Raw genomic sequence first — 72,089 nt, 5'->3', positions numbered from 1 at the left:
TAAAATGGTTTTCAGCATTATACCTTCTTCTTTGTTTTATTTCTTCACTTTTGCGACTGGAAGATTTGGCACCCTCCTGACTACAAGAAGCGTTATTTGATTCATTGGTAGAATCTCTCTTTGGTATTGTGGGTTCAACAACATTAAGGTACACATATATGGCATAGTCATTTGGAAAGGTATCAAGTTCAGGGATTTTGTCATTTACCCAGTCAATCAGTTCTAGGTAGATTAAGGGTAAGTCATAATCTTGATCAATTTCTGTGTTTTCAATCATCATAACATAATTGTCAAAAAAATTTAAGTGTATTATTTGAGTTAAGGATTTCACTCTCTTCGGGATATACTCTCCCAACCGCTCTCCAATTAGCTCTAACAAAGTTAGAATTAGTAAATTGTGATTCACCCTCAAGTGGTTTATTTGCTGACATTTGTCCCTCGAATGAATGGATCATATCAACTTGTATATCTTTTGGATAACACATCTTTTCAGAAGTTGTCTCAATATTTGAATCAGTTTCATTTCTTGCTTGTATTTGACATGTTTGAGGAGCTTTTGCTACTTTTCTTGCCATTTCTTCCCTTCTTTCATACTCTGCTTCCTCTGGACTGATTGTTTATCCTACTCGGCTTGCTGTGAATTCTTCTATGGTTCTGCCAAGTTTTGGTTCTTGATGACTAGAGATTGATGGAGATGTCATGTCCTTTTGTTCTTTTGACAGTTGAGTAGTGACTATATCTATCTTTTGGACTGAGGCTTCTTATTTTCTCTTATTTTCTTCTTCATTTTTTCTAGCATATGATTCTTTCATTTGGATTCTGACTTCTTCTTATCTTCTGTCAAGTTCTTCTCTCTGTTCCTTGGAAGACATCTCTTATTTTTTAATAGCTTGCTTGTTCCTTAAATCCAATGTTTCATTAGATGGTAATATTGAATCCCACTCATACTCATTTGAGTTTGTTTTAGAATCACTTTCTAGGACCACGTCGCTGTATTTGGCAGGGATGTTATATGGAGAGAAGAGTTTGTTGATGTACTGTCATAAAATTGTGACCCCTGCAATTTTAACCATATTTTGGGTCCTCACCTCAGCGACGACATCTTCTTCCCTAATCGAGACCTATTTCTGCATTCTCACCCCTTCAACCTTCCTCCTTCATGTCATGTGTCTGCTCTAGACCTTGTCTGAGCCCCAAAATATGGCAAACAGGGGTGTGGCGCCCCTGTCCCCTTAAGACAAGAATGTGGCACCCGTGTCCCCCTAGGGCAGGGGCATGGCATCCTTGTCTCCACCCCTTAGGATGGCCCTATGTTAGGTTTGCTCGGTCTCCTATGCACAATCTGTCTTCGGGGTTTGCAATTCATCTTTGTCAGCCTTCGGTGATTGAAAATTAATCCTTGAGGCATGTATAAAAGGAATTCAACTCCCTCATTCAAGGAGGGAGGGATGGATGAAAACAAATGATAAAGGATAAGAAGCGTAAGGAGAAGATACAAGATTTCAAGGTCGTCATCAAGCATTCAAGTCTTCTTCATTCATCCATTGGAGCAAAATTACAACATTCATTTGCAAGCATGTGTGTGTGTTAGGTTTTTGTCATGTTACGTGCCATTTCATATGACATTTGTGGTTACATTCAAGAAGCAAAGCAATCATCATCAACGAGTTGCAAATCTACAAGGTATACATCTCCATTGTTTACATTCGAGTATTTGCAATTACTTTCTTTCAAGGTTGATTCCTCAACCGAAGTTTGACTGAGGCAAACCCTTATCCACAACCATTATCCCTCTCTTTTTTGTGTGTAGGTTGCAGGTGCGTAGCTGTAATTGCAGGTTTGGGCTTCATTTGTAGAGACAAAAGAACCCTTTTTGTTTTGTGGATTTTGTGGCAGACAATGTAGATTCCTGCCATGGTCCCGATGACTTTTCTCCAGATTTGTAGGGCATATCTATATCAGTCTAATTAGCTCAGATCCAAAGTTACAATGCGATCCTGAACTAGTAGCTCCTCATTTCACTAATTTCCTCTCTCTTTTCTACATAATCAACAAGTCAACTTTCTCATTTACAAAAGAGGGTAAATCACACTTCAACCACTTGCAATCCATTTGGAATTCACATCCTTGTTTCCCTCGGATTCGGATCTAGTGGATTCAAGCCCCTCTTTTGAATGTAAAGTCCTCTCAAGTGAAAAGCATCCTAGTGGATTCCTTTCTCTCTCCTAGGTGGGGAGTCACTATGATCCCGTTTTCCACTCTACATTTTGGTGAATCCGATGTCTTACACATTAATTCTGTTTTCTCGTTCTTAGATCTGATTAATTGCAACTTGAATTTCAAATTTTCATTTACAAGTTTGATCTGTTTACAAATTTTAGAGGTTAATTGCATAAAAACTCTATTTTTTCATTTTGAGAAAATTAAGCTTGTGAGGTGTAAAATTTTAATTGCTTGTTGCAGATTTGATTTCTATTTCAAAATTGCAATTTAAATCTGTCTCTTTATTCTGAAAATTCAGTGGTTAAATCATAAAACCCTATTTTTTAAGATTCTTCTATTTTCGACCTTTGACTGCAAGTTTGACTAATCTAGACATTTCCAAATCGGTTGTTTTTTAATTCCGCATTAAAATCATAATTTATATCATCCCTCAAAATTTTGAACAAAGTTGGTCGAACAGTGTGCGCTCCGGCCAGGGTCCTCGACTTTTTTCCCAAAATTTCGGGAGATAGAATTGATTGTATTTTTCTGCAAAAATCCAGAAAATCAATGTACTTTATCAATTTTAACACTCTCTAAGGTCAAACACAAATTCAAAATTCATCAAACTCAAACCTTAAAATTAATTTTCATAGAAAGGTCTTAATTTTAGATCTATTTTTCCAACGAATTCAGATTTCACTTAAGAGACTTTTAATGGCAATTATAAATTGGATTTACTTGCTCTTTCGCATGTGATTACATTGCTTTTTGCATATGGTTACTACAATCATGTGTTAGATAAGAGTTTCTTCCATTTCCTATTGCTTCTCTTTCTTCATAGCACTTGGTCATATTGTGTTGTTGGGATTTCCAAATTATTTTCTTTTCAATTAGATCTCAAAGCTTTCATGTATCATTTATGTTGCAGTATGGTGATGTTATTAACAAAATGCATTTCCTATGTTAATCGCCTTAAAGATTTTTTAGATCCTAAACCTAGAGATCCTAACCTTTGTACCTCTCCTGGGGTATCTTGTGTGGATGCAATGAGGTCCATTGCTTTAACCAATGATCTCTCTAAAAAAGAGCAAGCATTGGAAAGTAATAGGGACCCATTTTCTCCTCATATACAAACCCTTGAGCAAGGGGGGAAATATGAAAACATCAACATTCTTACATCTTTAGATCCTCCTTGTTCTTCTAAGACCTATCTTCAACATCAAAGTCTATGTAGGGAGGATGATGTCATGCATTTTATTCACGACCTTTCTCCTTGCATAGAAATCACTAGAAATGAGCTTTTAGATGATGAAGATGTTCTTCCCCAATCTTCCAAAAAGGATAAGCTTGATAAAGGCAAAGAGATTCTCATTTCACATGATACTCCTCCTTCATCTACAAATCCTTTTCTACCTCCTTACACATCAGATTTCAAAGAAACTCATGATTATGTTCCTCCATCTAGTCAATTGCAACATTCTTATAGTCGTGGATTTCATATAATTACAAAACAAGGTTTTAAAGGACAATGAATTGGGAAATTTGAGCATGGAATTCATGTCCCTATAAACCTTCCTACACAATCTACTTCAAGAGGCCTAGGAAGTGGTACCCCTCTTTCTATGGATGAATTCCTTAGGTTTCAAAACTTTCAAGATTACCTTCAAAAACAACAAATCAAGAGAGCCTGCAAGAATGCTTCTTCTTCAAAGCATCCATTTTGTTCATTTCATCAAACCCATGACCATAATGTTGATGATTGCCGTGATTTCCAAAAATCTATTCAAGATGGCATAGATAGTCATAAAATTAGAATTGTGGATAATGAAACTTCTTCTTCTAACAAACCCTCTCCTTTATGTCAAGACGATATTTATCATCCTGACAGATTAGCTGCAAGAATCTATTGGAGATTGAAATATGACAAGAACATTTCCTTTCCTCCTCAAAGTTAAAACAAAAATCTTAAGCAAGTGAAAGGTATTGAATATTGTATTTTTCAGAATTCATATTCACATTCTCTTGGAAAATGTTATGCATTTAAGAAATTTGTTCAACTGCAATATGATCTTGCACACATTTGTCTCACAATAGATCTAGTTGTATTTCTTGATAAAACCATCATGCCTTAGCACTTCTTTTCCCTTCATGTTGCTCTTCACCCTATGGCATAATTAGCCCATTTACCATGGGATCTTTATCATTAGTGGTGGTATTATTTCACTTTAACATAATTTGAGGCAGCAATATGAAATCCATTTTTTTCTTCTTTCTATACATTTCTCTCTATCTTTGTGCATTATTCATTATTAGATCTCTTTTCTTGCATATGGTTATTCTTATGTGAGCATTTAATTATTCTTGGGTTTTTCTCTTTGCTTGGAGAGGGGCATCTTTAATGAATATGACACTTCTTCTATTTCCTTCATTCTCTTGGAAATCTTACCTCTTCTATGGTTTTGATTATTTGCAAGTATGATATGCCCCTTGACAGAGAATGATCTCTTGAGAAGTATGCATCCCTTACTTGAAAGGATATTTTCCACTAGGACAACATATCACTTGAAACTAATCACCATCAGAAAATGTGTAATGCTTCTCCTTGTTCTCCTCACTTGGGGGGCAAGGATTTTCACTCCTTTCACTTTCTTTCTTTCTTATTTATCATTATTTCCTTTAGGGGTTGTATTTTTCATATGTTATTATCATTTATTACAATGGCATGCTTTTATGATTAATCCCCCTGGGGGAATATATGATGCTTTTTTCTCTCCTCCTTTCGAAGATTACCACTTCTTGAGACATGTATTTTACATTTACTAATGTCTTTTCTTACATGTGTTCATGTAAGTTCATTGCACATATGCTTATGTTTTATCTCTCTCTAGTAAATTGTGCGAGCTCTTCTCATTGTCCCTTACCCTATGGGGCAATGATCCTCCTCTCTCTCTTTCTCTAGGGATCTACTTTGATCTATTAAGTTGATGGTGTGATTTCTATTACTTGATGTCATTCCTTGTGTGGAATTGTTGTTGTTCACTCAAGGATTCTCTCTTGTACAAGAGGCGTTAGTCCTTGACTATGACCTCTTTTACCCTTGGTAATGTACATCTATGATAAATTCAACCATCCCTTTGGGGACTAAAAGTGAGTCATCCCTCATCAAGAATCCCTTTTACCTAGCAATAGGAGGAAGGATTTCATTCTTGTTCTTTCCTTTTTATTGTTCTAGAATATGTTATATTTGTCTAAGACAACTCCTCTTGGGGGTAGATGTCTTTTTGAACAAAGATCTCTTCTCCTCCAAGGATCACCTTTACACATACAACAAGATATCTCTTTTCAACTATCTTATCCTTTCTTGAAGAGTATTCACTCTCTTGCTTGGATTTATGACATTGTTGCATAGCGAATATCTTCTTTGTGATGAAGGTAGGTATCCTTGTTCTTCTTTCCTTAAGATATCAACATCAACCTATGTTGACATCTTAAGGGGGGGGCACCCACATTGCTCCTTTGTACTATACTTCTCTCATGCATTGTACAGTGGGACATTCTTAGAACCAGGGGGAAGCCTATTAGAGCAAGATGTCGTCACTTTTCTCTTGTATAGTGGGTCATTCTTGGAACCAGAGCACGGTATCTTAGAGTGAGATGAAGCCACTTTTCTTTTATGTAGGGTGATTATTCTCAGAACCAGAGCACAGACTCTTAGAGCGAGATATCACACCTTTCTTGGCACTTGTACTATAGATTCTATACAAGTTGTAGCGTACTCGGGCATAGACTCCTATGAGGCACTTCAAACCTCACTTGCACACACACGTGCATGAGGTTGAGTGGAACTAATGATGTTCTCTCTCTCTCTCTCTCTCTCTCTCTCTCTCTCTCTCTCTCTCTCTCTCTCTCTCTCTCTCTCTCTCTCTACATGGATCACCTAGACAGGCTCTAGGATGATATTTTCCATGTCCTTCTCTCCTTGGATCACCTAGTTTTAGGGGCGAGATGACCATGGTTTCTTTCCTCTTCGCTTTTCTTCTCATGGATCACCTAAGTGTATTCATGTTCTCTATCTTCTTCCTCTCATGAACTCATAGTTTTACTATTGATAGTTCATGGATGATGTCAACTTTGCTCTTTTATGTGATCGCTCGTGTTTATGTGATGGCATTGGCCTTTGTGTCCTGATTAGTGGTTGAGACATCTGAGCTCAAGATCTCTTTGACTAGTTGGTTTGTTGTCTTGTGTCTTGTCTTGTTGTGTGTCTTTTTGTGCTTTGTTTTCATTTTCGTGTCTTGTGCCTTTTTGTTTTGTGTGCTCTTGCATATGTTGGTGTGAGTTGAGACCCTAAGATTGGGGGATTTTTGCTCCATAATATTAGTGGTGTCTTATACTCCTTTTGGTATTGCTCCATGTTTCTCATCTTCATCTCTCTCTTTCTTCTACTTTACCAGCAGTGGTGACGTAATCCATACTCTCGCTAAAGTGGGGGCTAAAAGTAGTGTCATAAAATTGTGACCCCTACAATTTTAACCGCATTTTGGGTCCTCACCTCGTCGACAACATCTTCTTCCCTGACTGAGACCTATTTCTACATTCTCACCCCTTCACCCTTCCTCCTTCATGTCCTGTGTTTGCTCTAGAACTTGTTTGGGCCCCAAAATAGGGTAGGACAGGGACGTGGCGCCCTTGTCCCCCTAGGATAGGGGCATGGCGCCCTTGTCCCCACCCCTTAGGGTGGCCCTATGTCAGGTTTGCCTGGTCTCCTATGCACAATTTGTCTTTGAGGTTTGCAATCTGTCTTTGTCGGCCTTCGGTGGTTGAAAATTAATCCTTGAGGCATGTATAAAAGGAATTCAATTCCCTCATTCAAGGGGGGAGGGACGAATGAAAACATATGATAAAGGATAAGAAGCATAAGGAGAAGATACAATATTTCAAGGTCATCATCAAGCATTCAAGCCTTCTTCATTCATCTGTTGGAGCAACATTACAACATTCATTTGCAAGCATGTGTGTGTGTTAGGGTTTTTTCATGTTACATGCCATGTCACATGACATTTGTGGTTACATTCAAGAATCAAAGCAATCATCATCAACAAGTTGTAGATCTGCAAGGTATACATCTCCATTGTTTACATTCAAGCATTTGCAATTACTTTCTTTCAAGGTTGATTCCTCGACCAGGGTTTGATTGAGGCAAACCCCTATCCAAAAACATTCTCCCTCTTTTTTTTGTGTGTAGGTTGCAGGTGCACAACTGTAATTGCAGGTTTGGGCTTCATTTGCAGAGATGGAAGAACCCTTTTCGTTTCGTGGATTTTGTGGTGACCATGTACATTCTTGCCATGGTCCCAATGAATTTTCTCTAGATTTGTAGGGAAGATCCGTATTAGTCTAATTAGCTCATATCTAAAGTTACAGTGCGATCCCAAAGTGGTATCTCCTCATTTCACTCATTTCCTCTCTCTTTTATACATAATCAACAAGTCAACTTTCTCTTTTACAAAAGAGGGTAAATCACACTTCAACCGCTTGCAATCCACTTAGAATTCACATCCTTGTTTCCCTCGGACTTGGATCTAGTGGATTGAAGCCCCTCTTTTGAATGTAAATTCCTCCCAAGTGAAAATCATCCTAGTGGCTTCCTTTCTCTCTCCTAGGTGGAGAGTCACTAGGATCCAATTTTCCACTTTACAACTGATAATTGATACAAGTTTTGTCGCCTATTTTGATTTAGTTTTTGTACTTGCTTGCACTCTTTGGATTTGTTTATAAATAGACTCCTCCCTTTGAATGACAGGTTCTTCTTGTTGTTTCTCATATTCTTCTTCCCTTTGTTCTCTAACTGTGTAGGAGAAAAAGTGACACTAAGCAAACATGCCCTAATCTCACTTTCAACCACACACTTGTGGAATATGAAAGAGCCTAGAGGTATCACACAATTGGCTACTTCTTTTTGTGGAAGAGAGAGCCACGGGCTACCTATTAGGATTTCTATTCCTTTGTTGTAATTGAAAGATAAAATGATGCAAGTTCAATTCCTAACCCCAAAGTGCAAGTATGAACTAATAACAAGATTGCAGAATTGAACTTAAACAATGGAAAGCTGTAAACACAAGGACAAGATAAGAATGTAAATGCGTACCTGGTGTTAAACTATGAATGAAAATGTTTGGGACGGGGGCGCGGGCGCCACTGTCCTGATTCTGCCCCTGAAACTGCTCCGGAAACTACTGTTTTGCAACCTGGAAAGCTGTCAAAAATGCTGAAAACTGCTGTCTGTCAGGAGGACCAGGGGGCCCAGCGCCCCTGTCCTAGGGACCAGGGTGCCCAACACCCCTGTCCTGGTAGGACCAGGGTGCCCCACGCCCCTGTACTGGTCTTTTGCTCTAAAATTTGGTGTGTAGTTCTGCCTCAGTCTGCTTCCGTCGGATCTGCAACTTGCGGCGTCGTCCGAATCCCGAAACCTGCACTTATATCTGAAAAGGGTATGGTGGGCGGTTATATAGGGTTTTGCCTTAGTCAAACCCCCGCTTTGGTGATTTCCACCTCCACGAATAGCCAAGTTGTATTGTAAAAGTAATGTGTGTGCAGACCTTGTGTGTGTGCAAGATCCTAAAATGCAAGTAAGCAAACTAGAGCAACCTAGAAAGTAAACCCTAATTGCTTGCAAATGATAAATGTAAATGCTCTAAATCAAGATGCAAAGTGATCTAAAGCATGAATACAAATGATATAATGAAGCTTATGCAAAGACATGAAAACAACATGAAATCATACCCAACCCCAAGGGAGGGGTACAAGCCAATCTTCAGTCGGTGATCCCTTATTGTTCTTCAATGCCTTCAAAGCCCTAAATGGATGAATGAAATTGATAGATGCTTGATGGGTGGATGTTGAATGTTGTTGAAGTCTTCAAAGATCTGCTCTTTCGCTGCATAGAAGGTCCTTGAAACCAAAATTCGAATCCTTTCAAATGAAGAAAGAGAGCTCTTATATATGAAACCCTAAGTCTTAATTTCAACTTTTGGCCGACCTAGAGATTGAATCTCCCACCAATTTCTTGGGGTTAAGCTTTATTTTATGATTGGATCGCACTCCTAAAATTTTGGGAAAAATGTCCGGGACCGTGTGCACTCCGGGCGCCATGGTCCCGACAACTTTTCACCAAATTTTCAGGGCCGTCAGATATGATGATTTTAGAGAGAATCCCGAAGTTACAGGTGATTTCAAGATGTTTTGACCCCCGAAATCAAGCCCCCAAGTTCAAAATAGGACCTAATTAGGGTTTTTGATTAAATGATGTATTGGAGGAATAAAATGAAAGGGGCACACTTTAATGAAAGGGCCCAACTTTATGATGTGGAAGATGATAAAATAGGACCTTAGACCTAATTAATTTGATTAATTAAGTGCTAAAGGGGAAATGCAATGCAAAATGCAAAATGTGCCAAGGCGGGTGCTAAACTAGGTGTGAAGTTGTACCACCCTAGCAAGTGCGTACAATTTATGACGTTATATTTAGCCCCCACTTTAGTGGTCATATGAACACTACGTGCATATGCAAGCTAAAGTACAGAAAAGTAAACATTATTTGAAAAAGGATATATCCATAAGTCTGTCGAACGAAGCCCCCAGCGGTATCTGCAGTACACAGTTAGGAACCGCACCCTACAAAACACACGTTAGATCACAAAATCACCTAATGCTTACTAAGGAAGGTGATGAAAATTCGAAGGTAGCTATATGCCCCCCCTGTTTCGGCTTGCTAATTTTAGTGAGTTGAAACAGGGTATCATGTTTACCACTTCGAATTGTTAAAGAATATTGATGACAAATGCTCACAAGAAGATTTGATATGAGATCAAAAACTAATGGAGAATCACTTGGTAAGAAAGAGGACTAAATCTCAATTCCAACACAACAAAGAGTGTGAGGATTTGAGAGTTCTCTAACACAAGATGAAGGATGTAAATGGAGACAAAATGCAAAGAGAAGAAAAGAAAGGAAAAAAGCATGAATACACACATTGGTGATCCATGAGAAGAATCGTGCCTAGATCTTGTCTAGGTGATCCATGGGAAAAAGGACATGGAAAACTAGCCCCTAGAGTCTGTCTAGGTGATCCATGTAAGGGAGGAGAGTGAGAAAGTCTAGCCTTATGCCGCTAGTTCCACTCAACCTCGTGCATGTGTGTGTAAGTGAGGTTAGAAGCACCTCATAGGAGTCTATGCCCGAGTATGCTACAACTTGTATATGTATAGTACAAAAGTGTGACATCTCGCTCTAAGAGTCTGTGCTCTGGTTCCGAGAATAATCACCTTGCATAAAAGAAAAATGGAGACATCTCGCTCTAAGAGTCTGTGCTCTGGTTCCGAGAATGGCCCATTGCTCAAAAAGTGTAATGTTTATGTCATAAGCAAAGTAGAACAAGGATACCTACCTTCATCACAAAAGAAGATACCCCCAAAAATGCAACGATGTCATAGATCCAAGCAAGAGAGTTTTGCACTCTTTAAGCAAGGATAAGATAGTTGAAAAAGGAATATCTTGTAGTATGTGTAAAGGAGATCCTTAGAGGAGAAGAGATCTTTGTACAAAAGACACCTATCCCCGAGAGGAATTGTTTTAGACAAATATAACATCTTCTAGAATAAGACAAAGAAGAGAATAAGAATGCAATACTTCCTTCTTTTGCGAGGTGAAAGTGATTCTTAATGAAGGATGACACTCTTTTTAACCCAATTGGGAGAGTGAATTCATTATGGATGTATTTTACCAAGTGCAAAAGAGGTTGTAGTCAAGGACTTACATCTCTTGTAAGAGAGAATCCTTGAACAAACAACAACAAATGCATACAAGGAATAACATCAAGTAATAAAGTTCACACCATCCACGAAATAGGAAAAAGTGGATCCTTAGATAAAAATAGGGAAAGATCATTGCCTCCCAAGGATAAGGTCAATGAGAAGGACTTACACAATCTTCTAGGGAGAGATTTAGACATAAGCAAAATGTACTACATACTCACATGAGTTCATGCAAGCAAGACATTAGTGTATGTAAAATGCTCCTCACAAGAAGTGGGTAGGATAAGAAAGAGAATACACATCTTCTCCCATATCTAGGAAAAGAGAATTCTAAAGCAAAGATGATCAATATTTCCACACTATTACCCCATAGGAACAAGAGATAACATAGAAAAATTAGGCTATTATGTTGCTTCAAAAATATGATTGCACTTGAAATTGTACCATCATGAATGACAATGAGCCCCCAGTAAATGAGCTACCAATGTCACATAATGATGAGCAACATAATAGCCATTAATGTTATTTAAAGACATGATAGATTGAATGAGGTATTTGAATATGACATGCTAAATGCTCAACTATAAGTGAGATCAAAAACATGTATAAAGTGATAAAAATTGAAGAAGGACAGTTACGAGAAATCTTAGAAGAAAGATGAGTGTAATTTATTAGAGCCTTATCCCTGGAGGAAAGGACTTTTTGATGAATAGGAGATAAAGATTCATAAGTGGATTTAGAAATTTGAGGGGAGTCATAAAGAGATTTGTTCATCGCCAAGATTTCCTTATGAGGGGAATGAGAGTTGATAGAAGTAGAAGATGATTTAGTTGAAGTGAGATCATCATCACTACTAAATATAGCATTCACATTGAGAGATGGTCTTTTAGATGCTTTGGTGGGCTTAGAAAGATTATAGCCAAGTCCAAATGAATATTCATGCATGTTATGTTCTAAAGGAACTTTAATTCCTTGTTCATTTGTGCCACAACCATTTCCATTATAGCCACTCTTAGCCAAAATATGAAAACCGCGACCATAACGATTAGCCATTTCAGAAAGAGAAGGTGGTTTTTCATAAGACAAAGAATCAAATTCATCAGAATTAGAGGTGTGAGGAGAAGAAGTTTGAGAAGTGGCCACAAAATTATTGCTCATAGGTTCAGGTAAGACAGATTGATCTCTAGTTTCTTCCTTCTTTTTAACTTTAAGCTCTCTAGGAGGAACCCTATACTCACCTACAAAGGTGGGATTGAAATCAAGAGATCCCCAATCGTCTTCTGCGAGAACCTTCTCAGGATCAAAAGCCTTTTCATGTGTAGATTCAAGTTGAGAAGAATCTTCTTCAGGAACTTTAAACTCATCCAAAGAATTTTGATTGTCAGAGGGTGATGATCCATCCATAGGTATCTTGTTTAACGAGTCATCACTAGAAGAGGAAGGCTTAGAAGAACTCCCTTTGGAAGTAGATGTTTGCAAACAAGCTTGAAAATTAGTATCACCTATCAAGGTATATGTCTTATTATTATAAATAAATTTAACTTGTCTATGCAATGTAGAGGGGACAACTTGCATACTGTGAATCCAAGGTCTCCCTAATAACAAGTTGTATGTTAGATTTCCCGACATAACATGGATAGGAGTAGGCAAAGTAACAGGTCCCACTGTGATGGGTAAGGTGATAATACCTAATGAAGACTTAGCCACATTATCAAAGCCTCGAATGGGACGAGAGTCAGGCTCAATAAGGGATGTATCCACATTCATCTTATGCAATAGATTAATGCTACACACATTAAGGCCAGAACCATTATCTACCAGTGTTCGTCTTATAGCAGTGTCATTTATGATAACCACAATCATCAAGGGATCATATTGATGTTGAATTTCACTAGTAGGCAACTCATCTTGAGTAAACACAATTTGAGCTTTAGGATTCATCAAAGACACTATATTACTAGATCTATTAGGTGGAGGAACATTCAAATCTTTCAAGGCATCTTGTAACATTCCATGATGAACAGAAGAAGTTTGGATCAAATCCCAAAGGGATATCTTAGCAGGGGTAGCTTTAAGTTGTTCAATAAGATCATAATCCTTACTAAGCATTTGTGAAATACGAGGAGCTTGAGGAAGAATTGGTTGAGAAGGAGAAAGTGAAGTTGGGCTAACTGGAGGAGGATTAGGTTGCCTATTGTTTCTTGTGTTATAGGTATGAGCAACCGCATGATAACTCTCTCTAGTCAGTTGCTTAGCATACTCATAAGGGCTCTTAGTAGAATAACCTCCTTGCACAGTAATAATAGGTTTCTTAGGAGTGCAAAAAGAATCATTAGCATGACCACCTTGAATCACTAAGATAGGCTTATTTAAAGGTTGAGAATTTTGAGAAGGACAAGCACCTTGGACAGTGAAGAGAGGTTTGTTAGGTGTTTCATTCACATGTATCAAATTGATTGAGGATGGTTTAGAGGAATGAACTGAAGTGTTGGAAGAATTGTTGATAGTCTTCTCTTGCACTAAAATCTCATCACGGATTAAATCAATTTTAGGAGAGAGACAAGGGGTAAGCATTGATGTTCTAGTAGGAAAAGTAATACTAGGAAAGGTCATATCACCCTCTATCATCAAAGGATATACATGGGGAATAAACTCTCTAGGAGAAGGATCAACATTACTCTCTAAAGTCTCACTTTTGAGAGGGAGATCTTTGAAAGATATGTTAACCATCTTACTTTGAACTAGGGTTTCCTTATGAGTAGAACCAAGTTGAGGAGAGGGAGAATAATTGAGATTCAAGGAAGGTGAGAAACTATCAAGGGAGTTTTCAATCTTGATTTCATCCCCTTTGGCTAGGGTTCTCTCATGGGGTAGAGAATAATCTACACCTTCTTCTAATGGTTCATCCCAAATAGTGAGGTTGTTGAAAGGAATGTTTGAAGTATTGTCAATTTCGGGAGAGGAGATAACATTGTTTATTAATTCCTCATCCTTAGGAGGGAGAGCATCAATAGATGTGTTAAAATCATCCTCTTTCCTCAAAATATGTTCAATATGATCTTTAGGGGAGAGAGAATTAAGGAAATTACTTATTATTTCATCTTCTTTCTCTAAGGGATGCTTATGGGTAAGACAAACTTTAGGAGAAGGGTAAGCATTCATCATTAATTCATCATCTCTAGTGGGAATTTTGTTGGAAAAGGAAATGCCATCACTAGGAAATGTAGGGATAATGTCATCTTCTTGCACAAAAGGATCCTCATGAAGGGAGTGTTTTTTAGGAGGAACATGAACATATTTCTCCAAAGATTCATGCTTAGGAAGGAGATCTTTGAAAGAAGTGTTCATAACCTCTTGTTGCACTAACATGCCCCCATTGGAAGGACCAACTTTAGGAGAAAATAAGTCAATGTCCATCAATACCTTTTCACTTAGAGAGGCATCATGTAGGGAAGGTGAAGTAACATTAAGAAAGGTGTTTATGATATCATTCTCTTCCTCTAGGATAGCTAAATAGGAAGGGCACATTTTAGGAGAATTGTCAAGATCACTCTTAAAGTCTTCATCCTTAGAGCATGGGAGAGTCTCAAAGGGATTGGTAGCAACTCTTTTAGGCACTAAAATGTTGTTATAGATGGGGGGAGGTTCTTTAGGAGAAGGAAAAATTGAAACAAGGGAAGCTAACCCATTATCACATGAATGCATCATGACAGCAATTTTCCTCTTTCAAATGATAACACATGCAAAATAGAAGGAAATGTTTAATTTTAACCAATGCAAGCACATAGAATGTAGATTTAGAAAATGAAATTTATGATTCAAATGAGTTCCTAAATCAGATTTGAAATTATTGATCCCAATTAAGCTATCCACAAGTTCAACTTTGAATTGAAAAATTAGGGTTTTAGCAAAAATTTCCTCTAAATTTTTTAATCTTGCAAGAAATTAAAACTTGTAAATGAAAATTTGAATTTGAAATAACATAAACACTCAAATTTGAAAACATAAATCAAAATTAGAGAAGATTGGAATTCACGTCAGGTTCACCAAAATGTGTAGGAGAAAAAGTGACACTAAGCAAACATGCCCTAATCTCGCTTTCAACCACACACTTGTGGAATACGAAAGAGCCTAGAGGTATCACACAATTGGCTACTTCTTTTTGTGGAAGAGAGAGCCATGAGCTACCTATTAGGATTTCTATTCCTTTGTTGTAATTGAAAGATAAAATGATGCAAGTTCAATTCCTAACCCCAAAGTGCAAGTATGAACTAATAACAAGATTGCAGAATTGAACTTAAACAATGGAAAGCTGTAAACACAAGGACAAGATAAGAATGTAAATGCGTACCCGGTGTTAAAATATGAATGAAAATATTCGGGACGGGGGCGCGGGCGCCACTGTCCTGATTCTGCCCCTGAAACTGCTCCAGAAACTACTGTTTTGCAACCTGGAAAGCTGTCAAAAATGCTGAAAACTGCTGTCTGTCAGGAGGACCAGGGCGACCAGCGCCCCTATCCCAGGGACCAGGGCGCCCAGCGCCCCTGTCCTGGCAGGACCAGGGCGCCCCACGCCCCTGTCCTGGCAGGACCAGGGGGCCCCACGCCCCTGTCCTGGTCTTTTGCTTTGAAATTTGGTGTGTAGTTCTGCCTCAGTCTGCTTCCGTCGGATCTGCAACTTGCGGTGTCGTCCGAATCCCGAAACCTGCACTTATATCTGAAAAGGGTATGGTGGGCGGTTATATAGGGTTTTGCCTTAGTCAAACCCCCGCTTTGGTGATTTCCACCTCCACGAATAGCCAAGTTGTATTGTAAAAGTAATGTGTGTGCAGACCTTGTGTGTGTGCAAGATCCTAAAATGCAAGTAAGCAAACTAGAGCAACCTAGAAAGTAAACCCTAATTGCTTGCAAATGATAAATGTAAATGCTCTAAATCAAGATGCAAAGTGATCTAAAGCATGAATACAAATGATATAATGAAGCTTATGCAAAGACATGAAAACAACATGAAATCATACCCAACCCCAAGGGAGGGGTACAAGCCAATCTTCAGTCGGTGATCCCTTATTGTTCTTCAATGCCTTCAAAGCCCTAAATGGATGAATGAAATTGATAGATGCTTGATGGGTGGATGTTGAATGTTGTTGAAGTCTTCAAAGATCTGCTCTTTCGCTGCATAGAAGGTCCTTGAAACCAAAATTCGGATCCTTTCAAATGAAGAAAGAGAGCTCTTATATATGAAACCCTAAGTCTTAATTTCAACTTTTGGCCGACCTAGAGATTGAATCTCCCGCCAATTTCTTGGGGTTAAGCTTTATTTTATGATTGGATCGCACTCCTAAAATTTTGGGAAAAATGTCCGGGACCGTGTGCACTCCGGGCGCCATGGTCCCGACAACTTTTCACCAAATTTTCAGGGCCGTCAGATATGATGATTTTAGAGAGAATCCCGAAGTTACAGGTGATTTCAAGATGTTTTGACCCCCGAAATCAAGCCCCCAAGTTCAAAATAGGACCTAATTAGGGTTTTTGATTAAATGATGTATTGGAGGAATAAAATGAAAGGGGCACACTTTAATGAAAGGGCCCAACTTTATGATGTGGAAGATGATAAAATAGGACCTTAGACCTAATTAATTTGATTAATTAAGTGCTAAAGGGGAAATGCAATGCAAAATGCAAAATGCGCCAAGGCGGGTGCTAAACTAGGTGTGAAATTGTACCACCCTAGCAAGTGCGTACAATTTATGATGTTACACTAACTATTTCTTTTGTTGCCGATTCTGTACTGGCTTGATCAAGTTCTGTATTTGCTTGCACTTGATGAATCTGTTTATAGGAAGCCTCTTGTCTTTGAATGGTGGGTTCTTCTCGTTGTTTCTCATATTCCTCTTCTTTTTGTTCTTTATTTGTCTTTTCAGCTACTTGATGTATCACTTCTTGCCATGATTCCTTTTTATGTGATACTTATCTTCTCCATTGGGGATTTTGATGATGATCTTGATTTTAAATAGGTTGATTATGCTTGTCATACCCAAGTCCAAATTTTTCTTTAACATATTGAGAGTGAGGTGTGATTGGTTTTATGATGTCTTCTCGGTGCTTACCAACAAGGCCTTTTCCTTGGTATCTCATTTTCTGCATGATTCTGAATCCATTGCCATACTGCTATGTGGAGATAGTGATGTCTAAACCTTTTGCTCTGATTTCTTCTTTATCTTTGTATAGCCAATCAAGGATGTCCTTTTCTTTAGTTTCTTCAGATAATGTTTCAGCTTTGACAAAAATTTTATCAAATATTTCAATAGGTTTTTGCAATATTTGCGTTTTTCTTTTTTTGGTCTTCCATATGGATTTAGAGAAAGTGGTAAAGCTTGCAAAGAATACTTTACCATTCCTACATCATTTAATTTTAGATTTTTCTCAAATATTTCCAATGTGGATATATATGATGCCTCTTGAGATGCTTTGGCAAGAGATAATGCTTCTTTGTTATGAGGAACCCTTGCATCTTGAGCTGGTTCCAAATTGTTGCAATACTGACTGGAATATGCCGATATGGTTATTTCTTGTCAATTATGAGGAAATTTGACACATTGATGATATGTCGAGGGAACTGCTTGCATATCATGAATCCATGGTCTACTTAGAAGAAAGTTGTAAGATAAATTCAAGTCTGGGACTTGAAAAATTGTATCTTTCTTAACTGGTCCTGTTTTGAGTGGTAAAACCATTGTTCCTCTAGAAGAGCGTTCTTCTTTGTCATAGGCCTTGATTGTATTTTGTTTTTAGGATCCTTTGCATTTTCTGAATATCCCAAAGCTTTTATCAAACTTAATGTGCAAATGTTTAGGACAACTCTCCATCTATACAAACATGTTTGATGCGAGTTGTATGAATAGTGACTTCAATATGTAGGGGAGCATTATGGGAATGTTGCAATGATACGTCGTTATTTTTTGTGAATGATAGGGGCTATGAGATGTCCCACCATGTTTTGAAATTGATCAACATCCAAGTTCTTTGAGACTGTTGTTTCCACTAGAGCCTTTTCCAGTATTTCTTTATGCATAGGCGAGATTTTAAGGAGCTCTGGGATTTATATCTGCACGGGTATTTTTTGTAATTGATCCACTAAGTTGTATTGTCTTGAAGTGGAGGTTGTATTGTTTGTTACACCCATAAATGTTACCTTTGCCTTACTTTGAGTAACTGTATTCATTGGTTCTACAAGTGCTTTGTCTTTAACAGTGATGACATTCACTACATTGTCATATGTGTAGGTATAGTTTACCTTTGCTTTTCATTTGTCATCTGGGGGATTGGATGGTCTACCCTTTTCATAACTGGGGAGTGGATTTTTGAATTCCAAGTGTGATTCATTCATTTTATGACCATCCACTGTGATGACCTCATTATCAATCAAGTCCTGAATAATATGTTTCAGTCTTTGACAATCATTTGTTTGGTGTCCTTTGTTGAACTATGAAAATCATAAAAATAATTTTCGTTCCACCAACTTGGTTTGACCTTAGGCTCAAAATCTCTTGCTTCTGGTAATGTGATTAACTTGTTTGCAAGAAGCATTTTTAGAGCTGATTCCAATGGTTCCCCGATGTTTATAATTTTTTTGTGGGGGTTGGAATAAAATGACTTAGGTTTAGTATTCTCTTGATTGTTTATTGATGTTCAAATTGAGAGATTGAAAATGGGTTGTTGTGGTTTGGCATTGTTGTTATGAGATACTCCTTTATTGGCAACAATTCTATTCTTTGTCCAGAATTTTGGTTTATTGTTGTTGCTATTATTTCCATTGTTGTTGTTGTAGTAGTTATACGATTTGTAAAGTGTTAATTCTCCTTTCTTGACCATAGCGTCCTCTATTTTCAAACCATTTTCAATCATTTTTGCAAAACTAGGAGGACATTGCATTTTGAGTCTATAACTCATTTCACTAGTAAGATTGTCAATGAAGATGTCCATTTTCTCTTTATCTGATTCATCTCTAGGATATCTATTAAACAATCATCTCCATCGCTGTAAAAAGACCATGAAAGGTTCCCCATTCTTTTTATTGATGTTGCACAAGTCTAGCATTGTTATCTCATTTTTTATGTTGTAGGAGTATTGTGAGATGAATCTGTTCACAAGTTCTTCAAAATGTTTAATCCCAGATGGCAATTTGGAGAACCATTCCATTGATTGCCCACTTAAGCTTCTAGGAAAGAAACACTTCAGATAGGTTTCATTGTGTGCAAATTAAATACTCATATTGCAAAATTCCCTGATATGATCTTCATGATCAAATTTCCCATCATATTTATCATATTTTGGAATTTCACAATGTTGTGGGAATGGTATCATGTTCAAACTCCAGTCAAAAGGATATGTACATATGTCCTCCAATGAATATTTCTCGGAACTTGTTCCATTCTGCATATCCAGTATCTGTTGTTGCAAAGTTTGCATTTGTTGAGTAAGAGTCAAAAGAGGATTATCAATACGGGTTCTCCTTATATCCTCACAAGTTCTTCCATCACCACACTCCCTTCTTATTTCATCTTGGTTCCTTGTATCATATTTGTCTCTTCTTGTTCTATCTCCTCTTGTTTCTTCACTATCTATTCTTGTTTCTTTCCTATCTCTTCTTGTTTCTTCACGATTTACCTGATTAAAGTCATCATTGTTGTGATCATCAATGTTTTGATCATGACTCGTTTCAGCATCTTGTTTCAAACTTTCCATGTTAAAACCTTGTGGGAATTTTGCTCCTGAATTTTCCAACATTAGGAAATATTTTTGCTTTTCTTTTTCCAAGAGTTTTTCCATTAGTTTGTCAAATCTAGAATCTTGTTCAAGGTACCTAATGGTATTATTAACTTCTTCTTCATCAACATCTGTGTATCCAAATTGACGAAACATTGGATTTTCTTATTCCATTTGTTTTTGTTGTCTTCTAAATTACTCGTGTTGAGCTCTAGTCCAAACTAGCATATGATCGATTTGAAACTTCCCAAGTTTTAATTTTCTGGATGTAACTCAATACGCAATCAATTGGTCAGGCAAATAAGATAAGTTGATTCTACCACCTCTATTGGTACATTGAGATAAAGCGTCTCTTTGTTCAAAAGCACGTGCTTGTAAGGTTTCTTTGTAAAACTCCGCTCCATAATCACATAAATAGTTACGAAAATGGTGTAGGAATATGCGATGTTTCAACATAATTTTGTGATTTATGTATAGAAACCTTCTCTTTTTTAAGAGTGCTTTATGACTAAGTTTCCTCTTCTTGAGAGGATAGGAAATGGTCATACAAGCATGTAATGGTTGAGAAGTTTTTTGATCCCAATGTGAGTGCAAGTTTTGTGAAATTTTGATAATACCAAGTTCAAGGTGAAATGATACATCCAAGACAATGAACAAGGTTAACCTGATCTTAAAGTTTTGTGATGAAGGATGATGTATCCTATTGAAAAACTATGTTTAGAAGATCAAATTTATCGAGAAACTATGTTTTGTGCACTTGAGATATTGGATCTAAGACTTGTTAAAGGTGAATACTTGTGATAACCTCAGGTGTAATCTATTGTTTTGGGCAAATTGCTCAAGAAACTTATCTGTTTTACTAGTTGCAAAATTTGTGAAAGTTGAAATGGATTCTTCTCGAAAATGGGTATCCATCATTGTTTTCAAAATTTTAAGTTGACAATGGGAAGTTCTCTTTGTTTTGAATGCGCCAAAATAAATACGCTACAAAATTATGTGGATGCATTGTCAAATGTGACAAATGCGCTACACTGTTGTGCAAATGCATTATTTTGTGCTTCAAAAGTGCGACTATGTGCTGCAAATGCATTGTTTTGGTAGGAAAATGTGTTGTTTTGTGATAAATGCGCTATCAGATAGTGTATATGTGTGATTCTGTTGTTCAAATGTGCTATTTTTTCATGTAAACGTGCTATCAAAGTTTGTAAAAGTGCTACTTTGTGTTGTGAATGCATGACTCTGTTGTTTTTCAACAAGTTTTGAGTTTTTCACCAGGATGATTGTTTTCTACTTTGATTTGAAAACATAATGCAAACATAATAGACACAATGTTTTCAAAGCAAAAATGCACGAGCAAGTACAATTCCTATGGTAGGCCAAGACAATAGTTTTTGAATCTCACATGGGTTTCCCCGAGGCTACACTATTCAAAGCAGATACTTAGATGCTTGACCCCACTGACTCCACCCTCGAGACTCACTTCTCTGGGGCAGCCAAGCACAAGTTCCCACGAAAACTCCTCATGACAAACTTTGTATCTCTACTAAGAACTGTATGTATGTGAGCAGCTTCAAAGGTCCGACCTCTTGCGCCAACAACTAGAAGGATTTGGGCTTGTACACAAAAGAGTTTTTAGTCAAGGCATTCAGTTGAGTGGCCATACATGCGGCATGTTAGGCTTCATTAAGGAATGCCTCCCATCTTATAGAGGTTGCACTCTATAGGGTTTATGGGGAGTCATAATGTCGGCATGGACTAATCAACACTCATTGCCTGTAACTTTCGTTACAAACACGATTTATTTATAGTGGATCAGAAGAGCTTGGCATTAGCCCATTCCCACTTGGGTTGTCCCCTCTCACCGAGCCTTAAGGGCTACTCAGGAGGTAGACCCTCTAAAGGTTGAACATTCTAGAAAATGGGTCTGGTTTTCTGATCACCTGGTTAAGGTGAGAGCATAATAACCTACCACTTTGACAAGCACATTGAACAAAGTTTAATTTTAAACCCCTAAAAATTGATCTAAGTGCAACTAAGCTAAAGAAGACACAAAGATGCAAGTTGCATGCTGTTAATTGCCCTTCTTGGTTAAACTAGGTGAAGTAAGAGATGTTAAATTACAAAAACTCCTAGTTAAACTAAATGTGAGAAATGCATGAAAAACAACCTGCAAGCACAAGTTAGCAGTTTTGAAAATTTTGGTCTTCGACGATCGATTATGCAAAAAGTGTTAGTCCAACAACCTATTTTTTTTTGTTGCAAACTATCAGAACAAAAGCACAAAAACTATGAATGGGCTAAAACTAACTGCATATGCGCTATCCTAAGATTCAAATGCGCTACCCAAAGATGCAAATGCGCTAAAACATTTCAAATATGCTGCTAAAATTAACATATGCACTAACCTGCACGACAAATGTGCTACCAAATAGAATAAATGCGCTATAGAAAGTCACAAATGCGCTAAAAGGCTTACAAATGCGTTAACAAAATAAATAAAAGCGCGACTCTGCTAAAGCTAGCCGAACCTGCGAGAATGAAAGACAAAAAATAGAAAGTGAGGCCTGAGCCACACAATGGGCGCCAAAATGTGTCAACTTGGAATTAATCTTTAGAATAAGCCTCCAACTCGTTAGTTTTTCAACAAATATTGATAATGAAAGTTACAAGAAAACCCCAAATATCAACCAATGAAACAAAGTAAAGAAACAAAACAAAGAAACAAAGCATGAAAATATAAAAAATATACCTTTACCCTCTTGTCTCATTGTGTCCTATCCCCATTGTTTTTGGTTGCAGATAATTGCTCTTAGACATGCATTGTGTGGCTTCCAAGATGGCAAATGTGAAATGGGCAGATAACTGATAGCTGGATATGATGATGCTAAAATGATTTATGCAAACCTATATGATTATGCTAAAGCTAAAGACAGACTCCTAATTTTCTCAGGATGCTTAATTGCTAAAACTCACATATGCAAAATGACTACTGCAAGATAACTATTAGATGACTATTAGTCTCAAAATGTTGGAGAAACTCTCTTTTTATAGATTTTTGGTGTGCAAAATCCCATGTGGCAGAGATCAATGGTTGAGATTGAATCATGTAGATTGGATGACTATGAAAAGATTGGTTGAGATGTGAGAGATAAAAGAGGAAGATGTTCCACCTCCACCTGCAGGATGGAGGAAAAGGTGGAAGGAGAAGCCAAGTGTCAAAAGACACCTTGACTGAGGATGGTTGGAGAAGATTTAGGGATATGAGGACAAGTGGACTCAACTCCCTCCAAAGATGTAGGAAGGCTGGAGAAAATATAGGATTGGTTGAGAAATGTGTGTACGTACATATTCTTTGATTTATGAATTGAATGTTGAAGATAAATAATATATTAATATTTAAAAATATTACTATCTTTAGCCACATGATTGATGAGTTGGCAAAAGAGGAAGTGTTGTGGAGATGAGATGAGTTAGATTTAGAGATTAAATAATTAAGAAATTATTTAATTGATGAGACTATAGAAGAATTGAATATGGAATGATTAAATATTAGATATTTAATTGAATTGATTTAGAAGAAAGGGTTAATGAATGAATTAATAAAATGTTTTAATTTTAATTAATTAAAAGAAGAATAAGAATCAAAGTGAATTAAATAAATTAATCTTTTCAAATTAATTATTTAATAGAATAATTAACATTAGAATGCATTAAATAATTAAACTTGTCAATTTAATTATTTAATAGAGAAAATTAACATTAAATAAATAATAAATATTTATTTAATTATTCATAACCAATTTTTGAGTGTATACAGTTAGCACGACATGCCATCTGGTTCCACGTGAAACACTTTTGAACTGGAGCTATGAATCGGCGAGGCCACAAACGGGAGACCTCATCCCCACACTTCACTTGATCAAACCCCTGAACATAATGACCCAATGAAAGCACAAGGCATGCAGGCACAGTGGCCAAGGATTTGAACCTTGGTGGCCGCTTCACCAACGAAATGTTTTAATCACGACAGTACATGTTTGAAGACACTTAAAATTTCACCTTATTATTTGTATCATTCATCAATTTTTTCACCCCTACTGCTAATATGTTCCCTTCATGATTTCATATCACATTGTACTTTGATAATCCCATATTTTCTCAAAGACACCATAAAAAATAACCTTGCTCTCTAGAACATATGCAATATGTTTAGTTATGCTTCTTCAATGTAATGCCGCTTGTTGGCCCATTGTATATGTTCTTAGGTTGCAAGTGTTTTGTTATGACTCTTAAAAAAAATGCCACTTGCTGGCTCATTGTTTCTACTCGTAGTTTGTAATTATTTGATCTAGTCCAAAATTTTTCTTCTTTAACTACGATATTCTTTGTAATTCTGCTTTGATTCAATATAAAAATAAAAACCTTGCCTTAATTTTCTTTTAAAAACACCATTTAGTTTTCGATCTATTAAGAAAGCAAATCAACCTGTCCAATCCCATAAAGAGATTTGTGTCTCTATCCCTGTCTTTAATATTTTCTCTTTTAATTTAAAAAAAAAATGAATTCTTAATATAACGTAGACATTAAGACTATAACAACAAAGATATTTCATATTGTAACGAAGACATTCAGAAAAGCTAAATGTCCCGTTATATAATATCGCATCAAGACCATAACAACAACAAAGATATTTCATATTGTAACGAAGACATTCAGAAAAGCTAAATGTCCCGTTATATAATATCGTTTAAAAACAAAAAATTTAAAAAACTTTCCCGCATTTTCCATTTACATTCAAAACCGCAAGAAAATATACATCGATCTCCTTGCAAAAGCACTGTACTTTTTGTACCTGCATCTTCAATGGAAAATTCTCACACGTTAGATATTAAATATTCAGTCCGAAGGTATGTTTTGAACCGGCCCTCTTGAAATTTGATGAATTATACTTTCTTTACTATGAATTTCAGATTTAGGTTTTTACCAGAGTTTGAGAATTTGAATCGTGTCGAAAAACTGGACAGGCGTGAAGCATGTGCATAGACATTGCTTGGACTTACAAGTTTTTGTCGTCATTGTTGTGTTTAAGGGTTTCAGTATTACAAGAGCTGGTTTTCAATTCCACTGATTAGCTTTGCGAGGATTTCGGCAGAGCTATTGGGTTTCAGGATTCAAATACAAATGTTGGTGTCTATAAAAGAATGTTGTTATTACAATCACGGATGTTTTATCATCAGTTTTAAAATAAATTGTAGCTCTGGCCGTCAATGGGTTTCAAGGATTTGAACTGTCTTGAGTATTATGAAATGGTGAAATTTCTGGACAAAACTAGTTAGTTTTTCAAGGGTCTGACAATATTGATTGGCTCGGCAAAGGGATTAAGGATTTGGGCTTTTAATGCCACTCTTGGTTTACGTATACATTAATGAAATCATCACTGAATGAATAACAAAAAAAATTATGGGGTTTAGTTTGTAGTCTTGTGATTTAAAAGAAATTTGATTTTTGAAAAGATTATGCAGATTCCATGAACTAGGTTGTTAAGGATGGAAGGATTTGAATAATGCCTTCTTTGTATGTTAATTTTGAAGCATTTCGATTGTATTTTAATTGACCTGAAGAATTTTGTTTGGTCTATAGGGTATAAAGGCTCTGAATTATCTTGATTTAGCTACAATGGAGTTAAACCATAATGAGATTGCAAATGAAACCGAGAATATTAGCAAGGAAGGTGATGAGATTTTGTCAGCAGAACTTGATGATGAGGAATGCGTTCGTCTAAAGAAAAAGTCCAGAAGGGTGAGCTTTGCTGATATCACGTCTATTCATGTTTTTGATAGAGATGAAGACTTTGAAACGCCCCCAGACAATAAGCCTAATGCTGGAGACAACATTGTTAAAACTCCACCAAGTGGGTCTTCAGATTCTCAGCCTAAGGATTTACAACACAAAGATATTGACCAACATCTTCAAGTAACACCAATATCTAGTTTACAGAAGGAAGAATTCGAGGTTTCTGATGCTCAAGCTGCTACTCCAGTCAGTGTGTCCGATAAAGGTTCACCTGGAGAAGGTCAGTTCCAGATACCACATGTTTTTATTTTTCTTTTACGTTTGGGGCTTAGATATATTGCCATACATATTATGAACGAGTGAAAAACATATAATTATATCATATTCACACAATTACACAACAAAATCTTCAAAAGGGTTATACTGTACATTTAGCAACGAATAGAATGCAATCAAAATATATCCTATCTTGATTACACAAGTTTGGTTAAGAAGTACACTAAAAAACTGAATAAAACTTACCTAACTAGACATAATTCAAATTAACACTCAATTTGTGCAATAAGTCAAGCCAGATTAGATACCATAAGTTAATGTATATATTATAATTTCAGGAGCATAACGGCTGGAGTCTAGATGCATATGGCCACCAGCTGAACGGAATTAAAATATTTTCTACATAAGATTTCACAAAAAGGTGAACACAAGAATAGATCACAATACCATACCCAACTATACTTAGAATCAACACTTTAAATTGTCACAACAAGCCAAACCAGACTAGATACCTTGTACCATATAATATTGGGAGCATAACAACCAGAGGAGAAATTACAAGAATAAGTAGTATGGAAATTGGCTTGGCTTACTGTCCACATTTTTGTACAGGGATTTGTCGTTAAGAGTGTATCAAGGTTGTGATTCCTCCCCCAGGTACCAGCTGATGGGAGATCTCCAAATGTCCTTACATATGCTATTAGATAATCTTCTGCTAGCAGATTTTTTGATACGAAGGAAACTAATCCTTTTGTTATGGAAAGTCAATTGTTATCTTCTTTTAGTTTCCATCTAATTTCAGTAAAAGAAAAAGTAATGATTATTTAAAACATTTTATTTTTATTTTAAATTTTGGACAGGCTAAAGATTTTACTCACCTTCAAGAAGCAGGATAAATTTTTAAACTTCTTGTCTGTTATGTCTCTGGTAGTTTTCTGTAACTTATGATTCATATTATGACAGCTTTTTGGAAGGGCATTTTATTTTGAACGAACTGCTAAATTGATTACTATAAAAGGAAGCTATCAAATACTTAAACTATAAATGTTTTGGAATGTGGAAAGGATTACATGGATCACATCCTAATTTATATAGAACAAAATGATTCTGTAGGTTCTATTTTTGCATTTATTCAAAACAGGAAATGTCAATGCATCATTATTTCTGCTTTTAATGTAAATGCTTGTATGGCATGTTGAATTTGATAAAATGTCAAACTTAAGCTAGATTTTTGGACAGAATCAACTTAATTTAGTGTCCAGGGATTCTCCTAATCAGGGTACTTTGATATCATGATTTAGCTATGACTTATTGTATTGTAGTTTAGCTCAATGCCATTAAGCCAGGCATATTAATCGAGCCTTCAAGCATGCCTGCATTTGCTGTGGGATTTTCTGTTATTACCACATGGATACAATGGAGTACATATAGATCTGTAAATGGAGATAAATCATCTAAAACAAGATTATTTGAATGTGTTGGTTGTTTTAGATCTATAATTGGCTGATGCCTCAATGCAAATAACTTTTTGCACAATTGCAGTTCATTTGTACAAACATTCACAATTGAATCACTATAACTGGATATACAAGTCGAAGAACAACTTTCGTTGCTGCTACCTCTACAAACAAAGGAAAATTTTGCAAAATGTACAAGATTCAGGGGATAGTATGAAAAATGTCAAATATTTTAATGTGTGAGACATTGATGCAGGAGAAATATAATGATGTTCATGACAAAATTATCTCATAGAGGAATGTGCAGATTGGAGGTTATATTGTAGAATTTGTTGTCTCTTGATCTGATCAAGATCATCCTAATTTTGAAATTCTATTCAATTTAATTCCTAATTTTGTCCTCTTACTGATATAGTTTTCCTGTTAGCATTTTCTTGGACCGTCTACTACATTACATTATCACTTAGCTCCTTGGTGGTAATGAGATCTAACGTCATTTCTCTTAGCTCCTCTGTGTTAATGAGATCTAATGTCATTTCTCTTTACAGAAGCATTATGACGTAACCATTTTTGTAGCAATATTTCAAGAATTTGAATTTGTTGGACTTTCTATATATAAACCATTTCTGGGCTTTCTGCAGTGCAGATAGGGAATTCTTTGGGCCAGTTTCCTTATGGCACATTGCACCTGGAATGGGTGTCTGCTCTCCTGTTGAAGATGACATTACGTTGGACTGCACAACATTTTCATTACAGTTTGGTAAACTTATGAATCCTGATAAACAATGCAGTAATCCTGCTGAAGTAGTCAAAACTCCTGTGTCGGAAACTGAGGAAAGGGCACTTGGAACAGAAGATTTCAAAACACCAGTAGAACAGACTGGGCAACCTTTGTCGGAAAATACCATGGCCCTTACCAAGCCGAAACAAGCTAGATGGTGGGTTGTTTCAAATGATAATACCTTGGACAATTGTGAAGGAATGATTGGCATGAGCTCAAGCCAGGAAAAGCAGATCAAATATGAGTATGAAAGTATGTCCCCTTATTTAGAATCAATGCTAGCTGAAAAATTATCAGAGGTTCAGCCTGATGTCTCTTTCAAAGAGCTTAATCAAGGGAAAGAGTATTTTGGCTCTTCACATTCTCATACAGACTCAGCATTTTGGAAGACAGGGCAGGGAATGAAATTAAAAGATTCTGCTGGTGTAGAAATTAAAACATCTACTATTGAATCTGAAGCATATATGAAAAAGGGTAATGCCATATTGATGACAGACCAGGAAAGAGACCAGCTTGCAATTGAGAATATGCCAAATAAACAAAATAAAGGCACTGAATTGACTGCAGCAGCAGACTCATTTGTTTTTGATTTTGATAAAAATCTGCAGCAACAGCAATCACCAAGGTTGTTGAGGCCACAGTGGAAATTGGAACCCAATTTTCTTGTTGACAAAGAAGTGGATGGGTGCTGCATTGATATCAATGCAAATGAGTGTAGTGAGAACACTAAAGTGACGACGGATGTCAAAATTATACCATCTATCATTGAGACTGTAGGTACTGAGCAATACAATAATACAGAAACAATGGAAGGAGAAAACTGTTCTTCAATCAAATTTGAGGCAGAGCAACAGGAAAGACAAACAAAGAAATTGTCAGATTCAAAAGTGGGTATGGAACCAAAGAAATATGCTGATTTAGAAATGCATGGGTCTACCACTGGCTTCATGGCAACTAAGCACTGTAGTGGTACTGGATATATGACTACATTAGAAGGAAACCAATCTATGACTGTGACTCCCAAATTGGAAACAGGAAATGGCACATCTCCCTTGAAATTTGAGACAGACCAGAGTCAAGAAAAAGAAAAAGAAATTGTGACGTTGAACCTTAGATGGGGGATGGGATTAAAGGATACAAGTGATGCGGAAGGTGAGACATGTAATATTGACATCAGAACAACCGAGAATAATGCTATTGAAAGTGGCCAGTCTATAGCTGAGATTGCAGCACCTAACTCTGAGGAAGATAACCATTTAAGATTATCAGATGATTCACATATTGAAAAAAGTGAAGAGCAGCAATGGCAGTATAAAAAAAGTACACCAGTCAACATGGAATTGGAAGTCTCTGCCTTTGACGTCAGGGCAAATAAGCAAAACATTGACACAAAATTGGTACCAGATGGAGAATTTAAGGGTCATTTAGAAGCACATGGGTCGACCATTGACATGATGGCAACTAAGCACTGTAAAGATACTGGCTATATGACTATGTTAGAAGGAAATCAATCAATGATTGTCACTGCCAGATTGAAAACGGGAAATGACACATCTCTCTCAAGTTTTGTGACAAACCAGAGTCAAGAAAAACAAAAACAAATTGCAGCATTTAACTCAAGATGGGATATGGGATTAAAGGATCCAAGTAGTGTGGAAGTCGAGACATCCAATATTGATATCACAACAACTGAGAAGAATGCTACTGAAAGTAACCAGTTTATGGTTGAGATTGCAACAACTAACTCCAAGGAAGATAACAATTTAAGAACATCAGGTAACTCACATGTTCATAAATGTGAAGAGCAGAAGTGGCAGGATACAAAAAGTGCACTGGTAGGGTTGGGATGCTATATGGGGAACAAAAATGTCAACATGGATCTTAAGATGTCAGAGACTGAGATTGCTGCAGCTAAACATAATAATGTGACTGAAGTGACTCAAGATGTACAAATGAATTTGTGTGTCCAATCTCTTGAGGCAATAAAATGCCACGAAGATGGTAAAATGAAACAAGCTTGTGAATTATCTCTTTCTCATTTTGATGTAATGCAGCAGAACCTGCAAGGGAAATTGCTGGCGAGCCCTAGACCAGACACAACAGGAAAAGATCTTGCAATGATAGAAGAATTATCTGCCACTGATAGCATAGCAACCAATCATGGAGTTTTAAATACAGATGCAGATACCAACCAGTATTTCCTTGAGACTCTGCCAACAAAGCATACCCCAGTATCTGTTTCCAAATTTAAGGGTATGCAGCACCAGGAACAACAAGAGAGATTGCTGAATTTGAAGCTGGATGTAAAACTAAATGATGTGGGTTGTGTACAAACAGAAAGGTCTAACAATTACATTACGAGATTTAAGGAGGGGAATGACATAAAGCTGACTCCAAATTTGGAAATGAACCACTGTGACACTAAAACTGTATCAATGGTAGATAATTTTCCTTGTAAACTTGAGGGGGAAAATTCTCAAGAGAAAGAGAAAAGTATCTCTTCGAATTTGTCACAAGACAGAGAAGTTAACAATCCTGTCAACAAGGAATTGGAAGTCTCTACCATCGACATCAAGGCAAATAAGCAAAATGTTGACACAAAATTAGCATCAGATGGAGAATTGAAGGGTCATTTAGAAGCACATGGGTCGACCATTGACATGATGACAACTAAGAACTGTAATAATACTGGCTATACAACTATGTTAGAAGGAAATCAATCAATGATTGTGATTGCCAGATTGAAAACAGGGAATGGTACATCTCTCTTGAATTTTGAGGCAGAACAGAGTCAAGAAAAACAAAAACAAATTGCAGCAATGATCCCAAAATGGGGTATGGGATTAAAGGATCCAAGTGACGTGGAAGTTGAGACGTCCAAGATTGATATCAGGACAACTGAGAATAATGCTACTGAAAGTAGCCAGTCTATGGTTGAGATTGCAGCAACTAACTGTGAGGAAAATAACAATTTATTATCATTATTGGCTAAGCATAATAATGTATCTGAAACTCCAGATGTAGAAATGAATTCATGTGCCCTTTCAATCGAGGCAGAAAAATGGCATGAAGACAGTGAAATGAAACCAGTGTATAAGTTATCTCTTGACAGTTTTGATGGAAAGCAGAAGAAACAACAGAGTAAAGTGCTGCTGAACCTTAGAACAGACACAATGCAAAAAGATTTTGCAATGATAGAAGAATTATCCACCACTGATAACATAGTGACTAATCATGCAATTTTAAATACAGATGCAGAAATCAACCAGCCTATGCTTGATATTGGGCCAACAAAGCATGTCCCACTTTCTAACCACAATTTTAATGGTATGCAGCATGAGAAACAGAAAGAGAGATTGTCAAATTTGAAATTGGATGTTAAATCGGATGATGTGGATTGTGTAGAAAAAGAAAAGTCTACCAGTTGCATCATGGATTTTATGGAGAGAAATAACACAATGTTGGTGCCAAATTTAGAAAGGAACCAGTGTGATACTAAAATTGGGACATCTGTAGATAATTTTCCTTGTAGATTTGAGGGGGTGCTTTCTCCAGAGAAAGCGAAAGGGCTGTTCTTGAACTTGGCACAAGACATAGAAGTGGAAGAACCTGTCAATGTGGAATTAGAAACCTCTGCCATTAATGTCATGGAAAATAAGCAAAGTATTGACACAAAATTGGCATCAGGTGGAGAACTGAAGCAGTCATTAGAGATCATGGTTGTTAAGCCCAACAAGGATGGCCGATGTACATTGTCTGATTGTCTATCTGGTCTAAATTTTAATAGGAAGGACCAGATGCAACAATTAATGCGGAAGTCAGAATTGGAAATGGATCCCCAGAGATCTCTGAACATGGAAAGGGAGATTTCTACAGTTCCAATCTCAACAGCTCAGAACAATAAAATTAATGTGACACAAAAAATAGAAACAGACCATCAGATGGGGATCACAGAAGCTAAAGACAAAGAAGATGCCATATTTGTTCCAGACATAGAAAAGAACCAGTCTCTTGCTCAGTTGCATAATCAAGTCAAGCTTTCTCCACCACAATGCACTGCATATTTCAATCGTGAGGAGGAGCACCATCAACAGAAACAAGAACAGTTATCAATTTCTAGTAAAGGTTTCAAAATACATGGAAAGTCCAAGCTTTCAGAGGATCAGCTGATTGGTAATTCGAAGGAAGCTGGATCAATTCTTAAACCAATTGAAATGAATGTCACAATGCCTAGAAATAAACAAGAACTGAAGTCTTTTGGTTTTGTTGAGGACACGGTTTTGCTTGACAGATGTGCCTCATTTACTAATGAGTATTTAGAAGGGTCTGTTAAACATTTTCCTGAGCCAGATGGAGCAGAAGAAAGGAAGGGCACAGCGTTTGGTAAGGACTTATTTCGTGTTTCTCCTGTTTCAAACAGAGATACCCAGCAGGTTTGCCAACATGTTGGTTCAGAACAGATTGAGGTCCCTTATTCAGTTCTGTCACAGCCAAAAATTAAACATTCCATCCCTAGGTCTGATTTGTCTCATTCCAAGTGCGATGCAGTTTCTGACAGTTCAGTGACACCTTTGAAGAAGCAGACAGAGTTAGAAAACACACATAAATATCCATTCATTTCTGATGAAAATCTAGAAGATAGTGACTCCAAGGACATACAAGTATCTTTACCATTCTCTGCTTCTGTTAGCAAATCACTTTTCAAGCCCATGGATTCAAAAGAATGCCATGATATTCCCAACAATACTTTGTCTACTCCAAAGGAATCTTCAGGCAACAGACTAGAAGTGAACTTGAAATCTAGCAGTCAAATTGTTCAGCCAAATCTTTCCGTGTCAGGAATTGATCAATGTAAAAGCATTTTATGTAAGAACAAACTTTCAAAGAATCTAAATAGTATACAAATTAACACTCCTTTAAATAAGAGAACAGGTTTGGCTTTCCACTGCAGTTTGCCGACACAGTTGATTTCTACTGATAAGAAAAGCAAAACTGTGTGTGAGCTATATGATCTGAAGCCAAATTTGTCAGCAGTTCATAAAGATGCTTCATTATTTGGCAACCAACATCATGGTTTGTGTAGTAATTCAGAGAGTGACTTATCATCTTCAGTGCGGCCCATTCTTTCCCCTATTAGAGGTACTATGTGTGAGATGACACCTTTGGGTCCTATTGCTGACTGTGGTAGTTTAACTAATGTGAAAAAGTCGAATTATCCATCTGTCATTAGAAATGATGCAAAAGGCTGCAGTACATCAAACAATATCTTTTCCACACCTTTAAATTTGAGCAATTATGGGGATGCAAATTATGGTTATTCACATCTTAATAGCATAGAACACTTGAATATGTGTGGTGGAAGCAACCAGATTGATGTAAAAAGTTCCTTTAAAGAGCATGCCAGAGATACACACAATGCAAATCCAGTCTCCAATGAGCACAAGCTAGTTACAAATTTTATGGACACCTGTGCATCAAACAGAAATTTGATGAACAATGACTTCTGTAGAATTTCACATTCAAAGGGCAACATGCAAGGGCAGAGACATAAAGAATCTTTTCTCCAAAAGAAACCTGTCTTTTTAAATCATGAAAATTCCAAAAATTTTGAGTACACAGATGGTGACATCATTCTTAGAAATGCCGTTGACTCTGTCAACCAGCTGACATCTGCAGTAAAATTAAACACAGAATGTTCAAGCACAAAATCAAAGAATGGTGAGGTGAGTTAAAAATATTTGTATATTTAAGTTTTTAATTATGATTTTCTTATCTCCATTTCTACTGAATTCTATTCCCAAATTAAACTATTCAGTATTTTAAATTACAGTAATTAATTAATTATTTTATCAGAAATTTGTTTGTGTTGTGCAAAGGTACAGGCTTAGTAGGAATGTCAATGTCATAAGTTCTAGTTAATTGTATAAAAAGAATGGGTATTCCAGCTATCTGGTAGGTTGGTAGGTTGGTAGTTTGATTCTGTGATGACTTATAGATAACATTCTGTAATGCAATATCATGTACCTATCATCTTTGAGTGATTTTAAAGTGTGATGTATCTATGAAAAGATTGAAAAAAAAAAGTCTAATTTCAGAAGAACTGTTGCAACATTTAACTTAAAATAATATACAATGCAGGAAGTTAGTTGCATGGGAACCGAAAACATCGAGATGCACAATAATTGTGGAAATATTTCCTTGCCCTTATCAGAAAAGGAATGTAGCTTAACTCAACGAAACAAATTACAATGGAAAAGCTTTGCAGAGACACAACTTCCAAGTTGTACAAGTGGATTTATTTCTGAAGGACCAATGATGCTACAGCATGCCAGGGGTAATGGTAGTGCTAAAACATTTGAATTCCCATGTGCTACAGAAAAGATATTATCCTTGCAGGCACACAATGACAAGGGATATCTAAATAAAAAGCGAAAATGTCAAGAGATGGATGTACAAGACCCAGGCAGTTTGATAAAAGATCACACAAATAGCAGCTTGAGTTTTGGTATCGAGCCTGTGGAGAGTACTCTTAGTGGTAAAGTTTTTTTGGAAAATTCAGAAGGAAGGATGCCTTCTACCAAAAGACTCTTTGTTACTAGAACAAAACCTACAGAGGATGTTATTGCAGTGGAATCAAGAAAGTTGATTAATGTATGCTGATACTGTAAGATCCATCTTTATTGTATGTATAAAGTCATCAAGCTTTTAAATTCTATCTAATTCAAATGTTTTGAGTAATATTGCAGGTTTCTGACGAGATTTGTCAAGAAGTTGAAGAGCTGCATATTCCATTGATTTGCAAGCCTAAAACTCAAGAAGAATGTTTAATTTTTATTTTCTTGTCACGACCACAAGTAAGCACCTCTCCATAACAACTTCATGTATACTATGAAGGAGTCTCGTTTTTTCATGCTATGTTTTTGCCAGCCATAAATCTATGGTTGCATTTTGAAATTTCTGTTCAATAACATCTTTGGTATGCTCTGTTGTGAACCTTCTTGTATATTTAACTCTCTTAGTGTTCAAGCCAGTAATGGTCTCAGGAGAAGAATTTATTGTCTCCTCTAAATCCCTTGTGCATTGCTGGTGACTTGGCCATTCTTAGCGTTAGTCATAATTGGCTAGATTGTGAAGTTATATGAAGCACTTGTTCTAATGTCGGGAGTTTGTACCTCCCGTGGTTACTATAATGAGTTGATGTTAATGTAAACTTTATTTGTGTTTGTATTAATGCTATGCAACTGGTTGGACTAATGTTTTGTTCTTTTAATATCAAGAAAACTTAATTTCATTGCATTCTAATGAATCTATGTTGCAGCTTTGCCTTTTTCAAGAGACACTGAAATTTATCCAGGAAGACATAGATAGGATGAAAATTTCAAACAATCAACAATTTCAGGTAATTTAATATGTGAGGCCATCATTACTGAGTGAAACTCTTAAAAAACAATAACATCTTTGAAAATACATTCACAGTTTTGGCAGTGACAGTAGAAGAACTGTTTTTCCACATTTGATCCTGCTACTTTGACAGGCATCGGATGTAAAGAAGTGCTCACAGACTGAAAGCAAATTTCTTAAAAAGAGGTAATGGTGAACATTATTATTCTCTTGTTTACAATTTTCCTAAGGGATTAAAAAATTCACCTCTGCTTCAATGTTGCTTGTGGATTGATTGAAAATTCTCTATTTTTTTTTGTCAAGAATGTCATCCTTAACATTGCCATGTGGTATTTTGTTGTATTGTAGTTTGGGATCTTTAAAGTGGTTGCAGCAAGTTGTTGCATATGAGAAGTCTAAATTGCTACTACTGCAAGCAAAAAAACATGAACTGATGGTAACACCTCATTTTTTTTGTTTCTAAACAGTATGTTAAAAAATTTAATGGTGTTTGCAAGTTTTGTATCTGCTTACATTATAATTTTCTTTGCAGAAGGAGGCCCAAGAATTGCATCATGGATGCCAGGAACTGGACAAACTGAAATCACATTACTTACAAATGACAGGTCGATTTGGAGGATCTGCTAATACATCCATAAGCAGAGCAGAAAAAGAAGATTATGTTTGTTTTCTTGAAGCTGAAATTAAGAAACAGGTATAGATCTTGGGAATCATACAACATTGTATACTCATGCCTTGATTTTTGGATGCAATTTCGTTGTTCAAAATGAAATTTCAGTATTCAAGTCTAAAAGTTTTCAATATGCCTTTTTATATAATCATCATGGTGCACTAGCGCAGCCATTGATTCTATGAGTAAAGTGTTTGATTTAAAGTTGATGTATTTTCCTTTTGTGCAGTTAGAACGATTCAAAGGGATATAAGTTCAACTCAAAAAATAATAAAAGATTCAACTCAGAAAATGGAGAGAAAAAATCTTGGTGTAATTCTATCTATTAGATTAGAAAATGCCATTGGTGTCTATTTTTAAATGAGGGACGATCAAATGATTTCCAACTAGTTACTAATTATACATCCGGATAATGAATCCTCTCTTATTACTATTCTTTTGGAGTAATTACATTTAGGAATGTTATATTAACTCTTCCAACACCGTGCCGTAATGGCCTTATACGGAATTATGGAAAGTTTATATTTCAATATAATAATATTTTCAATACGTAGCTTGGTTTATAAATCTGCTGCTTGCTCCTAAGTTGGACAATATCAGCTATATAGATTCTTTTGCCCAGCAAGTGGACAGATTGGATACAAATATTAATTGCTGGGTATGTGCATGAAAAATTGTATTTTTAACTAGCTTGAGTACACTGTAGTTATTACAAAATATACCTTGTATGCTGCTTCTAATGTAATTGTAAATCATATGATATACTCATGGAAACCACCTTTTTCTTTTGAGACAAAAAGATGGTCTGTTGTTTCATAATAATATTGCTACAATATCAGTGAGTAACCTACCAGCTGGAAATCATTAGAAGTGCCATATCAAAATCTGAAATTCAATGTGCCTATGCTGTACCTCAAGATCCTTCTTGCTGCTTTCCAATAATCAGCGTTGGGTTTACTTGGAAGTCTGCTAACCTAGGTAACAACAAAGGATATGTCAGATCTATTGAAAGAAAGATGCAATTGTTCAAGATGGGATTATCTTTCATGTGCATCTGTAATGGACAGATTCTCTATAAATACGCATAAAACATCTTTGACAAAGCAAGAAAGCTCTAGCACTAACACAAAAAGTTCATATAGGTTGGGCTACCGAATATACTGGTTTAAGTCTAGTACACAACCAACAAGATAGACAACTCAAAAATTATTAAGGCTTATTTGCATCAGTTCTTTGTTCCCATGAAATACAATGCCTTACATTGTTCAACAAATAGAACAAAATGGCTAATTATCTTCTAACACTTTAGAGTACTGAGACTGTGCCCAGTACAACCACCATTTGGCTCCCTTGTTTGAAGTTTAATTACTGATTTTTTGCTTTTCCACGAGTCCTGTACCTCTTTCTGCACCTGTTCCTTCTCCTCTCTATTGAATATGTTTAATTATTGTAGAAAGTATTTAGTTCATTGTTAATCATTTGGCATGAATTGCTATGATTATTCCATAAGTGTCAGATCAAGGAGATTATGACTTTTTTCACTGTCTTTATCTCATTTTATGTTGTTTCAATGTCCACCGGTCAAAGTTATGCTTAAAATAGCAGAATTTGGACTCTTGATTTTTTGTATTGAATTATATATTTCAATAGAATCCCCCCCCCCAATATAAACAAGCTTGATTCAATCAAATGATTTTAGTTGCATCACTTTTTATTTTAGAAGAGTTTCCTTTATCAGAACTTGCATATTGATTTACATTTAAGGTTTCTTTTGGTTTTTTAATCTCTTCAAAATTTAATATGATAATTTACACTTTTTTGCTTTTTCAAATCGATGTAAGAAGTTTAGACAGATATATGATCAATAAGAGCATGCAGTACATAACCAATATTACAAAAAGATAAGATAGTTCCAAAGATCACCATAGTCAGTAAGAAAATAAACTCGTACGTTTGATAATGTCTACAGCCCTCAAAAAGCAGCTGTGGATGTTAAAAGGTCAGGATCCACCCATAGCAGCAGTATTGAAGGACATGTTTCCCTCCCATAGGGATCTGATGCTTGAAATTTTCTTCTTTTTTTCATACTATATGATACTATATCCTTTTTATAGAGGCTCTAGTGACATGAAATTTCCTTCTATGTTTCTTATCAGGACATATAAAAAAGGATCTAGTATGAAATATAAAAGGAGATTTCACGCAACAGGTCCCTTGGAGAGAAATATGTCCCTTAACATTGCTGCTATGGGCACACGCCTGAATTTTTAGCACCCAAGTGATCAGTAGTAGCTTGAACCTGAGATAAGAAGCTCTTAATATGTTTTTCCATGAGGTCCTCAACCCACTTGAGTAAACACCATAACCAAACTAAGGAAGGGAAACTCTTTCAAGAGAAGACTCAGAACCAGAAAGGGAATCCTTCTGTGAGAGATCATTAGAAACAAAAGCAGCTATAATTTATGTATTTAAAAAAGAGAAATAATTGTAAATGGGAATCTAGGCAAACTGTGTAACTTTAGGAATGGTAGGATTGCAAAATTTGACTATGTTTTATGTACTTTATCAGGTGGAAAATGTTTCAAATAAGAGGATGCTTACCCAGGGAAGTTTGCATAAGATTGAAGGAGAGAACAGGGTGAGCAATATTTTGTAATTTTTTGCTATTTTACTATTACCTTTGTTAATTTGAATTTGGTTTTTTTAATATCAGATAACCAAAAATTAATGCTAGGGAATGAACCCTAAGGAGGTAAATTTGGTTTCCTTGTATATTGCATGCCACAAAGACTTTGCATTAATGATGGATCACATGGTATGATCTGAAATGTCAATGCAAAACTTTTTTCAAATTTTTTAATCCAAAATAATTTTCTAATTAATAAATGACTGCACTATTGTTGTAGACCAATAATCAATTCTTGATATAAGTTGTAGGTAGTATTTCTTCAAGTTTTGGGGACATGGGAATGTAGGGACATGTTCTGAGAATGGGTATATTTTTGATAAAATAATGAGAGATCTATTAGGGCTCTCACCTATGAAAGTACTTTATTAAAATAAATACATCCAAAAAACAGCCAAACAACTTTCAACTAACATAACTAAAACTAGACCACAATCGATCACCAATAAATAGATGAATTAGACCACAATTGATCAACTGATAAATAAGACCTCCATAAATTTGGCAAAACTAACCTAAGTATTGTCCAGAAGCAGCATGAAGAAGCTCATTACTTCCAAATGGCCCTTAGATTGGGTAGCCATCAAATGCCTTACCACCATTTGCAAATCCACACAAAGATCCCTAACCATTTCAATTTGATGAAGAATGACCAGTCTCTTTCTTTGCCACACTAAGGTCCGCCATTGTAGCCAAATCCAAAAAACAAATGATGAAAAACCTAGAACCAAAACCTCCTTATCAGAAATAGATGAAGGAGAAGAAGAAATCCCTTGAGACAAGCACCTTCTATATGACTAATTGTGAATCTTAGAGTTTGGAAACTTTGACTCTAATTTTGTAACGTCCCAAATTGAGTTTGCTGATTTTTACAAATTTCACATGATCAAATGCATGAAACCTTATCACCTTTGGATGATTGAGATTTCGATGTAGGCAGTGTGAGAGCATATAGTGAAAGTTGAGTAATATTAAATTACAATGCTTGTTGGCACAAGCCAAATAACTTACAATGCAAGCAATTACAAAATTTTGGAAGTAATGAAATGCAAATTCTGGCAGCAAGTCTTGTAGAGTAATTACGAACTCAAACTTAGATCTGGTGGAGAAGTCAACAAATTATTATGAAGCAATAAAAATTACTATTAATTAAATACACAATTTCTGAATGTATGATCTCTGTAAATAACCTCTGAAATATGCAAAATAACGAGCATTAGAGATTCCAATATAATCCCAGTGAACAAGTTTGAAAGTAGGAAAATATCAAATGATAATTGCCTTCATGAACCATTGTATGGTTGATGGAGTTTAATAGATAATAATGTTTCAGAAAATAAAAAAATATTAATGCTGCAGATTGTATGGAAGTCACCAGTGATGACTCCAATCCCGAGTTTGGCCATACAACCACTCAAGATAATTAATAACTTCAACAATATGAAATATTGTGATTACCCTTTCAATGTGTTCAATAGTTGATACAAACAAACTGATGCCTTTTGAGTAATATGGCTTGGATGGTGGCACAACCAAGAATAAATAACTTCCAAATTATATTTGTATGGTTCCTTCTAAGGTTTCCTAAAGTCATATGACAAAATATATAAAACCAATGATATCCTTTCGTGCTTACTTGTACTTAGTATGAGGACCAAAAGTATGAATTTTATCACCCCAATAATGCATGGCGATTCTAGAAAAATGAACTATAAATCTAGAAAGGAATGTTCATTTTAATATTGTGTCTTAAGTGATTTATCATGGGAAATAGGTAAGAATAGAACCTTTTAAATCTCTCTTTCAATGTGATATAGTGCATTAGGGTTTTTGCCGCTTCTTTCCAGCACCTACGAACATCGTCCCTTCTGGAGCCATTTTGGTGTTTGTTAACTTTCTCTCCCGACCTCAGGAATTTGTTCATGCCAGTATCGTCATGATTTTTAATTTATGGTTGCTAATTTATTGGTCATAATTTGTTGATTTATGCTTCTATAATGTTTGGGAAATTCGATCTTGTGGTATCTTATTTAGTTAATGGAAGAAAACTTGTAGATAAATTCAGTATACTAATATTTTATGTTTTTGGTTGAGCTACAGAAAGCAAGTGAAAGAGTTATAGTTATGAAGCCGGAGCTTGAGGTTCTTGACAATAAGATCAGAGATATGTGCAAGTTTTATTGTGGATTTCTGAAACTTAAAGATGATACAAACAAGGAAGAGATTACAAAAATGCTGAAAATTCATATTGAAAAGCAATCTCTAGCTACCCTTATTCTTAAAGACATCCAAGTAGGTTACTTTTGCATTATTATGAATTCAAGTATCGTATTTCCTCAACTATCTGCTGCTTTCCCAATTGGGAATAAACTATTCAAATTCACAAAATTAAATCATACTCCATCTATATTGCAGCTTTGGATTATGAAGGATATAAAATGTAAGCCTGGCAGTCGTTTTATTGAGCTTGCTTACTCTGATATTCTACACCAGAGGTACACCAACATATATTGATTTTATAAATAACTTGGACACACCTAATAGTTTGCCACATCTCATCTGGGTAACCTGTGAAATATCTTCTGGAAGAGCTTTGACAAAAGTCTTTCAGTAATGGCTTTCTTGTGAAAATATTCACGTTTCCAAATATCTAATAGTTACTAGGTTTAACCTACAAACCATGAAACTTTATCTAATACATTTTTCATTTAAGTAAACTCTTTTGTTGGAAATGGATCTAGGTTTGTAATTGAGGGAGATGGCCCAGATGCAAATGTTTTGGGTAGTAATAGGCTGGATAAGAAGACTGTTGAGAAGGTATGTATTTGAACTATTTCAAATGAGATGGTAATGGAACTTATTTAGCTAGTTTCTCACTTTTTTTTTAAAACTCAGGCCTTTCCCTTATTGAATGCTACGGAAGCCTTTGGATTTGTTCTGGAATTGAAGCAAAGTCTCAAGATTGGGGGGCCTGGAAGTATTTCCCAAGTAGTTGTGGTAAAAGTTTCTTCCTTCTTAGTTTAATTGTTTTTCTTTTTATAAAATTTGTGGACTTTTTTGTTTGATACCATCTAGCTTTATTATTTATGCTTATATAATAAAGGATTGTAAATGGTATTATCTTGTTCATAGAGGTTGATTGCTCAATCATTTTGTAAGATGTAGGGTGGCTTATGCCACTTTAAAAAAAATATTTTTAGTAAAAATTGCTTATTATTTCTCTTCTTCTCATTTGAACAACACCTTCTAGAATACGTGTTTTTGCTTTTCTTGATTGCTAACATAACTTTTGACTAAGTAATTTCAAGAGGATCTAGAATTGATGGAGTGACCATGGACTGATACTAAAAACATACACAAACTGCTAGTCTGAAAGGGTAGTCATAACCATTCCTATTTAACAGTGAACCATGGGGATGCATCCTCCCCTCCAAAAAAACAAAAAAACCCAGTAAGACATGGGGTGAGTGTTAAGTTGTAAACACACACGCCCCATTGCAAATGGCGACCCGTCTTTTTTGCTTGATAGCTTATTATTTTTTCGCTATGTTTAGCTTTAGTTTGGCAATGATTTCACTGTCTCTAGCCTTAGAATGAGAAAGGTTTTTGGTTTGTAACAAGTCTAGGAGTGAGTATTGATCAATCCCTGAAATGACTGAGTGTAAAGTTTTATCCTTAGAAGGGTATGATCAAGCCAGGAACTCAAGTTCAAAATTAATGAATGAATGATCGCAAGATTAGGAATTGAACATTCCTCAGCTTTCTTGCAGTGGTACCAAAATTTTGTGCCAATTGTCTTTGTTGGGGCTGTAGACCCACGTTTCAATTCCTCCTTGTCTGTTGAGTTGTATGTTCATCAATCTGAAGCTGCTGTGAGAATTTTTGCCATAGAATAATATCTCAGTTGAGATAATATCTTTCTCTTACATAGAGCTCTTATGGTATTACTTTGGCCTGTAATAGGGTTCCAAATTAAAAGCTGGAGTCCATTCTTTTTCAAATAAAAACAAGGAAACCCATCTCCATGACCTATCATATCTCCAACCTGAATCTGACAAGGTAATTGCACTTGTTTAACATGTTGATCTGCATATAGGGAATTCATTTCACGGGCTTCAAAATTATAGTCTCCATGGTTGCTACTATCATGGCTTGTGAGAGGGTAGCTTGAAGGTTTATAAAGAAAAACATTGTGTTTTAATGACCACCACTGTTTGCACACATAATGTGATCTCATGAATTGTGTGAGTGGTAGTCTCACCAATATCTTGTTTAGCACTTGCTTGGGCAAATCATTCCATGCAGCCTCCATGGTTTCTTGTATTCCAATTCCAGATCAAAAGTCAAAGAAAGAGTCTATTTCATTGGAGCTGCAGCGTGAAACAAGTGTTCATGGTTTCACATCACATCTCTGTAGAGAAGTGATACAGTCCCAACATGCGCTTCAAATGCTAAGTCTGACTTTGGTTTTATCCCCAATCTGAACAGGATTGGTCACTTGGCATGTGGATTTAGACCGTTTGACATCCCTCCCAATGTGCTTTTTTAGGTTTTGCCAGGTGACCGTAGATTCTGAAATAACTTCCAGCTCTGCTTGAGTAGTTGCTTGTTTGGACAGGTAATGAGCGGCTGTATTTGCCTAGTGATAGAGGTGACTGAAAGTGAAGTCCTCCATCTTATCCATCAACAAGGCAGTCCGCTCAATCCAAGCAGTAAATTTCCAACTTGGTGCTGAGCGCTTAGCCATGGCATTGATTATTAAAAGTGAATCACCTTCTATATCAATCTGCTCTATGTTGTTTTTTTCTGATGCGGAGCTTGATGCCAACATATAGTGCAGCAAATTCAGCTTCGTTGTTTGATCAATTAGGTAATTTGATAGACCTAGCCCAAGCTACTTCTCCTATATCGTTACAAATTATGAAACCGCGCCTGATTAGCCAGGGTTTCCAATTGCCGCTCCATTGAAATTCAGTTTTAGTCTACCACTAGGAGGCAGATTCCAGTGTGCAACTGCTCTTTTTGAGGTTGGTCTTATAAAAGCTCCTTTTGGTTTAATCAGGTGAGGCCAATTCTTAGTCATTTTCTCATCCCAACAAGATATGTACTTGCATTTTCTGTGCATAACTTTTGTACTTAAGTGCTCACAATTGCCAATTTCGATCTTCTCGATTAATGATGACGTAGGTGATTCTTTCCATTTGAAAATTCTTGCATTTCTCTCCTTCCACACTTGCCATATTATTTGAGCTGGGATTTCTTGCCACAAACCTTCCCAAATTGACCCTTTGAACATATCCGGCCATGCATTGAAAATACTTACTAAATCATTTTGTAAGAGTCCATTCCATTCCAGTTTTTGGCAAAAATCATTTTGTAAAAGGAAAGCTCATCAATCTTAACAACATGTTTGTGGGTCATGCCATTCAAGCAGTTTTCTTGATATTGTTATAGATGGCTGAAGGAAATATTGTCATTGATGTCAAAAGTGAGAAGGCAAATTTGTCATTGATGTCAAAGTAATTTGTGATGGACTTATTTAATCTCTATGCTTGCTAAGTTGTATAATGCTCAGAAATATATATAGTGTATACAGTATAGTATACAGAAGTATATGCAAAAATATTATATACAGTATGACACGTAAAGGGAGTCCAAAGCCAGTCTACGCACAGTATTCACATAGCAGTAGCAACTCAGAAAATACACAGCAGATCTATCATAGGCAGCGGTTTGATATGAGAAATCTTAGGCAACATTGGAATAACAGCAGCATACAAACAATATGTATAAATCGGTAATCTCAGGTCAACAGTATTGATTATAAAGCACGATATGTGTTGGGAAGCATAATCAATATCAAGACATTTTATAGAACATCATTATTTGCGGTCAAAGGAAACAATATCAAAGTCACTATGATAACACAGGACAAGGATTGCGTTAACTAAGTATGAGATAAAGGAACCGAAAATGATAGAAATTCAGAAATAAATATTCAAGAAAGACTCCTCATTTAATACACAAACAAACAAATTAGAAAGCTCGATCCGTTAAAACATATGCAACAGGTCGATATGTTCCTTCAGTCAAAAGTTCGATACTTTAAGGCATGGTAATATAGCAAAGAGAAAGTAAATTTAATTAAAGAAAGTTACGTTTCATACACAGATTCAATAAGTAAAAGATTTGTTAATTATTGTTTTGATTAAGGAAAGCCGTGTCTATTCATAATAGACGTGGACTAGTAAAAAATGGATTAAGCCCGATGAATGGGTGTAGTATCTTAAAAACACGTGGACTAGTCATAGCCACGATCCTCCAATGATTGTTGACAAAGGTTAACTAAAGCTTTGCAACGGTTTCTAAAAGGACGTGTCGTTTTGATCAAAAGACATACTCTCTAAACGTATATATAAGGAAGATATAAATAGCAGATTAGAGTGAGTGAAAAATATAGTAAGGGAATGCTATGTGACAAGTGAGGTGTAATAAATGATATAATTCTGGAACTGTGAGAGAAACATATACAGACAGAATATATGTAGAGTGAAGGAAATGTATAATACTGATAATTCCTAAACTGTCATTAAAAGTGGGGATATAATCCTGAAGCAGTTTCCAAACTGTTAATATGATGCTGATAACGATCTGAGAAAAGAAAGGGGTGTGTAAGCAGTGTTCATAATTCATATAGGTATATGAGCAGATATATAAGAGGAACAAAAAACGGATGGAGTGTATAGTGCTGTGAATATGTGTGGAGCAAAAGGACTAAAATAAAAGAATATATTGTATGTGTTATGTGGTGTGTATGTGTAGGGTATGTCATAAGGAGAAAATCCTTTAGAAGCTGTAGGTAACTGTGAGAGCAGTAAAGAAATAAAATGACGTACACCTACAAAGTGTGTATGTGAATATCCAGTATTATAGTCATTCTATAGCAGATTTTGAAGTGAAGATTGTGACTATTTTGGTGGCAGAATTTGATCAGACTAGCAGATTTGTGAAGCAAATTCAAGTAGGTTTATGAAGCAGATTTAGAGCAGATTATAGATAGATGTATGATCACTTAATGGGCAGATTATAGATAGATTTGTGAAAGGTTTATAAACTGATTTGTATCACAGATTTATGAGGAAAGTGTGGCCAGGTTTATATGACTGGTTAGTAATGTTCATCATAGCAGTTTGAAGAAAGGAATTAAGTATCCATCATCAGTTGAGATAGCAACATTATTAAGGTGGAAATTCAGATTTATGTGAAGTGGGTTGGTGCTCACTAATTCTGGATTAGGGAGTTGGTGCTTCTAGTGGGTTGGTGCTCACAAAATTCAGAAGTGGGAGTTGGTGCTTCTAGTGGGTTGGTGCTCACATAATCAGGTTGGGGAGCTGGTGCTTCTAGTGGGTTGGTGCTCACACAATCAGATTGGGGAGTTGGTTCTTCCAGTGGTTTGGTGCTCACAAACAGAGTTAGGGGTTGGTGCCTACAAATATTGTAAAAGAAGAAATAGATAAAAGCATTGATTTACCGTGGTTTTCTCCCATAAGGGTTTCCATGTATATATCTTGTGTTCTACTTGTGTTCATGTTATTTAGATCACATATGAATGTTGGTGTGCAATGAATATGTTTATAAGATAAGTTATATACTTATGATTGAAGTTCAAAAAGTTTAAATTGGTAAAAGATTGTTGATATGTATGATAAAGGTAGAGGGATTGGGTAATAAATCAATTGATTACCAACTATTGGCATCTTCGATTAGCTAAAGAGGCATGAGGTATTATGCACATCGTGTCTCTTTGCCAAAGTTTTTAAAGGCAACTGTGTTTGTATCAGATACATCCTATTTGCACAGCAAGTTGAAAGTGTAAATGGAACTAATTACTTGGATTTATAACAGGAAAAGTGTGGAAGAAATTTGACAAACTAAAAATGATGAAATATTTTGAAATCAGGGAGAAAGAGACAGTTATTATGGCTAATGTAGTGCATCGAATAGAAACATACATAAGATATAACATAGAACTTGTTCAATGTTGCCAATTACAAAAATACAGTCTTTGCCTTATGCCCTAAGGTTACAAGAAATGCTGAAAACTAGAAAAAGCAAAACTGACATGAGCTAGGTTAAGCTCTGCAAATTCTTTAAATCATTTGTGCTCTGAAAAGTTTTGATTTTGACGTTTATCTCTGTTGAAATGAAGCAAAAATGAAAAAACACAGTATTTACAGTTTAATCCAAAAGCTTGCATTCTAACTATAGATGATGTTTCGACATGCAATAAGAAAAATGTTGAAATAAAATATACTTGTAAATCTATGATAACAAATATAGTTCTAAATAGAGGAAGATACAGATTAGATCTGGTATAGGATGTGCAGTTGCAAATCGATCTCTATCTTGATTTGTGTTTATGATAGGTCTAATGATTTTAACATAGTTTGTCTTACAATTACTGTCCAGGAAACAAGCTTTCTTTATTGCACTTTGATATATGTGCTGGAAGAAGTACAAACATGTCGGATGGGATTACAGAATCTCTCTTTTATTCAATTTGTTCGTACTCTTGGTAAGTATGTGCACTGGATGGTTTTCTTAGAATAATTATTGTTAGTAAAGCATCTCTAAGGATTGTTCGATTTCTGAGAATGCAGGTGAAGAGTTGCATTTACAGTTAATATTTATTAACTGCACACTGGGGCTAAAGGCCAGAGTTATACTTGATATGAGTAATCTTCGGTGGTGGGACATCTATTTTTTATCATTTCAAATGCTTTTGTATCTGTGTGCATAACATGGTTAAAATTATTGTTTCAAATATTTTTTAATATGTGCTCATAATTGTTAATCTGGTGTCATTTTTCAGTGCGGTGTACCCTTCTGATATCCTTCCACTCCAAATTGATGTTGAACAATTTGGGAGGCAGCCAAGAGAGTTATTGATTGTTGAGGAAGTTCATGAATTAACACTGGCCTTAAAACCAGGTTATTCAAGGATAAAAGATCTCTGTGGTTGCATCTCCAAGTTTATCAAAAGCAGGAGATAATCCATAACCCAATGTACTCTTCAAATTTGATCTTGTCTTGACAAAAGTTGTGGGATATTTCAAATATTGCCTTCATATCACCTTCAACATATTTAATACATCTGTTTGGCCTGGCAATTTTATATCCCAGCTGAGGCAGTCTCTTGCTGCTATAAGGTAACATTGGCATGCCTAATGACACAATTATGCTGTTATTGACCATGAACGGCATTTGGTGTATTTTACTGAGAAAATCTATAATGTATTAGTTCATTTTTTATTTAAATACGGGTGATGGCAGATGGTTTCTGTATTTGATTTATAGGAAGAAGGAATGCCATTATTTTCGCCTTGTTTGGATTTTCAATTGTGGTAAAGGTTGAGTTTCCATCTTCTACTTATCAGTTAGGAGTCGCATGCCTTTTTTCCAAACTGGATTGTTACGAGTGACAACCACTGATTCCATTTAGGACTAGTATAAGATAAAATATGTCATTTGGTTTGACTCATCCAATACTTGTCATGCAATGACAGTAGGATACCATGATACCTTTGTTACAGGGAAGATAATAAGGCAGGGGTACCATGGATGGGGCTTAAGCTCTATTTTTAAGGAAGAGGTGGTGCCATGGAGATTTTTTTTTGGGATGCAGGATTATTTGGAATCTTCTAAAAAATAGAAGCTCCTAGTTTTTAGACTTTAATATTTGAGCGGGTGAAAATGGGGCAAGGCTAGAAATTGCCCCACCAGCTTAGGAATTTTATTTGCCACTTGGCAATCATCTAGTTTCATTCCCTCTAGAAAAGAGATGAGATGAGTCCCGCCAAAAATTTTGGAGGAAAAACAGAAAAAAAAGTTTATTTCATTTTTCACTACACTATTCATGGGACCACCACCTTCTTTCAATCTAGGAGCTTAAATTTTTTAAGCTGAACCGCACTACAATTTTCATGGGACCACCTGCTTAAAAAAATTCCTAAAAACTCTCTACAGATTCAGTTCAATTTTTTAGGAAGCGCCCCTCCATGGGACCCCAGCCTAAGTCAAAAAATCTTTGTTTCTGATTAAAGGTAAAGTAGGTTTTGAAGGTACCATCCAACGAAAACAAATCACTTGACTACAACAAAACAACAGGTTTTGAAGGGACCTTTCCCTTTATAGTATGTTGTCAAATAGGATAAGCCCAACCAACCAACAACTGACCATTCAACTACAGGGAACCATCAACAAGTTGTAAAGGGGCCTCAAAAGCCTATGCATAGTGAGACATCAGTCAAGCTACAACCACCCTAAACCAAGGGATCTCGTTGCCCCCATATTTGGCATACCTAAAATTTGAACTTCAAATCGATCTCAATGTTGAATGAAGATCCAATATGTGTTTACGCGTAAGCAGTGAACACGTAATCCAAGGTCGTTGTCAGTCAAAATATGAAAAATGGATGAATTTTGGAAATTACCAAGAATTGAGGGAAACCATTTGATAGGCATGTCATTAGCATCATTTTGTGTCATGTGGCCAGTTTTCGCCTGAACCTAGTTCGTAATTTGTCATACATTAAACCTTCAAAATTTGGTGTTTGTTGCCCAAAAATGATTCAAATATCTCATCCTAGGATTCATCATGAGGTGTAAATAATTGTGTGGACCCATTTCCCTACCATTGATGCGTGTTTCAAAATTTAGGACCTAACTCCCTACTGTTTGAAAGTTATGTCATTTTTCTCAAGCAAGAGCATTAAATTTAAAATATTTAAATTGATTTCAAATTATTTTTAATATTTTTAATATTTTTAATTATTTTAATACTCTGGTCATTTGTGGGAAAAAGTTGTCTAAAAACTTCAGTTGCATTCCTCCTTTATTCTCCTCCGTGATCAATGGTTTTCGAGGTCAAAATCATATTCTTTGAAGAAGATGGTTAAGAATGCTCAGTTCTTAACCCATAATCATAACCTTTGCAAAAATGGTTAGAAATGTCCAGTTTTTGAGCATTCTTAACCCATATTTCTAACCTCTCAAAACAAAAAAGCAAAAAAAAGGTTACGAACGCTCCAAAACTGAGCATTTCTAACCTCATTTCTTAACCTTGTGGGCCCGCTTTGCCAAGAAAGTTAGAAATGCTCCATTTTGGAGCATTCTTAACCTCTTCCGTAAAAGTTTCAAAAACCCCCCAAAAAGAGAAGAAACTCCAAATAACAAGGTTATGAGCATTCATTAATGCATTATAGAAGATAGAGAAATTGCACCAGATGTTGAAGCTGCAGCTACTGTGGAGACATGAAAGCAGATTATGGGAGCCCTTGAAAGAAATTTCATCTCACGGCTGCAATAACGGTAGAACACACATATTGTATTTGTTGAATAGACTTTGAAACTTTCAAGTAATTGTAGTTGACAAGGGTAATGGATTTCTCTGCAACCTATGCCAACATCCTCCTTGCATGTGCTAAAATGGAAACTCTGAAAGGAAGTATTGACATCTACCAAGTATAACACGTTTTATGCCTTGACTGACGCGTTTGCAAAAAAATATACAAGTACAGACATGCCGTAAAATGCAGATGTGTGAGAAAGATAGAATGCGTGGTAGGATGTGAACCATTTGTTAGAATGCACCAACGAACTATTATCCCAGAGAATTATGTATGATTATGTGCACCATGGTAAACATTACCCCAACCGTGAACATGAAAAATTACGAGCTGCTTTGTCTGGCCAGTTAAAATCGCATTCTGCTGCAAGTTTCTTTGCTGATTACCAATCATGGCAGGAGAGTAAGGTATCATGCAAATGGTGGTTAAAACGTATGCAATAATGGGAGTTTAGACACGACACTACACCGTCTTTGCTCGATAATCAAAGTCAAGCCTTTGAATTTACCATGACTTTTAGCAAATCGCAGAAGGTAGAGGAATTTCGTCAGATGTTAAAGTTGCAACTAATCTGGTAGACATGGATGCAGATTGTGAATGCATAGACAACGTACCTGATTTGTTTGACAGAAAACCCAGGCAGAATGTGGAACATGAAAAATGCATGTGGAGTATTTGACACTATACTACGTAAAATGCAATAATGGAAAAGCTTAGACACAACATGTGAATTGTTTGAATAAATGCTTTAAAGAAAATGGCCACATTTCATGCAATGGTCGCAAGATATACATAAGATCAAACCGCAGAGATAGATGATTTCTGTCAGATGTTGTAGATGCAACTGCTCCAACAGCCGTGTATTGCAAATCGTGGTAGAAGCATAGGAAATGTTACAGGATACAAAAGTATAGGTGATTCTCGCGAAATGTGCAATAGAGTGCTTTAAAGAAATGTGGTTTGGGTTAGTATAATAATCCGCAGAGTACAGAGGAGGGAAGTTGCAACTACTCTGATATATATGATTGCAGAGAGCTTTGAATCGACGTTATAGACATTCATCAGAGTATAGAGATGGAATTATTTCTCCAGATGTCATGATTGTAGCTGTTTCAGGAGATTTGAATGCAGTTCAGGAGTATGTTCACAGCAAGTGAAATGCTTGATGGAATGCCTTAAAAGAATGCAGACTTGTTTCCTGCAAGAATCACAAGCTATTGCAGATAATTAAAGCAGGATTTATGTCACAGGTTATAATTGGAAATGCCCAAATGTTTAAAGACTTTCAATACAAAGATAGAGTATATAAATTCTTCTGGCAAAGTTGCGAATATTCATTAAAATAGAGCTGTGAGGGCATTATTTTTATTTGACATAATGAAATACAAGTTCCATAGCCCTGATTATGCTCCCATTCTCAAATGTTCACTTTTAGATATTGGGGATACCAAGTTGGGAAATGCGAGTCTTGCAGATTTCTGAAAATCAATAGAAAGGGAAGATAAGACTTTGATAGCTCAGAGGCTATTAGACAATGGATTAGCTCACGCAACCGGATACCCCACATCAGTGCAATGTCCAGAATTAGTTCTGGAATGCATGAAAGCATTTAATCCAGATACAAATGAAATTAGGACAACAGAAGGTAATGTGGTTGCTAAACTTGACCTAGTTTCCATTGCTATAACTTTCAGGTTACCTTTCAGAGACCAGTTCACGGAGGTAAACAGGGAATATGCAGAAAATTATTTTATCAATAAGGAAACCCAGTGTTTGAATAACATAGCCAGAAAATGGTTAGCAAAACCAAGGAAAGGAAAAACATAGCTTCCTAAAATAATTCATAGGTCTCTGCTGATGGAAGATATTGCTAATATGATTATCTTCTTGAATCGGATCACAGGAAATGAAGACTCAAATAACTTGGAGGGGTGGATGTTCTTGTTCATTAATATCATTTGTGAGGGCATACAATTTATTAATTGGGCCGAGATTATTGGCAATAATCCTTGCGATCAGTTACTCAAACTGAAGGACAATTATAACTTCTACATGACATCATACCTCTTTTATGCCATTGCTGAGATGAAGAAATGGTTAGGATTGAATGCTAAGGGCGTTTATAATAATTCAACTCAAATTTACAATTATTATCCACAACTACATTTGGAGGAAAGTCATCATCACTTCAAGCGGGTTAATGATGCTTTCACTATGTTGACAGTAAGGAAACTACAGGCTAATATCAGACTCAAAATATCTTCAGAAGCAACAACATTGATTCAAAATATGGTAGTTACTTTATACAATGTCCAAAGTTCACATACATTCGGATAGGAGGTTATTATGGCTGCCCTCTCATGTTGCCGAGGTTTGTTGAAGATAAGTTGATCCTCATTGAAGTATGCCGACAAATTGCACAAGTTAATAAAATTTGCCGAAAGAAAAGAAAGGGTATCATTTCTTTTCCCATTGGACTTGGTTACTATAGCTGTGAGAGTCATTCAAATGCTCAAAGTATTGAGAGGTTTATAGCAAGGATTCACCCGTATCCTTATGAAATGAGGTTTCCCTTTGATAGCAAAGGATATGCTACAAAGTAGTTAGAGCTTCGTGCTGGATTTGAACACTTCCCTGATATAGAAGATTTTTGGCAAGACTGTGAGGACGATTTTGAAGTGTGGAAAAGGGATTGGATGAGATTTTCTATCAAACAAATAATTGACTTTAGAATTGAGATAAATGTGAATGGCATTGAGGATGATGAATCCGACTTGATTGATGGTTTTTACTTCGAAAGGATTCAACTTCTTCCACTTCCACCCATCAATTGGTCAATTTCAGAAATAAGGAGTATTCAAGAAAGATCGGCTTATGTGGTTCGAAGGACCCTTGAATGGGTTAAGAGTAAGAGGATTGAGTCTACAACAACTAGACCTTCATATAAAGCTAATTCCTCAAAGGATAGAAGTGGAGTGCAAGGAAGTTCTTCCATCCCAGCTAATTCTCAATTGTCAAACCCATTGATGAGTCCACACCAAGATATTTCCAAAGGAGGTGATGATGGGGAAGATCTAGAAAAAGGGAAGGATCTTGCAAAGGTATTTGAAGTCAACTCCGTCATTAAGAAGAAGAGATCAAAGACAAAGGGAAGAATAGTGAATCTTGTCCAGGAGCTTGAAGATGAATTAGAAAGTGTTTCACCTCAACATCCTCCCAATATTGAAAGCCAACAATTTCCTTCTGTCTCACCATCTATCATTATTTCATCACCCCAACAGGATGATTTTGCCATTGATAAGGAAATTGAAATGAACGATGCTCAAGCTTGAAGGTGATGGAAGATATACACAAATGCAGGAAACAGAGTAGGATGTTAGAAGACTGGATTAATCAAATGAAGTCTGAAACACAAGATTTAATTAAGAAGGCCAAGGATATTCACATAAAGTTGGATGCACAGGAACAATAAATTGCAGTAGAATTGAAGAATGCTAAAGAACAATAAATCTCTTGGCAAGATACTTTACAAGAATTCCAAAAGATAGCAAAAGTAGATATGAATGTACTCATTGGTGAGAAGGTCTTCTCTCATAAAGAAGAAAATCAATCCCATACATGGTGCAAAAGCATAAGTTGGAAAGTGGAGAATATCAAGCAATGCTTGGATGAGTATCAAAAACTCTTCATAGCTTGTGAACAAACAAAGATGAAGATAAAAGAAGATACAATGAATATCATTGGTGATGTGTCAGTAAAAGAGCAATTTCAGCAAATGGACAAGCAAATGTTCTTAAGCAAGTTTCATGAGAGAATTAATACTGAATTAGCAGATGCGCAGGTGTTAGATGCAAATAGAATGAAGAGACTCAGTGTTGTTTCAGTTGCCTTAGATGCTTGTGACATGCCTTCATATTATCGGGATTTGGTCAACATTCAAGATAACCAAGCAATTGCCAAACTAAAAATGGATAATGTGATCATTCCCAGGTACAAGTTCATGGTGGACGCGTTCAAAGCATACAAGTCATTCAAGGCCAAAACACCAACTCAACAGAAGCAAATAATCAACTAGCACACTTTTCGGGATATCGAAAAAGTAACACTATGTTCATATCTTTGTATATTCTCCTTTGTTATGTGTTGCCTGGTTAGTCTTGAGTTTATCTCTGGTTCATTGTCTATGTTGTGATTTTCTATCACATAGAGTCAAGGTTAATAGGTTGAATTTTTCTGCGCATAAATATGCTAGTTATTAACTCATTGTAATTTGCATAGAAATGAATTAGTTGTTAACTCAGAATCAAGTTAGTTATGAGGTAGCTATTTTGAGAAGCTATAAATATTAGAAAGGTAGATGATAGAAGGACTTTTTGGATTTTGTGAGTTTGGGACAGCTAGAAATTTTGAATTGTATAATTTCATCATTTTTGAATACAAGGCAGATTGAGAGTGCTTCCATGATTGTTAAGTGTTCATTTGCTTGATGTTATTTAATTATCATCTGATATTGCAATAGCAAGCATACAAATTACTTTCCCAGTTTCATGAAGACAATGGTCATATAACGTTACAAATTTCTTTGGTATCTCTGAAATATATAAGCGTTATGCAAATTTAATGTTTTGTATCACTCTCTCTTCACGCGTAGTCTAGAGTTGATAGTGACAAGTTTAAAAATCGATGGAGTCTAAGTGGCAATCATATGTTTGTTGTGAAGATTTCCTCCAAATCAATTCATAGTTATTTTTTCGTTTTCTTTTGCAAGGTTAATTATTCGTAAAAATACTAATACCCCTAGCATACGAGAGAGCTACCCCTCTCAAACGCAGAGGAAGATCGTGTTTCACAGAACGATCTCTCCAACTGTTGGGAACTTTTTGTCACTCCTCCATTGGGCACATTGTAGAATATTTTGAATCGACAAATCTGTTTACTAACAAACCTCAAATTCACAAACCAAAGAACAACAAAAACAACAATCGACAGCTAAATAATGTCTGAGACTTTGCTATCAATCCTCACCCCCTTGGGATGGAGTTTGAAATCGATTTAGAAGACATTTCTTCTTTGGATTATCATCCAAGAAACGACTTCCTCTAGATCAATTGAATTGGGAGAAGGGACATTATCCTCTCCACTATCACCTCCAAGGAAACCACGAGTGTAGGAAAATCCAATGGAACAGAAAGCTCAATTAATTGAGCAGCATCACAAGACCTCCCAGAGTCCCCCAACATGGTCATTGGAACATAGGAAGACTTACCAGTAGTTGTATCAACCTAAAGGGAAGACACCAAAGGAGCAACAACAAGATCTGATGAGAGAGAAGCAGAGTCCTCAACTACTTATGGTGGTGAAGCAATAGGTGCGTCCAAGGTCAAATGGTCGGGGAGGGCTTAACACCATCAAACAAAAAACTTCACACTTTTGTGATGAGGATTAAGAAATTCAAAAGCCAAGTGAGTGATGGCAAAGCATCACATCTATTAAAAAGGAAGCTTCTCATAGTCAAATGGTTGAACCCACTTTGTATCTTCCACCATTATAATGACCTCTACATGAAGAGGCTTGGAGAAGTTTATGTCCACTAAATATGGGCAAAGGTTGAGTGCCCAATGTTTGTTGTGGTAGCGTCCACCTTTAAAAAATGCCCTATAGCTTCAAAAAGAGAATCATCCAAATAATGGAGAGGGAGGTGAGCTGAAAACGTCTTGTAGCTTTATGATAGTTGATTAATTCAAGTTGGTACTTGTAGTTCAACAAAATCTTAATAAATTTCATAATTTGTGTTTTCAACAAATCTTTTTCAAATTTTTGTGTAGTAGCCTATTACAAATTTAATTTTGTTTGGAAACAAGTTCAATGTATATTGGTATTGATAGTATAAGAATTTACCATAACCAAGTCCAAGCGAAAGGTATTGGGGTACTGACAGGGTTGCTGCTGAAGGTGAATGAGTACCGGCATAGCAACAAACCAAAGATAAATTGAAGACGTTAGCATAAAACTGCAACTATCCTGTAATATGACAATATGAGCTTAAGCTAATAGGGTAAATAAATTACATTTATGTTAAAGATATTAGTTTTCCACAATCCATAACAGGTCTAGTTATAGATTGTGTGAGTTTATTTGCATCAACGTTTCAGATCACACTCTGTGATCCATCATTAGGATTACATTTATGTTGATATTTTATGCTGTTTAGCTAGCAGCATAAATTGAGCAAAATTACAAGTAAAAGTGTGAATGCTGAAGATGAGTACTTTTGGATAGCAAGTTCCAGAGCCATCCTTTTGTTCCTTTGCTCTTATAGCCATCATTTAACCAATTGTTGTCAAAAGTGTGCTGATACCATCCCAAAATTATAGAAGGGGGAAAGGAAAGTGCTCACAACTTGTATCAACCATAATTATATCTAAAACAAAAAACTAGAATAACAAAACCTAAAAACTAGTCAAATGTATTAAAAGAGGCTTCAAATAAGCATGAGAAAAATATATTTATATGGTTTTTTAATTATATAGACAAGCTTTTCAAAAAGAAAAATGAAGAACATATAATTCATAGAATTTCTAAGGAAACCTATAAATAATTGATAAGAGTATGGGCATGATTCAACCAGCTTGCTCACACGGCTGTTTAGATTTTTTCCCCCCTCTAATTTCATAATAAGAAAAGTTACTAATTATCTTGGGAATTTGACCTACCCAAGCACACTTAACTATCACTTGTGCATTTTACACCACCAACACCCTAAAATGCAACTTACGACTTATTATAAAAAGGGTGGGGGGAGTGCAAATATGGGCCTTAGCAATAGGGCTTGATAACTTATTCATATACAATAATCTCAATGGAGAAGGAAAATTGGGTATAATGAAGATGCATCTCAGTTGGACCTATTAGTCATTCCAACACATACATCTCTAGCCATAAGAGAAAGATAGCACCATCTATTGTTCCCATGTATCCATGGGTACCTGCAACTGATCAACACATGCCAACCTCCAAATGCATAACCACATTATCATGAAGTATCAAACAGTATGATCAATGTACTCAAAATCATAGAAACAAAAACTAGATCATTGTCAAACTTTCCAATTGAAGAATCATGAATCTAAACATGACAAATGTGATCTAAAACATCTCTTCCAAAGAGACTACATGCTATGTATGAACATAACCATATTATGTCACAACTCTAAATGCATCTCAAGAGTGTACCCAGACATAATATAACACATCCCAACTAAGGAAAAACAACACCTCTACCAAGGACTTATGAATCCTCAAGATGTTAGCATCTTTAGTCACATGAAGAACATTCACCAATCCATGATGAATCTACATCACTGCCAAAAACCCAAGGTACCTAGTCTTAATGGCATCGTGATTGAACCGGACACCGACATATGTTTGACTTGCCAAAGCAACTCAGAAGGCATCTTCATCCTCATTCTGAGAGGACCCAGAATCGGAAGAACCCTTACTTTTCTTCTTCTATCTGCCATCCTTTCGGATGTGACTAGTCTTCCCACAATTCCAGCACTTCACTTTGGAATTCTTTCCAGGAGTCTTGGAGCTTTCCTCTGACTTGGAATTCGACTTCTTGTCCCCTGCTTACCTTTAACAACAAGAGCATCCTTGACCATCTTAGAAGATTTCCTTCGAGTTTCTTCTGACAACGGCGAAGCAACCACACCTTCCATAGCGAGCTTGGTTGTTGTACTCCCAATGGTCATTACCAGATGATCCCATGAGTCAGGCAAAGAACATAATAGAAGCATACATCGATCCTCGTCATCAATCTGAACTCCTACAGAGGTTAGCTGAGCAACGATCATGTTAAAAAAATTCAAATGACCTACAATAGACGTACCCTCGTCCATCTTTAGGGAATATAACTTCTTCCTCGGGAACAACTTATTTACCAGAGACTTTCCCTGATAAATGTCTCCCAAATTCTTCCATAGAAGATTAGCAGTCTTCTCCTCATGGGCATTCAACATAACATAATCTTCCAAACAGAGTTGGATTAACCCTCTAGATTTTCTATCTGCAAGATCCCAGTCTTCTTGGTTCATGCCTGAAGGCTTATAAGTTGCAGCCACAACACCTCAAAGATCTCTATCAACCAACAAGTCTTTCATCTTGAGTTTCCACAACTCAAAACTCGCACTATTGAATTTCTCAATCTCCACTCGTCCAGGAGAGTTCGCCATCTCAATCTGCAAACAGAATACTCTGCCAGACTCCCACTGAAACCAGAATTGACACCAAACAACCCTACCTGACAAGGATAACACAACTAAATGGCTTTGATACCACTTGTAAGGAAAGCAGTGCGTGGAAAACGCTCTCCTAATGTCAATTCTAAGGGGATTTGCAAGAAAGTAAGTATTTTAATTTCAACTTGCAATACATTAAGATAAACACAGATAGAAGGTTAAGATTAACTAGACAGAATATCACCAGAGAAAGTATTTTAATTTTAATTTGCAAGGAAGTATTTTAATTTTAATTTGCAATACATTAAGATAAACATAGACGAAAGATTAAAATTAACCAGACAGAATAGCATCAGAGAAAGACATCAGATATACGTGGGAAAACCCTTATGGGTAAAAAACCCACCACCAAAAAGAGATCCCTTTATTTAGTAAACAACATGGTTACAATAAAGTACTCAGATCTTCTTTTATGGACTTTGATCTCCGAACTCTGTTCTTCACAACATGCAGACACCTCTACTCGGCTTGGCCTCTATGACTTCCTCCCTCGTATCTCTTCGGCTACCACCACAGTATTTATGCACACCCATCTGCTCGTCGGTTATATTTTAGGCAACCACCATCTGCCAAACCAATCGGCCTTGGAGCATAACCGTCGAGTAACAACCTATCCATTCATGAACTCATGGAAAACATATTATCCCACATTCATCCGGAAGTCGGGTTCGCTCATATCCAAATACACCGATAGAAACTTCTAATGTGACCACAAGCTCATCTTTTGGACTTTGGTTCGAAGTGAGAACTGCGGTCGGTCGCACCTTATTAGACAGTGAAAGACCCTCAATGAAGTTATCCCGATCTCCTGATGATACTCGATCGCCGAAGGCGACTCCATTAGGTCATCGAGATAACACTACGCGAGTCACCCTGATCTCCCGATAATACCACAACGACCCCATTGGACCATTGACATATCACTTCACAAGTCATTCCGATCTCTGATGACTCTATCGAGCCACCGGTGAGATTGCTTCTGAATTATCCTGATCTCCAATATCTCTATTGGGCCACCGATGAGATTGCTTCCGAATTATCCCGATCTCCAATATCCTAAGATGCTTCCATCGGGCCATTGGAACCATCACTCAAAAGTTACTCCGAACCCCGATAATATCAGTAGATGACTCCATTGGACTTCGGCATAGGCTTTCATCTCGTCAACCCGATAGCCGATGACGACCCAAACCGCCTAAGATAGAACCATTGGGTATCAACATATCACTGAACAAGAACCTTTGATGCCAACCCTGATCGCTTAAAGCGACTCCATCGGGTATCGGTATAACGCTCATGCAGTCCTTCCGATAGCCGAAGTTACCTTGATTTCCGAAGTCGACTTCGTCGGGTCATTAGGATAACTTCAATCCAGCTAACCCGATAGGCGATGTTAACCCAATGACTACAAACCGAACACTGCTTCCCGATAATCGAACAAAGAGGAATACATCGGGTAGACCTAACCCAACACTTGTCCGCAACATGTTCATCGACTAGAGTTACACCGATAGGGAAAAGTCCACAATTCGATACCTTCCCTCAACCTGTTCCATCGGGGTAAGTTACATCGATCAAACCGAACACTGGTCAGGAGAATTCGAGGCATATTTCCAACATAAAGTTGATTTTGTTATGAATAATTTTGATGAGTTAATTATTGCTTTGAAAGAGAAGATAACAAAGCTTGAGGAAATTCATGGCAGGCAGATCTTGAAGAAGAGTATACATCAGTCTACATCCATTTCACTTGTAGATGCACCTATGACTCAATGAATGAGGATGAAACATCCCAACCCTCCTCCTCCTCCACCTCACAGGACACATGGGTTAGAGGAGATTCGACTTAGTTATGAGCCCCCTCCAAGGGGTGGTATTATAATAAAAAGAGTGAGGGAGGAAGAGAGTAGTGATGAGGAAAGCGGTAGTGATAGTGGAAAGCTGGTGAGGAGGAAAGGAAAGAAAATAGTTAGGGAAGAGCCAACCCTAGAGATGCAGGTTAGACCTTTGAGAGGAGTCTAGATCATTGATCTAGAGGAATCAGATAGAAGTCCCTCACTACCACATGTACCCTCTTCGCCTTTTGAACAATTTGAAGAACAAGGAGGAGATCAACAAGTGGAAGAACCACAAGATACATACACCATTAAGATTACAAGTGTAGATTTGCAGATTGGTATCCCTCCTATACCACACACTCTGGAATTTGACATCACCCCTCTAGATATCCAAGGAAGAGCATTCAAAGATGCTAGAAAGTAGGTATGCAAGAAATTCCTTGAAGATGAATCTTTTTTGAAGAGTCCGACTTTCCTTCAAATGATGTGGAAAGTAAAAATTGATGAATACAGGAAGAGAAGTGCTGAGAGAATGGCCCAGAGGCCAGATAGGTCTGACCATGAAAATCAGGAAGAGGTCAAGACTGAGATGATGGAAGAATTCAAAGCAATCACGATAGATGAAGGTGAAAGATTGTAAATCAGGCTGGTATCTTAGTTCTGCCTGAATGGGACATAGATGATGTAGTGGCATTCGATAAAATTAGACAATCAAGAGGCCAACAATACAACTCAGAAGATGAAGCAAGGTTGGCATTCAAAGGATCGGATTTTATAGATGATCATGAAATCTTGGCAATATGGTCACTAGAGCAAGGGCCTAGGAGGGCTAATATCAATGATATAAACCCAAACTTGAAAGGAGATCTTGTTATATAGAGAGCTTTTGATACATCAAGTGTCGAAGCTACAAAATTGAGTGTTGATACGGTCATATTGGCCCATGAGACCGCGAAGAGAGAAGCCAAGGAGAAGAAGGAGTTAGTAAAGAAGTTTGAGAAACATTTTGATAATTATAATTGTTGGCATTACAATAGAAGGAGATTATTGATATTCATTAAGGATATTGAGAAGGTTGTTGGAGATTAATGATATAACTGAAGAAGGATGATTACTGTCTTTATAATATTATTTTGTCATTGATGTCAAGAAATTGATTTTCTGATTCAGTATGATGTTGCCATATCTTGAGAAGTATGTATTGATGAGTATTAAGAGGTTGGTAAGTAACACAGAAAGGATGTGATAATAAAGGGGAGAAATAAGTTATTCAATGGGCAACTATTACCGAGTTAGACAATGATGAGATCATGATGTTTAGATTGTTTTGATATCCTACATATGTTGTTGATTGTAAGGTTAATACTATACTATGTCACTGAGAAAAGAACCTAGTCGGTAAACCCTAAGGTTATCGATATCGGTTAATGAAGATGGAATGTCTACTAAGTAAAGTTTAGTATTTACCGAGTTGTAACTGAGTTATGACAGATCACATTGGATGGATAAAAGCATTAGTTAATGAAGGATGCTGATGAGCTGGAGTTGAATAAATGATTGGTATGCCACGCAGAAGTTTGTTAAGGATCTACGACAATGGAAAATCAAGAGGAAGATCTACAATACAGATTGAACTACGTTAACCTAGCACAAGTTCCTAGGAAGGAATGCAAGTTCCTAGGTGAGGTAAAACGTTTTTCAGATCGAAGGATACATTGAACCTAGTCAAGATTAAAGATCTAATGGCTAAGATTGATCATGGGAAATGTGATCAAGGAGATTCATCGGTTAGCAAATTGTTTATAAATAAGGAATTGTTGATAAACAATGTAGGCGGGCAAGTGTAAGCACAGGGATGCTACATAGTGATTACCGAGCATAGAAGCTTGAAGACCTGTTTGAATAACAAAGTAGGGAGCCCAGCAGAGGGACAAGATAAGTCCTATGACTAGACAGTGTTGAGCAAATAAGAATCTGCTTTAGCATTTTAGATGTGAAGTTGCAGATATATTTTATTACTGTTGTTTATTTTGTAAGTGACAGAAAATCTCTTAACCGAGTGGACTTAACAGTCTTATTTGTAAACCCTCTAGCAAGGTAACATTCTAAATGAGTGTTTGAAATCCTTTGACAAGGTCACTTCTAACAAAGTGAAGATCCTAATAGATCTGAGGGAAATCCCTTAACCGGGTCACATCTAGCAATGTGTTTGTAATCTTTAACAGGATTTGCTTTTAACTGAGTATACTCTAGAAGAGTATATTTCTTAGTGGGTCCGAAATCCCACAGTGGTTTTTCCCTATTTGGGTTTCCACGTTAAATCTAGTGTTATATGTGTTATGATGATTATGCGTTTATGAGTTAGCATGTTGAGCAGTTTTTGGTTATATTGCTGAAGTATAAGTTACCGAGGTTGAATCTGTTGATTTTATGGAAGATCAAGTTTGTATGATTCACCTCCCCTCTCATCTTGTTAGCTATTGGCATTAGAACTTTACAATAATGTATTTCAACAAAAATATGTGGAGCTGCAAACAAAAGTTCAACTTCTTGAGCACAGACAACGAGGAGCACCTTCTTTAGCCCTTGCCATTACATCGGTCCCATTCAACATCTAGGTCTCCACTAGTCTCACATACGAAAACAACAATTCAGTTAGGTAGTGAGACAAATGCTCCTATAAGGCCGCTAGTACCTTATATTGATGATGAACCTGAACCCACTTGATCTATTGACCCAACGCGAGATCAAATTTTGGAGAAGATTGGTGAGTTGGAGCAAAAGCTAAGGGAGTTAGAAGATCAATCTTCCAGTAAGCAGAGGGAGATAGTTAGCTCTGTATTGATTTACTTAAATGAGAATGTAGACAAGAGACTGAATAGTGTGCATTCTTTGTATTCTTTATTGTTTAACGCTATTTAGAGTTTTGATAGAGATAAAGAGGTAGAAATCCCTTTGTTCACAAAGTGGTTACAGAGGGGAAATGAGCTCAGAATAATGTCCATGGTTTCAAAATACCATGCTGAGAGGCCAACAACACTTCAACCAACTTATTTGTTGGTAAAATCAATGCAGGAGGCCCAAATGCTGTCGGATAATATAGAAAGGAAAATAAGAGAATTGATGAGAACCTTTAGTGAACTGAATAAGACACTTCTCCCTAACATTGAGAATGAAAATGGGGAAATTAAACCTTTGTAGTTATGGAAGGATGATGCATAAAGAGCTATCAATATACAGGTGGATATGATCTGTGATGATTTGGATACTGGCATGCTGGAGGACAACATAGACAAAATAATACATACCAGGTCATTTTTTGAAACTTTTGAGAGGGAGGTGAATGAATTGGTTGTCAAGTACGTTCCCTATAGGACAAAGGCTGATTAGGTCATGATTTTCAAGTGGCCGACATATGAGGAATATGTCAAGTGGGGGAATATGTATCTAAAGGAATGAATGAGGACATCAACTTGTTAGTTAACTAACTATATGATGTGGAAGCTTGACAGTTGGTTCTATGCAACAGTCACATTTTGGATATGAGTAGTAGAAGAAGTGGGTCCTCCTCAAATCTTCATCGACAGTAGCAAAAGTAAAAGGAGATGCATAAGTGCTATGATGAATCAGTTGTAAGATATTTTGGTCCTGGTTATGGTATTCCTTAAATGGAATATTTTGTAACAAATTTGTGGGTAATCGATCATTTTCTGAATGATAGGTGTCTTCTTTGGCTCGTAGCTTGTTTTGCTCCCTTGTTTTTATAAAAGGGATTTCAAGGCCAGGGAAAAGGGTTCTTTGGTCTCTGTACTTAGTAATTTTAAAAATTCTTAGAGTCATAAGGTTCCTATAGAAAATCTTAGTTCAAAGTGAGCAAATTGTAAGGATTTTAGACAAATAGATAAGAGTCACGAGTCTATGTTTTCTTGCAGGTTCTTGAAGGATTTATATGTAAATGGTCTTTATGACAAAGATAACAAACTGATTTAAAAAAGAAATATAATTCTGATTTATTTCTCTCCATTGTGCAATTTTATCGTCTTTTGAATGAAATGTGGTCAAGGATTTCCTTCATTCAGTGCACTATTGTGGTGTATGTGTTTTCTATTCTTGCTTTGATCTAAGGGGTCAATTAAAATGCTCAAATAGGATTAAAGAGTGATAGGACTTCTTCATGGATTTGATAAGTAGATTAAATCAGGGTTATAGAAGGAAAATGTTGTAAGGCAATATTTTCTTAAGATCCACAAGCTATTAGATTAATTGTGTTGTAGTTCATTTATGTATATCGAAATTAGTTGCCCAAATGGAAAGAGCATTGGTCATAGTTTTTTATGAGTCTAGACAATCATTTATGTGCTCTGTTCATCTACATTTGTTACATTATTGATTTCAATCATATATCCTTATCTTATATGTACTATTGTGCGTTTCGTCCATCTCAGGCTCCATCTAGGTTGAGGATCACTGAAGGATTATCCATCCTTGATAATTCTCCTTGCTGTTGAGCTCATATTTGAGATTTTCTGCTTAATTTGGTGAAGGTATAAGTATGACACATAGATTATAATTTTGTCAAAGGATCACCCTCCTGGGTTTTGCAGAGCCCAAAGTGTAGAAGGATAAGCAGTAATCCTTGTCATATGTTGGTCTAAGTCCTTGGAGATTTCAAATAGTTGGAGTTGGCTTCTCCTCTGATAAAATCTGAAGAATCAACTTGGTTTCTGCCCGCTCGCAGTGTAAACCCCATTTTGGGGCACGAACAAAAATGGCGACTCTGTTGGGGATAGTCGTCTAGAATATCTGGTTGAAATAGATTGAATTATTATACTGGTTGAGATTACCCCATTCGAGCCACCAACAAAAATGGCGACTCTGTTGGGGACTTTTCAGTATCTCTAGTTAACAATTGAGCTGTAACATTGTGTAGTTGCAGTTTGCTGTGTCATCCATTTGGAGAATTGTGTTGAAAACATATCACATTTTTGTGATTTGAAGGTCGAGTCCCTGTTTTGTGTTTCTAGTTCATGTTCTCGACTGCATAATGTGTTTTGTGTTTGTTAAAAGGACTTTCTTATTTGTGAACAAGGTTCATAAATTTCTTTAAAAAAAATACCGAATATTGCTTTATTTGGTATCCCAAAGTAATCTGGGTGATGACTCTGAAATCTCTGTGCTAGTGCATATATTTTGAAGGTTTCATATAACTCTTTGAAGGAATTTGTCACTACGAGTCAACCTAAGAACACTAGAGGTTATATATGGCTACATCCTAAAGAAGGATTAGAAGAGCTTCCTGTAGTTACATCGAGGATTGAGACTAGAAGAAATACGGAAAGAAGCATTGCTCCCTCGTCATGGAAACCCAAGCACAAGAACACAAGTAAGTCGTCATTACATCTTGTTTCTGAAGTTCATACAACTTCTTCTAAAAGTTCTGAATCAGATAGCATGGGATTTTTTGATTCTTTGTTTAACACACTTGTACAAGAAGAAGTACAACAACAAAATAAGGAGGTTACTTAGGTTCAATATTCAGAAAAGAAAATAGGTCAGAGTAGAAGTAGAGGTCATCAAGATAGTATTACTGGTGTACCTCCTCTTGGCTTTAGGATAGAATGTCCTTATGATTTTGAATCAACCCGGGAACAAGGAGATGCTAACCTAATAGATTTAGGTGATACTTTTGGATCTGAAATAACTCTGCTAGATCCTGAAGAGGATTTTGGAGATATAAGCACATTGAAGAAAGAAATCCAAGAACAAATTGACTTGAGAAAAAGAAAAGAAAAAGAGGATTTTGAAGTTATGAATGCTGTGATTGAGAGGGACAACTTAATGAGGAAATTGGCAACACTCAAGGCTTTGAAGCATGAGCAAATCAAGCCTAATGTTGAGGGTCCTGTTCTAAGAGAAATTCTAGATAGGAAATCTGAACATGTGGTAAAAGAAAATCCTAGGAACCTTGCTGATAGCCAAAAGCTATTAGGTCCTAGTTAGTTGAATGCTCAGATTCCCAAGTTAGACTAGGACAAGGGAAAACAAAAGGTGTCCAGTGTCAAAATAAATGATCAAAAGGCCCCCACTATCTTGGATTCAAGCCATGGGTTATCTCAAATAGATGATGAATTAGAAAGGGCTAGGATAGAAAGTGAAACTCTTGCAAAAAGTCAAAGAGAATTGAGATGGAAGCTTCGATAGCTGAAATGAAAAGGAAAATTGGTTTCCTGGAAATATCCTCATTAAATGAGGCTTCCTTCACCACTGGTCCATCTAATACCCATGCTATTTTAGGTTTGATTCCCACAACTGTACCAAATATCAGTACAAGTACTGCTGCTCAAATTGTTCAGGTTACTCATAGGGCTGGAGTTGCTGCTGAGACTAGTACTGGAACAAAAATGACTGAAGCGGGTGCAATGGACAATGTTGTAGGACAAGCTGCTATTGGGAAGCTCCAAAGAAGACTTATCCACCTAAAAAGGTATACGTATTTGTTTTTCGATGGGATACCAGAGTATCCCAATGTTGTCCCAAATGAGTTGAGGGACAAAATAAATAAGTTTGTAGGAAATAATGTTGTCATAGGTGAGGAACATCTGAGAGCCTTCATAGATAAATTAAATGACTATGAAGTGGAGCATGGAGATGTTGTTATGAAACTCTTTGTACAATCTTCGAATGAGGATGCCAGAGATTGGTACAGAGGGTTACTAAATTCAAGCATTAATTCTTGGGAAGAGTTCAAAAACAACTTCAAGGAGCAATATGGTTACAAAAAAAATGCAAGTTTCATGTTCAATGAGTTCAACAACATCAAGAAGTCACCAAATGAAGCTGTCACTGATTTCAACATCAGGTTTCAAAAGGCTATGCATAAGTTATTCAAGGTTCTAAGGTTGGATGATAGTGTCTGTCTAACCACGTATGTAAATTCATTTGATGCTAAAATGACATATATCCTAAGGGATAAAGATCCTTATAATCAGAGAGATGCATTCAAGATTGCCATTAATGTTGAAGGGAATACGAGAGCTTCCAAAAGATAAAATGTTTGGGATTGAAGCCAAAAGAAGAAGAAGAGTGGGACAAGGTGCTCAACACCTTAAAGGATCTTAAATTGACTATTGCAAAAAATGATAAGGGCATTGCACCAGAAAAGCAATAGTTCAATAAATTTAACAGACCTCCAAGGTTATAAGATCATTCTTATAACACATATTGGAAGGATGGAAAGATGATTAAGAAACAACAAAGGAATAAATAGGAGCGAAAAACTCTTGATCCATTGCAGAAACATACAGTGAATGTTGTTGAAGATACACCTTGGTGTATTGCTTGTCAGTCACCTCATTCACCTAAGTATTGTGCTGTTGCGCAATTTATTTCTGCCAAGGACAAGATACAAGAAGAAGAAGAAGAAAGTTTTGAAGATGACAATGTAGATTGTCCTATGACCACTTCTTACTTGAAGGTTGCAGAATACTTCTCTGATACTGAAGCTCCAGACTTAGATGTGGATTATCAAAGGCGAAAGAATGAATTGTATCATCAACAAGTTTTTTCTGATAATGAATTATGTGTTGATGAATAAACATGTAATACTGAGCAAGGAGAAGTCATTGTATCTCTGAGAAGACCTTAAAACCAAGAGATTGTTCGGATAACAACTACTATGGAAGCTCAAGTTAAAAGTAATTACCAATTGAGAAACAAAACAATTGGTGAAGATCAGGGTAAGCCTTCTAGTTTATTCATCAAGGAAATGAATAATAAAGGTTAGGAGGTCAAAGAAAATAAACCAAAGAAGGATGCTATTAAGAAAAAAGAATGGGCTAAGAAGGTCAAAATTATAAAGCCCAATGACAAGGTTGCTTCACCCAAAGTGAGGATGAAAATGGTTGAAAAGCCTACTATTCTTGTTGAACAAAACTTGAGGTAGAAAACAAATGTTGAAGGTAGCAAGTTGAAGAAACATCAAGAAAAACCAGGTATGTCCCTTGAATTTACAAGATATACACCAGTTGACATGTTTCAATTGCTTCCACAAATTACAGTCAAAATTCCTTTACAAGAAATACTTAGAATAGATGAACATAAGGAGAAAGTTATGGCCTGGGTTAAGGGTGTTTCTCCTTCTTCCAAAATGGGATGTACGAGCACCCTTTCTAATGTAAAGGAACAAGTGAGTAAAAATAAGACAAAAAATAAAGAGTTAGAGGGAATGGTTTCTCAAATTCCCCAAATTTATCTTGAGGATACAGTGGATGTGTCCTTAGAAAGTGTAGATCCCTTCTTTTTGAGTGTGATCATAAATGGAGGGGTATTTAAAAATTGTATGATTGATTCTGGGGCCTCAAATAATGTTATCCCAGTAAGGATAATAGAAGCTATGAGTCTGAATGTAGATACCCCTCAGGGTAGATGTTGTGCTTTGGACTCAAGAGAGGTACCTTTTGTTACTATTTACTAAGTTGTCATTAGTTTTATGTCCAAAGTCATCCTATATATTCTAGTCGGTTAATACTACCAAAATATTTAGTCGGTATGTACTAAGGTTGTCAGTTACAGAAGAAAGGCTAGTCACCGAGATGAGAGATACTAAGCTGCCTATCGAGTAAAGTTTCTATGCCTACCGAGCAGCAAAGAAGGTATACCGAGTTAATCTGAACCGAGTGGAAATGTGTTACCAGATTCAATGAACCTGGACACATGTGGAAACGTGTTACAAGATTCGAGAACAGGGAACCGTTATTACATAGGGAATTGCACTTAAAGATTTTGTATTATTTTGAGGAAGTTTATCAATGAAATAATTTCTATGTTTATTCATTCGATAAAACATGTTTGTATGATCAATGTATGAACAAGATCACCGCCTAAGAGATCTATATATTTTGAGTGATTTGAGTATCTAACATAGAGAGGGAAGATTGATGAATTGATGATTTGAAAATGAAAATCATGAGAGAAGATAAGATGTGAAGAGTGACAAAGATATTCAGAGGTCATCGAGAAGGTTTTTCAGAAAATAGTTTAAGGGACAGAGTATACAGAAGAGGTCACTGAGTTGATTTATCAATTACCGAGGGATGCTATGAGAAAGGTAATTTCATATTGAGCACATAGAGTCTGCTATAACATTTCAGATGTAAAATTGCAAATATTTGTAAAGATTTTTGATTGAATTATTTGAGTTGTAATAGAAACCTTTAACAGGGTAAAAGACTCTAACAAAGTCTATAAATTGTAAAGCCTTTAACCAGGTACAACATTTTGTAAAAGTGTTTGTAAAATCCTTTAGCAAGGTAGATCTAAAGATCTTGATACTCCTAACAGGGTAAGCTATCAGAAATAGTTAACATGTAGCTCTAACTGAGCAACCTTTATTATTGCAGTAGTGAAGTTGTGGGTGCCATCCCCATCGCAGTTTTTCTCTCTAACAAAGAGTTTCTGTGTAACCAAAATATTTGAGTTATGGAGTGCGTAACCAAAATATTTGAGTTATGGAGTGAAATGTGTATGAATGTTAGTTCTATGATTATGTTTTAGCATTATATATTATGAGATCGGCTATACATAGTTTATGTTTATCAGTAAGATTGTTTTTTGAAGAAAAGTTTTGAAGTACTGATTCACCCCACCCCTCTCAATATATTAGCTTTCCTAGTTGGACCTAACAATTGGTATCAGAGCACTACTCTTGGAAAAGGGTTTTACAGCCTAAAGAGAAAGATCCTATCAATGGAAGGCTATAAATGATCATGCAAAATTGTGAATCTCCAAGAAGAATTGGATCAAGCTAATCAAGTGATTGCAGACATGCAAAGACAAATGCAAAAATCACTGAAAGTTAGAAGAAGATTGTTTGATGATTTACAAGACTCATAAGAGTTGGTGGAACAAATTGAGACATCATCTGAAAACAACATATCAGAAGAGTCTGAAGAAATGATTGTAGAATTGAAAGAAAAGAACAAAGCACTGAATGATCAACTAAAAGCAATGAAAAGGGAACATGAGTATTTCAGCACACAGATGACTGAAAATCTTGATGCATTGAGAACAATTGAAGATAACATAAGAGATATAGAAAGAGAAAAACAACAGCTACAAGCATTGGTGTATGAAAAGAATGATGAAATCACAAGGATGACTAGAATTCAGCATAATATGTCTGATCAATTGGGTTATGCACATCATGAAGCAAATCTAAAAGAAAATGAGAATCAAGCATTGAAACTTGAATTATCAAGATTGACCGATGAACTTGAAGTAGAAAAGAAGTCAAAAGAAACACCGAAGAAAAGTTATGAAGCATCAAGAATGTTGGATGAGCAACTAAACATAAGATCACCCAACAAATCTGCCGGACTTGTTACAAAAGAAATAACTCTACCCACAAAGGAATCAACACCACCGAGAAAGGAGAATCATCAAAGAAGGCTGGAAACAAAGAAAAGTTGAAAGATAAGAAGCCTATTTGTAATTATTGTGGAAAACAAGGACATACTGCCAACATGTGCCGAATCAGAAAAGGTAAGCAACCGAATGTCACTAGGTCTGATGGTTATTGTTACAATTGCAATAAGTATAGTCACATATTTAATCAATATAGGACAAAGCCTGTTAGCAATTATCAAAAGGAAAAATTCAAGGGTTTTGCAAAAACTGCAATAGATATGGACACAATACCGAGAAGTGTTGGTTTAAGCAGAAAAACTATATGTGGTCTTCATACCGAGCAAATACTAGAAGCTACCAAACTCACATAGATCTTAACCGACAATATACTACAGTACCATGGGATTACAATACAAGGATATGGTGTAAATGTTGTGGAAGATATGGACATATAAGTGCCAACTGTATGATAATGTTTGGAATGAACAACCGAAGATCATGGAGAAATCCTGGAATGACATGTTTTTATTGTCACAAAGTTGGACACTTGGCTAAAGATTGCAGAGATCAACCTAGAGGAGATACTAAAGAGATAAGAATCAAATTATAGAAAATCTGGAAAAAGAAGGAAAATGGGTCAAATAATGAAGAAAGCACCTTACCTACCGAGGTAGGTGCATCTACTTCAAATTAATCATAAAGGTATGAAGGGACTGTGTTTTCTCAAGGTTAGATCTCAATAGTTCCTATTTAATCATGAACACAATTCCAAAATATGCATACCTAAGATGCAATAATATTTTAAAAAAATACTATCTAGTCTTTTGAAATACCAGAAAAGTTGGTAAATGCAGTAAACCTGTCTAGTTGGTAAAAGAATATAAGGAAGATAGTCAGTTTAGTGGAACCGAGTGCATTTAATGCTTATCTTACCTAGCTGCATGAAGCCCGATAAGGTAAAGGGTGTATTAAAGTTCTTTGTGCGGTCAGTTTTCAAAGAGCAGAGCTAAGCGAATCAAAGGCAATCAAACATTTCCAGAGCAAATTCAAGGTACTTTCACACAATCTTAAACGCATTTTCAAGCAAGTTAATTGATCAATATCAGTTGTGAATATTTGCATTATATTTACTAAGTCGAAAGCGTTTTCTAGTTAGTTGGAACCCTAAGCTATTTTGTTGGTAGAAATCCAAGTTTGAAATGGCTCCCAAGATGCAGAAACCTGTTGTAGTTGAGACTATTGAGAAGCCCTCACTAAAGTATTCCTTACCTCCCAAAGTGGCATCCAAACCCGA

At 36.2% G+C, this 72,089-nt stretch overlaps 1 protein-coding gene across 5 annotated transcripts; it reads left to right on the top strand.

Annotated features, from left to right (window-relative positions):
• The first annotated feature begins 24,461 nt into the window (after positions 1–24,461).
• LOC131063792 (uncharacterized) lies at positions 24,462–48,166 on the top strand. 5 transcript variants are annotated; one of them, XM_057997725.2, is made up of 18 exons: positions 24,462–24,691; positions 24,882–25,093; positions 25,425–25,857; positions 27,957–33,814; positions 34,230–34,742; positions 34,838–34,945; positions 35,410–35,490; positions 35,626–35,678; positions 35,841–35,928; positions 36,025–36,186; positions 38,732–38,800; positions 40,949–41,140; positions 41,264–41,343; positions 41,590–41,665; positions 41,744–41,845; positions 47,318–47,423; positions 47,509–47,596; positions 47,721–48,166. In XM_057997725.2, the coding sequence occupies exons 2-18, from the start codon at positions 25,052–25,054 to the stop codon at positions 47,899–47,901; spliced, it is 8,232 nt and encodes a 2,743-aa protein (XP_057853708.2). In that variant the 5' UTR covers positions 24,462–24,691; positions 24,882–25,051; the 3' UTR covers positions 47,902–48,166. The 5 variants fall into 5 exon arrangements, with proteins under 5 accessions (XP_057853708.2, XP_057853706.2, XP_057853711.2 ...); XM_057997723.2 differs by having other exon boundaries at positions 24,874–25,093; XM_057997728.2 differs by having other exon boundaries at positions 24,463–24,691; positions 24,882–24,967.
• Positions 48,167–72,089: the final 23,923 nt, after the last annotated feature.

This window comes from Cryptomeria japonica, chromosome 1 (genome assembly GCF_030272615.1).
Source record: "Cryptomeria japonica chromosome 1, Sugi_1.0, whole genome shotgun sequence".
Classification (NCBI taxonomy): domain Eukaryota; kingdom Viridiplantae; phylum Streptophyta; class Pinopsida; order Cupressales; family Cupressaceae; genus Cryptomeria; species Cryptomeria japonica.
The sequence above is the reverse complement of the archived record's forward strand: the minus strand, read 5'-3'. Positions and strand labels throughout refer to the sequence as shown.

Bases quoted from the DNA above. Each gene is read 5' to 3' on its own strand.
- LOC131063792 (XM_057997725.2), top strand. From the start codon at position 25,052: ATGGGTTTCAAGGATTTGAACTGTCTTGAGTATTATGAAATG. The intron at 25,094-25,424 runs GTGAAATTTCTG...TTTGGTCTATAG, and splicing joins GTCTTGAGTATTATGAAATG to GGTATAAAGGCTCTGAATTA. The intron at 25,858-27,956 runs GTCAGTTCCAGA...TCTGCAGTGCAG, and splicing joins TAAAGGTTCACCTGGAGAAG to ATAGGGAATTCTTTGGGCCA.